General features: G+C 50.8%; 1 long non-coding RNA gene, 1 other non-coding gene and 1 pseudogene across 2 annotated transcripts; 1 reads left to right on the top strand and 2 right to left on the bottom strand.

Annotated features, from left to right (window-relative positions):
- Positions 1-19,157: 19,157 nt before the first annotated feature.
- TRNAS-CGA (transfer RNA serine (anticodon CGA)) lies at positions 19,158-19,231 on the bottom strand. Its single transcript has one exon. It is a non-coding gene; the product is annotated as a tRNA-Ser (tRNA).
- Positions 19,232-36,119: 16,888 nt separating this feature from the next.
- Positions 36,120-47,052, top strand: LOC144272268 (zinc finger protein RFP-like; annotated as a pseudogene).
- A 3,212-nt stretch (positions 47,053-50,264) lies between these two features.
- LOC144272269 (uncharacterized) lies at positions 50,265-55,697 on the bottom strand. The gene is made up of 2 exons (XR_013347528.1): positions 55,560-55,697; positions 50,265-50,672 (listed from the first exon to the last, which is right to left on the bottom strand). It is a non-coding gene; the product is annotated as an uncharacterized LOC144272269 (long non-coding RNA).
- Between the last annotated feature and the right edge of the window lie 15,478 nt (positions 55,698-71,175).

Genomic DNA, 71,175 nt, shown 5'->3' with positions numbered 1-71,175 from the left:
CACCTGGGGTCCGTTCATGGCCATCGGTGGTTCGGGTGCTGTCGTTGGCCCAGGCTCAGTTGAGTGCAGGTCTCTCTTGAGGGAAAAGGGTTGAGAGCCGTGTGTTCTTGTGAGTCACACTCGCTCATCTGACGCCGTCCACAGGCCAGCTGCTTTCCTCACACACTCAGGCAGCAGCCATGTTTGTGCATCCATCCATCTGTGCCACCCGCCAAAGCGTCAGTGCTTTCATCAGTGTCTGCTGAGCAAATCTGGGGGCCTCCGTCCCCGAACGCAGACAGAGCCACACCGGGAGCACATGGGGCCAGGCCCTGCAGGATCTCAGCCTCACAGGCAGGCAGGAGGAAGAGGGATCAGTTCAACCGGTTCTGTGGGCACAGTGAGGGGCTTCCATCTACACGGGAAAACCAGAGCGCCGGAAGACACCTCAGGTGGTGTAAACTGACATCGCTTTGCTCGCTTACACCAACTAAGGACCCGACCCCACATGCCAGCTTGAGTCCTGTTACCTGTCACAGTAAAGAGTCAAGTATTCAGCCATAGGGAGTGATGACACCAATCATCTTAAGAAGCTACATTGTCACTAATTGGTTAGAAACTCAATGAAACTGCAGTGTAGACAGGGCCCATTGGGCAGGGAAGCACCATGATATCACTCTGGATCTATCCTCGGGGAGGCTAGCTACTGCTGACCACGCTGTGTTTCCCAGGGCTCGTGCAGATTTGCCATGCCTGGGGCTGATCTCGTTGCCTGAGACTGGTATTTTCTCCTCTTTAGCACATCAGTGGAGGCTGTGAAGACTCTTTTCTCCATGCCCGGCTACTGGAAGGAATTTGCCATCATCCAGTTTCAGCAGGGTTGGGACACGATAGCCTCCCGATATTACTACTCACAGGGTGTTGGCCTGATTGCAAGGTAGGAGCCCAAAGTTTCCTCCTCACTGGGTCTCTCTTGGGAATGGGATTTCCGTGTGAAATATTCCTCTGTTCCAGGCTGCCAGCTCAGCCCAGCAACTGGAGAGGAACTCTCTCTCCCCCTTGAAAATCACAAGGGACTTTCTGTTCCATGTTCCAGAGCCATGATCGAGTGTGAGAACCCTCAGCTCCCTGCAGTTTTCAGAGAGGCAATCACCATCATCCAGAGTGAGAGGGAGGAGGAGCAGAGAACAATTGCCATGGCTTTCTGTATTGAGGTGAGATACATTAGTTGATAGGCACAAGGGGGCTTTCTGGAGAGCAGCTCAGGCCAGTAAGCTCTGGGGCACATTGTCAGCAGCTCAGCAGCCTTAGCGCCAGCTAGCTCCTCTCTGCACAAGGATGGTTGTGGGGCATGGCAAAGAGAGGGAGGGAGAGACAGGGTGAGATTGCTCCTGGCTGGATGTGCCTCGATGGGATTATGGGACAAGAGGAGAGGTTTCTCCAGTGCCCCAAGACCATGCTTCTCTCCTCACCTTTTCCTGAGGTTCTGCTTTTCTTCTGTCCCAGGGGTCTCTGCATGGCGCTCAATGAGGCCTGGAGATGCCCCTTTCCCTGGTGGTTGATTTGTGAGCTGTGCATGAGCCCAACTTTTGGGAATGAACCAACTGAAACAGCAGCAACTGGCTCCCTACGCACCAGAGACTTTGGGTGGGAGTAAGTGGCCCTTTGGTAAAGACGACTGTCCAGGGAAGAGACCCCCCAGGAAGACCTCTGCTCCTCAACCTGATGTTGATTTGCCTCTTTGCAGTTTCTCCAGAGTCCTTCCATTGACACAGTGCTGACAAAATCAGAGCTCCGGGCGCAGCTCATGGAATGGACCAAGGACACAAATCCCGTCATATGTAAGCTCAGTCTGCGAGGCCTTGGCAGTATTGTGTTCCAGCCAGAAAAGGTAAGAGGCGTGGATTGCCCAGGGGACCAAGGAAGCCGATGTCTCTCAAATAGCTCGGAAACGAGAGCCAGATCCCCACATAAACCTTGTTGTTTAACACACAGCCCTCAAATGGTGGAGGTGCTTTCCTGAGCAAATCAAGGCATGACGTGCTCCCTGCTCCCATGAGCGGAGCCCTGATTGCAGATGGGATGCAATGGGGGAGGTGGGGTGAGCAACGACAAAGGTTACAGTGAGCAGCTGGCACAGAGTGACAGGAGAACGACTTTCTGCCCCGTTGCGGGGCTCTGCCATCCGTGGTTTCTCCTAGGCGGGAGTGGTGCAGCATGTGCTCCAGGCTGTCACCCCGGAAAGTAATGAGTTGCCTTCTTCATTCCTGCAGGTGAGATGGTTACAGGCCCAGCTGCCAGGAACCGTTGCCAGGTTTTGTGACCGGGATGGAGGGTGTGTCAAGGAGGCCATGCACAAAGCTCAAGACATCATCTACCTCCTCAAGAGGGAGGGGCTTGGCTCCATCTCCCAGGACATTGCAGTCAGCCTTCGCCCCTTCATTGATGACGTAAGACTTGGAACCCCAGGAGAAGCGCGTTCCCCCCCCTCCACCTGTCTCTGATGCCCTTGTCTCTCTCTCCCCATCTCCTTGGCTCCCGCCCCTCAGGCCTGCCATGGAGCCTCCAAGGAGCGCCCCCGCCATGGGTGGGGAATCTCCTGCTGAGCCACCTCCCTGTCAGAGCTCTTCTCGCCAAAGCTGAGTCTCAGCGCCATGCTCCCAGCCCCTGCTGCAGCCTGGCCTGGGGGAGAGGGGGCCTGGCCCTGGGCAGATGCCCAGCTGTCTGGAGAACACAGGCCCCCAAAGAGGTGGAGATTCTCAGCAGGAAAGAGGTGGGTCGGGAATGGCCCGGCTCTCGGGGGCACCGAAGAGCAAAAGAAATGCTGTGTTTTGTAGCAGCGAATCCCTGCAAGGCTCCAGCAGCGGCTTCTCCCCTTCCCCAGACCAGTCTCCAGCAGACTTCCCTCCCTCTCCCCAAATCTTCTCGGGTTCTGGGATTCTAGGCTCTCCAGAGAGAAACTGCCTCTGGGACACCCTGGGGCTGCGCTGTCCTGCCCAGGGTCTCAGGCCTGCACAAGATGTCTATGGCGCTGGCCTGGTATCCGCCCTGCTCCCCCCACCCAAGTCAGTTCACACAGGGGGAACCGGAGCAGCGGGCGGATTATGACTCTGTCGCGTTCTGCTCTGATACTGCCTGGCTTTAACCGGGCGTCCCCACCCCCTGTGTGTCATTGCCAGGAGAGGGGCAGTGTGCGCTCAGCTGCCATTTCACTGCTTGGCAACGTGGTGAGCAGGGTGCAGGACCCGGACAAAGCCCTCGTGCAGCAGGAAATCATCCACTGCTTGCTCCCGCTGCTGCTGCATCTTGCAGACCAGGAGGAGAGTGTGACACTGGTAAGTGCCACGATCATTATTTCCTTCAGAGCAAAGAGCCAGAATCCCCTGGGGCCCCCACTCCAGTCATCGCCAGAGCCCCTTGCCCAAGCAGAGTCTTCTCCTCCCGGCGTCACTCCCTGCTGGAGCCTCGTGCCTCATCCATCCTCACAGCACACAGCACAAGGGGTGGAGAAGGTCCAGTGTCCCCAACACTATCCCTCTCTCAGTGAGAACCCTCTTGGTCTCCCTTCTCTTGCAGCGATGTAAACTGACGCTCTTCCGCTGCGCAGTGTTTCTCGGCTGGGCTCATTTGAAGAGGCTGTTCCGCAGCATGGCCTGGGATGGCTCCTCACAGCTCTTGAAGAGTGTCGGGAAGTGCCTGGTAGGTGAATTCCTTGTGCCTTGAGAGGGGTGAATGGGGACTTGAGGGAGACCTTTCTAACCCCACACCCTGAGGACCCATCCGCTTCGGTCGGGTTGCAAGACGCTATTCCAGGCTCTCTGCTGGTTCATTTCTGCAGGAGTTACAATCCGTTCCCATTGTTGACAGTTTCCTCCACAACTGTCAGACCTCCAAACTTTTGTCTTTTCAAATGAAAGCGGAGGTTCTGGAGAACACAACAGTGACTTCAGAGAGGTGCTGCTCTGGTGTATGGGTTCGTATTGGCGGTTGCCATGGCCTGGCTATATGCTTTGGCTTTCCTGGACTATTCGCTGTGGGGAGAACATGTCATTTGTATATTGTGCATTTCTTCCTTCTTTCTTTCCAGATGCAGAACAACAAGAGCCACATCCCCAAATTCCTGTTCCAGGCCCTAGACTACCTGGAAAGCTCACAGACAACAATACGACACTCTGCAGCCTTGTTCATTGGTAAGCAGAGCAAATTCACTTCAGCTTTCTTAAATGTTTCCTTCAAAGCCCTTTTCTAGACAGCTGCTCTGTTCCCTCCAACAGCACCAGAATCCTAAAACGGAGGGTGTGTGTGTGTGAGAGAGAGAGAATTAACATGTATTCCAAGATGAAGGGAGCAACTTAGCTGTATCGACTGCACCAACTTCCCCTGCCCACAGCAGCTCTTTGGCTGCACCTAGGGGAGATTGAATTCACATCATGCTGGTTTGATGTGAATTCAGTCTCCTTTAGAAATCAGCTTCTCAGTAACTGCTGGGCATCTGATGCTTTATCTAATGTGCTTTGTGAAGAGATGTAAGAAATGTATTTAATTTTCCGAAGGGCTGTCTTGGGGAAATGGCTGCATCTTCAGCAGTTTTCAGCGAAGGATTTGAAAAGTAATGAGATCCATTGTATTCATTGTATGTCTAGGAAATACTATCCACCATTACTGTGATTTGTTGTCTGAAACAGTGAATGAAGATGGCATCTCCCGTCTGTATGAAGGTAAGGAAATATCTCTGTGTGTTTGTGCCTCTGTGGGAAGTACAGGGGTGCAGCACAGGGCCCGAACACAGGTTTGAATGTGGACACAGGTCCCTCTCTGTCTAAGGACAGCGTTTAAGGAAGAAGGATGGTCATGCGAGCGTCATCGAGCTACCACAATATGTGTATGGGAGCAGGGGAATTCCATCTCTAGCTCCTAGTATAGACGTTGCCTTAAAGCTGTGTGGGGAAAGTGTCTTCATAAAGGTCTGAAAGTCTGTAATGGAAGGCCTGACAGTATTGAAAAGAGCCGTAGTTATTAAGGATGATGATGATGATGACAATTACCCTTATCACCTGCCCTCCCTGTAATGGAGTGATTGCAGGCCAGGGAGATTCCCTCCGAGATTGGTCATCAGCTCATAGGAAATCCCATGAGGGCACATGGGAAACACTTCTCCCTGTGACCTCTTGAGGAATGAAGGCACAGGGCCACAAAAGATTTCAGTAGACATTAGGAGCCTAAATCCCTTTGTGGATCTCGGCCTAAATGTTGGATGGTTTAATGTCGCTGCGGCTGTCACTTTCCTGTTCCATCGAAAGAACAAGTGCCCCCAACCATCTGTGTGTAGGGGTGTGTGTACGGGTGTAGGCCGGCGGAGGGGGAAGTGACAAGAATGGGGTCTCCTCTCTGTGCAGGGCTATTTTGGGAGGAGCGGAGTTGTTGTTCTTGTGCCCTTAGACTCTTGGGGAGCTAATAGCAGGGGGCGATGGCCATCGGGAGTGGAGATTTCCTAGGCACCAGGCACATCAGCACCAGAGGCTTTTCAGCCCGTTTCCTCTTGGTTTCAGCTTTTCAGGAAGTGCCTTTGAAATCTGACAGGACCACGTGGTACATCCTCAACAGACATTATAAATGGTTGCAGAAGCTTGTAAATCTCGTGTCGGGTTCTGCATTTGACTAGGGAACCGGGACCGACACAGAAGAGCTCTTTGTCCTGCTATGGTACGTACAGCAGACGCTTATCAACTTTTTGGTGTCCCTAGCCTCTGTTTGCCAGCAGCTAGGAATGGGTGACAGGGCATAGAGCACTGGATGATTCCTGTCTGTTCACTCCCTCTGGGGCACCTGGCAGTGGCCACTGTCGGAAGACAGGATACTGGGCTAGATGGACCTTTGCTCTGACCCAGTCTGGCCTTTCTCATGTTCTTATGTTTGGAACTGGGGCTGAACAACGAGGTGGATATTGGCAGATGACAAGATTATGCAGATTAATCAGCCTAGAGGAGACTTTGAAGAAGTTCAAAGGATCTAATCAAGCCATGTGACTGGGCAGCACAATGGCAGATGAAAACCAGCACTGACCAGGGCAGGGCCATACACATGGAAAGCAGTGCGGTGAACGACTCCTCCATATCGCTGGGGTCAGAAGCCAAAGCACGGCTGGTTGGGCCCAGTGGTTGGAGCAGGGGCGCTGGGGCCCAGTGCTCAGAGTGGTGGAGGTCGAGCCGAGGGGAGCCAAGGGTTGGAGCTGGAGTCAGGAGTCAAGAGCAGGATTGGAACAGGCTGGGGAGTAGGGCCAGGGCCGGATTAACGATTCCCGGCCCATGGGAGCTGCGGGGGTACGCGCGGGGGGAGGGCAGAGCCGACAGGCAAGAGCAGCCCCCGGGACAGAGGTTCCCGGTGCAGTGCTCGTCGCGGCGACGTGGCTGCGGGGGGACAGGAAGAGCAGCGCGCGGAGCCTCCTCGCCCCCACCCCAGCCAGGAGAGCCGGCCCGGCTGGAATGCAGCACACAGGGGCTTTAGAGGCTGCAGCTCGGGGCCCCCTTAGCCCTGCTCCTTTCCTGAGTGCACCATTGCCCCACTTCTTCCCCATTGCCACCCTCTGTTACAGGGCAGCACCCTGGAGCTGATCTCTGACATCTCTCTCCCTGGAATGAAGTCACTGCAGAGCCAGGACAACCCCACCTTTGGGCACCATGTGGGACATCTCACCCCACCGCACAGAGCCCGACATTCACACAGCTTCTCACATGTGATTCCCTCACACATCAGTGCCAGGCGGAGAGAGGAGAAATTCTCCCAGACTCCCTTTAACCATTGCCAGCCCACAGGGTAGTGGCGGTTGCCGGGGGTTGGGTGCTCTCGTTAAGAAATGCCAGCTCTCCGGGAAGTTGCAAATGAACATTAGCAAAGTGGGGTGGTTTTGTGCTGTGGAAAACCACCGTGCTTGAAGGTTTTGTTTTTCTAATTTGTGCTCCTGCCCTTTCTCCCTCTTCCAGACATCTAGAGGCCAACAGGAGCCAACTGAGCCCACCACTGATCCCATCTCTTGTGAGATGGCAAAGCAGCTGTTGCACGGGAAGGAGGAGACAGAAGAGGCCGAGCAGCGTGTGCCGGGGTGTACCAGCCCCACATAACCCCACAGTCTAGGCGGAGGAAGCCAAGCCCCTCCCCAGCCCTGCCGGACACGCTACAACTGGAACACCAGTGTGAAAGGGAGCAGCTCAGCTCACGCTAGGCAGAGCGCCGAAAATGGAGGATGCACCCTGTAGGATCCAGTCCAGAAGCAGCTGGAGCCCCGAGGCGCCGAGACCCAGCCGCACCCCCGGGTGCCTGCAGACGTGCAAGGGAGATCGGAGTGTCTGGGAGTTTCCCACGCCGGGAGCCCAGAGACCCCCAGCCCGTGGCCTAGAGACTTCTCCTCTGAAGTAACCTGGGTGAACGAGCCATTGTCATGCTGAGTGACGTCAGCATGTTCTGGTTGGATCCCCACTGACTCAACGGCAAACACATTGGCCACGGACAAGGCCCTGGGCTAGGGCAAGGGGGAATAAGGAGAGTCTGGGTCCCCCTGCCCTGGCTGCCATTCATCCTCGGGTGGCTGCCCACGTCCCCATTGCGCCACTAGACTGCACAGCCGTTGACTCTGGTCGTTGGGCCACACAGCCCCGACGGAGAGGATAGCCGCACGGACTCTGGTCGTTGGGCCACACAGCCCCGACGGAGAGGGCGGCCGCACGGACTCTGGTTGTTGGGCCACACAGCCCCGACGGAGCGGGCGGCCGCACGGACTCTGGTCGTTGGGCCACACAGCCCCGACGGAGAGAACAGCCGCACGGACTCTGGTCGTTGGGCCACACAGCCCCGACGGAGCGGGCGGCCGCACGGACTCTGGTCGTTGGGCCACACAGCCCTGGATGGAGAGGGCAGCTGCACGGACTCTGGTCGTTGGGCCACACAGCCCTGGACGGAGAGGACAGCCGCACGGACTCTGGTCGTTGGGCCACACAGTCCTGGACGGAGAGGGCGGCCGCACGGACTCTGGTCGTTGGGCCACACAGCCCCGACGGAGAGGGCGGCCGCACGGACTCTGGTCGTTGGGCCACACAGCTCTGGACGGAGAGGGCGGCCGCACGGACTCTGGGCGTTGGGCCACACAGCCCCGACGGAGCGGGCGGCCGCACGGACTCTGGGCATTGGGCCACACAGCCCTGAGTCAGAGGGCAGCCATTTTGGCTCTGGCCATGAGGCCAAACCACCCTGAGTCTAATTACAGTTATTTAGTTTCACCCATGGGACCTTGCCCCTTTACCCCTAAGGCATCGCCCATCTGTCACCATAAGACCCACACCATGATATAAGACTTTCGGGGTCAGGATGCAAATATGAGTAGAAGCAAGGAGTAGCATGTGACCCCTCTAAGAGCTCCTGCCACTCCTCTACCAATCTGGGGGTGTTTTATCTCCATCCATCTGCCTCAGGAATGGATTTGACCAATGGGGGAAAGTTCTGGGGCAGAGTGACCCATCCGGAAGTGGGTCACGTGACCCCTCCGAGAACTCCTCCCAGTTGGGGTGAGCCTCAGCCCCTTAGGACCAGCCAGAGAGGGGATTTCACCAAACAGGGTAAGTGCTGTGGTGGGGTGACCTGCCCGCAAGAGGGGCCCATCACCGCTCCATGAAATCCCCCCACTGTCCTCTACTAATCGGTCAGGGTTTCACACACCCCATAGGCCATCCCAGAAGGGAAACGTACCGATCAGAATAGGCAGTGCCCGAAGGTCTAGGCCAGAAGCCGCCGATCTCTGGAGCTCCATGTTTGCGTGGCTGGCAGCATCCTCCTGGAAGTCGCAACACAGCACTGCGTGGAAGAGCCCGTCTCGTTCCAAGGATGTCTTTTGCAGAAATCGTGGCCTAGGCCTTCGGGCTAAACCTGTTCTGGATTGGTACACGTTTCCCTTCTGAGATGGCCTAAGGTGGGAGAGAAACCCTCGCCAATTGGTAGAGGGCGGTGTGAGGACTTTTTAGGGACCACAGGATCCTGTTGCGGGCAGCTCACTCCACTATGGCACTTCCCCTATTTGGTTAAATCCCCTCTCGGGGTGGTCCTACAGAGCTGACGTCCACTTCAGTTGTAGAGGACAGAGGGAGGAGTTCTCAGAGGGGAGATACAACCCCCTTCTGGATGGGTCACCCTGCCCCGCAACGTCCCCTGATTGGTCAAATGCATTCTCTGGGTGTGTAAAATGGTGTTTGCTCCTGCCAAATTTTCGTAAAAGAAGGGAAGAAAGGCATGTACGTTTTGTGTTATCTATAAGGTGGCCATCTTGGATTTGCAAAAGAATCTGGTGACCTTTTGTGATTGGCTATATTCATTTTGGTTGGGAAGCACACTGCCACGCACGGATTGAATCCGCGTAGATAGGGTCTAACATCCAGGCAGAGACGACGCAAAGAGGGATAGGGAGGGTTTTTAGTTAGGTCTACTCACCCGGTCCTGTGTCCATCATCGAAGTCTGTCCCTGACGTCCAATGTCAAGAGAGCAGAAGCTGTCCATCGCTCTCCCTGCAAGAGAAGGTAGAAAGCACATCAACATTTCCTCGTGGGTGTAATTGTTTGTGAGAGTGGAGCATTTCCAGAGTTAAAGTTTTGTTACTCCACCCCTTCTCTAGCCTATCCTAGTCCTTTCCCCCATCGTAAATAAAGTCTTGTTTGTGTGGTTACCACTCTGTGGCCTTATTTTCGTGTGCTAAGGCAAGCTCTGACAGACGGGATTACAGAGGGAACTATGTGGGAAGACTTTACTGTAAGATTCCCCGCATCTTCTGAATGGGGTTTGGGTTCTGCCCTCTTTAAAGGAAGGAAAAATCCTGGCAGGTGATCCTAGGGGGCTGAAACCCACTGTGATGAGTTAGTAATCTGTCCTGTTCACCACTCTAGGATGGAGTCTGGGATGCAGGCTCTGGGATGGAGTTTGGGTGCTGGGTGCAGGCTCCAGGCTGGGGCACAGGGTGGGGGTGCAGGATGGGTGGAGGGGTGCAGGCTCTGGAAGGGAGTTTGGGGATGGGAGGGGCTGCGGAGGGAGGGGCTGCAGGCTGTGGAACGGAGTTTGGTTGTAGGCTCTGGGCTGGGGGAAGGGGTGGGGGTGTAGGAGGAAGTTTGGGTGCAGGAGAGGGTGTGTGGGAAGAGGGTGGGGGTGCAGGCTCTGGGCTGGGGCAGGGAGAACCGCAATTAACTCATGCAATTAACTCAAAAAAATTAATCGCAATTAAAAAAATTAAAACTGCAATTAATATGATTAATTTTTTAATTGTGATTTTTTTTTAGGTATGATTGATCACCCTGTTAAACATTGAATACCAACTGAAATGTATTAAAGATTTTGGTTGTTTTTCTCCTTTTTTCAAATATACTGATGTCCATGACAACACAGAATACAGGGCTCACTTTCTAGGATGATGGTTTACAAATATTTACACTGTCAAAGTAATAAAAGAAAGAGCATTTTTCAGTTCCCCTCATAAAAGTGCAGCAGTGCAAGCTCTTGGCCGTGAAAGTGCAACTTACAAATGTAGATTTTTTGTTTTGTTCCAGAACTGCACCCAAAAGGAAAACAGTGTCAACGTTTCGCGCCTACAAGGCCACCGGATGTTGAGAAGAGGCGTTTGCATGGCACTTTTGTAGCCAGCATTGCATGGTAGTTATGTGCCAGGCATGCTAAACATTCGTATGCCCCTGCATGCTTTTGCCACCAGTCCAGAGGACATGCTTCCATGCTGATGATACTCGTTAAAAAAAAGTAATGTGTGAATTAAATCGGTGACTCAGCTCCTTGGGGGAGAACTGTCTGTCTCCTGCTCTGTTTTACCTGCACTCTGCCACAGATTTCATCTCCTAGCCATCTCGGATGATGACCCAACACGTGGTGTTCGTTTTAAGAACACTTTCACTGCAGATCTGACAAAAGGCGAAGAAGGACCAATGTGAGATTTCTAAAGATAGCCACTGGACTTGACCCAAGAGTTAAGAGTCTGAAATTGGACTCCAAAATTTGAGCGGGATGAGGTGTGGCGCATACTTTCTGAAGTCTGAAAAGAGAAACACGCCAATGTGGAAACGACAAGATCCAAACCATCGAACAAGAAAATGAACCTTCCGCTGGTGACATCTCAATCTGTCATCAACATGGACGCATGACCTCTGGAACGGTGGTTGAAACGCGAAGGGACGTATGATTCTTCAGCACATCTGGCCTGTCAATATCCTGCGATGCCAGCTACAACAGTGCCCTGTGAATGCCTGGTCTCCCTTTTAGGTGACACTGTCAACGAGAAGTGGGCAACATTAGCTCCTGCAAATGTCAACAAACCCCTGTTTGTCTGAGCGATTGCCTGAACAAGTAGTAGGACTGAGTGGGCTTGTGGCCTTTCAAGTTTTTCATGATTTTATTTTTGAATGCAGTTATTCCACTTCTGTTACGTGTGAAAAATGCAGATTTTTCTTCCCCATAATTAGAGCACTTACTCCTAGACGACATTTGCTGACTGGCTTTAGCAAGAATCATTAAAAATGGGTCTTCACACATTTAGCACTGACTGTCAGCCCCTGCCATGTCGTGATACCGTTCAAAGCACAAGACACTGTTTTGATGAAAGTATTTTAGTGCTTGTAGGTCCAGAATGTATTCAGCTGATTTTTAGAGCCTGTTAGACTTTTGGTACGTTTTTCAAAAGCATCTGTTTAAAATAATGTAGGTCTGGGATCGGGCACCTGACAACACAGATGGGGGCCTAGTGGGCTGTTCAAAACAGGTTAGGCACCAGGGGCTAGCTCCACAAAAATACTGAGGTGGGCTTGGCTGCTACTTTCACTTTAGCTCCCTAAATCTGACACTGAGATGCTGCGGATCCTCAACCCCCCACAGCTACAGCCTAAATGTAAGGGGACTGTTGCCCCCTTACTAACAGTCAGTGGGGGTGTTTTGGTTGGCTCGCTCCCAGTACTAAAAGGGGAAGGGTCGATGGGAAACCAGGACCCTGAGACTGATAGTCCCCAGGAACAATGGGGAGAGGCCAATGCTCCAGGTCAGCCTGAATGACAGGGCAAGAAGGCTAATGAGGGAGTCAGGAGGCCAGGGGGGTCCCGTCCTCCGTGTGAGCTGGATTTGCCTGGGTCAGTCAGACAGAGTGGGGTCGAGCTAAGGAGAAAGCAGGGTCCCGAGCTGAGCTGGGGAGCGGAGCTGTGCCGATCCAGAGGGACCAGTAAAGCAGCCCAGAGAGAGCAGACCTGTCGTGGGAGCAACCAGAGCCAGAGGGGCCAGAGAAGCAGCCCAGGGAGCTGGGGGCAGAGCAGCAGCCGTGCAGAGACCGAGTGGTGGGGCTGGGGCTGGAGCAGTCCGGAGCTGGGTGTGATGAGCAGCTGGGGAGAGCGAGGGGGACCCTGGGCAGCGGGCCCAGCACAGGGAGACGCCTCAGCCAAGGGGCTCTGCAGGCCAGGCTTGGATCATAACCCCGACAGGGCGGGGGTGATGCTGGGAAGAAGGGTCCTGCCACTTCGAGCCTGAGAGCGTGTGGCCACCACCAGAGCGAGTGTCCAACCCGCAGCATCCCCGCAGCACGGCCAGGGCCGGAGAAGGGGCCTGGGACTCACAAGGAGCAGACTGTGAACTGCCCTGACGTTCCAGAGATGCTGTTTGTGATATTCCCTGCCACAGAGCGGGGTGATGTGTTTCCTTTCACCTTTCCCATTTTCCCTTATTCTTTTTTAAATTAATTGTTATTAAATAACTTGCATTTGCTTTAAATTATATGTAATGATTAGTGGGTCAGAGAAGTGCCCAGTCCAGAGAGTACCCCGGAGTAGGGACACCCGAGCCCCTGTCCTAGGTGACCACCGCAGGGTTGGGGGTCGAGACCCCCAGGAATCCTGGGTCCAGCCTTGTCGGGGTTACGAGGACTCTGCCAGACAGGAGAGTGGAAGGGGAGTCCTCCAGGGTAAGGAGGCCTCTGGGGAAAGGGAGTGGGAGCGAGGACTCAGATCCTTTCGCGAGCCCACTTCACCGGGGTCGTGCAGAAGCCAGGACAGTTCCCCACAAGAGCGGGACTATTCCCCCGCTTACAGGAAGAAGGAGGTGCCTGAAAGTAGGACCCACAAAACCCAGCGTGCGAGGCATCTCCACACCGACACTAACCAATGGGAAAGGCTGATGGGAGGGGTGTGTCCTGACCCCCCCCCGACTCTCTGGATCTCAGGTTACGAGGTCTGGCTTGGAGAGAGGTACCTCCCCCGGCTCCTGCCCGCCCAGCTTTCCCCCACCCCCTGCCCTGCCCTGCCCTGCCCCGGCCGTACCTGGTTGCAGCCCGGCCCTGCCGCGGGGTGGGACCAATACTGCTGCCAAGGCCGTCCCGAGGGGGGTGCGGGCTCGGGGCAACCCCCACTCCTCCCCAGACCCCGCCCCGCTCCACCCCTTCCCCCAAGACCCTGCCTCCTTCCGCCCCTGAAGCAGCAAGATTAATCCCATACATTGCATTGATTGTGACTTATTTGCCTGATTTGAAACGAGACCAAAAGGACCTGAGTCTCCTCGCTGTCGATAGCCCCCGCTCGGCCAACCAGCCCTGAGACTCTGAGGGGCGGGCGGCTGAGAGGTCTCACCAGAGGTCCCACAGGACGGCCAGGTCACCATCAGAGCGGATCGCTCTCAGATCCAGACCCACCTCTTTGTGAGGACCTCCCGCGATGAGAGCAACCCCCCCTTGCCCACCCTCCACAGACACCCCTCCTTGGGAGAGAGAGGGAAACAGGGGAAAAAGGCGCAAGAGAAGAGGAGAAAGGAGGGAGGAAAGAGGAAAAGGGAAACCCAAAAGGATAAACCCCAAGGTCCCCAGTGATTCCAAGCGTCAAAGCGCTCGGTAGGAAATCACATTCTGCCCCCTTAAGCCAGTGTTTTCTGTGCCGAGAATTCTGCCTGCAGCAGGTGCATCAGACCCAACAGGTTCCAAACCTCTCGCAGCCTCCGACCTTGTCCAAGGGACGTTCGTTTTCTGGCACAATCAGCTGTCGGAAAGGAGAAAACTCCACAGAGGCTCCTCCTCATGCTACGACGTGAATCCTAATTCTCTCCCCGTCCTCGAGGGGAGACCGGGAGAAGGAGACGTGCGGCAGCAAAGCCGGGAAGGTCTCAGCGACTGCCCTGGCCCTGCACCTCGGCCCTGCCCCGCTGATGTCGGGGTCTGTCTGTGAGGTCACCCCCTCCCCACCACCTTTGCCCAATGGGCTGAGGTCCTGCAAAAGGCCTTTGTGATGTCACTGCCCCCCCACCCCTCCCCTCCCAGCTGATGTCCTGCCCCTGCCCAGCCTCTTGGAGCTTGGAGTTGTTGCCCCCGGATCTCCGCACTCAATGACTGGTGAGTCGGGGGATGGAGCCGGCTATACAATAAACCACCAGTTTTTCATAAATTAGTCGACTTAAGGCCAGAAGGGACCATTGGAGCATCTAATATGACGCCCTGCATCTCCCAGCCCTCCCGTGTGTCACAAGAGCTGCTTTTTGATGAAAGCACCTTCCCGAAAGGCATCTAGTCTTCACTGGAAGACATCAAGAGATGGAGAATCCATCACTTCTCTTGCCAGTTTGTTCCAGTGATGAGTCGCCCTCCCTCTTACAAATCTCTGCCTTGTTCTAATGGTATTTTTCTGATTTCTGCTTCCAGCCATTGGTTCTTGTTCTGCCTTTCTTTGCAAGACTAAAGAGCCCTTTAAATACTTGGTGTTTTCTCTCAGCGAAGGCACTTGCAGGCTGCCATCAGCTCACCTCTCCATCTTTTTAAAAACTAAACGGACTGAGTTTTTCAATCCCTCCTTATAAGTCTTCTCCATCCCTCAAATATGGCTCTTTTCTGCACCCTCTCCAGTTTTTTTAACGTTATTTTTGAAATGTGGACACCAGAACGGGATGCAGTATTCCAGTGTCAGTCTCCCCGCTGCTGAATCACCTCCCTTTCCATCCTCTCTTTATGTATCCATGGATGGCGTCACGGACTCACAGGACTTGTGCTCTCTCTCAGCCTCGTACAGTCCTTGGGAGGAACCCCCTTCAGTGTGACAGCCCTTCTTGGAGATCCACTCTCTCAAGGGTTAAGCCGTAGGCCCTTCCGCCTCCTGGAACCCCTCTTCTCTGAGCCTTGAGCATGCCTGTCTGCCGTGGGCCCCCTCAGGGAGTCCCCTCACTCTGGACCCCTGGGGCCTCTACTCCCAGAGGGAAGAACGCAACCCCGATCCCGAGACTGCCGTGACTCTCAGCCAGCGTAAAAGAGAGGGGTTTACTGAGCATCTGAACACAGCACAGGAAACTTTCAGGGCCTCAGGCCTAACCTCCCTCTGCACAGTCCATCTAGGTCTCTCCTGCACCCGTGTGGGCTCTGGCTGTTTTCTCTCCCCAGTCCAGAAGCCCGCTCCTTCCAGCTAAGCGTCCGATATCACCTTCCCACAAGCCTGTGTCCTCTGTCTTCTGTCCCAGGTGAACAGGCTGCCTGGGTCTCCTCTATCTCAGCCTCTCCTCTCCTCCCTCTTTTCTTTCCCCCTGGCTGGAAGCAGTCACCGGGTCTTCTCTCCTCAGCCCATTGTCCTACTACTGGCCCGAGCTGGCTGTGACTTCCAAGCTGGGCCTCCCGCTCACCTGTCGCTGGGGTATCCGTTCTCCAGGCCTTTGCCTGAGGGCCCAACTGACAGGAGAGATCACCGCTGGTCCTCTGTAACAGCAAACTACCTCTCCCACCAGTGCCACCTCGTTAAACAAACAGCACCCAGGGAAACTGAGTCCCATACACAGCATGCAAACCATTGAAAAACCAAGAAAATCCCCCCGTCATCACCGATGGCTTTGGCCCTGTTCCCCACAGCATCGCACCGGGAGCGGATGTTGAGCGGCTTGCCCGGTATGACACCTAAATCCTTGACAGAGTCACGGCTTCCCGGAGTACAGTTCCCCCTCGGAGGCCCGCCTGCTCTGTCCTGCTGCCCCCTCCCACTGCGCCAAGAGGGGACCTGGTGACTGGAGCTGCTGTGGTTGTGTGAGAGCACCGGGCTGAGAGACCAAAGGGCACCTCCGTTCTGGAACAGAAGGGTCTGGCCGGTAGGCGCAGTCGCCCCCGGTTTGGGGCACAGAAGGGGCTGTGGCTGGCAGCAGCTTGAAGCCCGTCCCCTAGCTGCGCTAGGCACTGTTTGAATGAGTGCAACGTCCGTGTTACATACGGGCTCCTGGGGCTCGGTCGGAAGCACTGAACTGCCTCAGAGTTCTCTGTTTGCAAGGTCGGTGCCAGGAGATTAGAGAGACAAGGCAGGGAGGGGATCTCTTTCATTCTCCAACTTCTGCTGGGGAGAGACAAGCCTTCGAGCTCCGCAGATCTTGTCCTCAGGCCCTGGTCTCTCTCTGTTAGCCGACGGCCAAGGATGTTTGGTGAGGTGCCAGCTATGCCCGTTTATACCATCCGTGACTTTAACCGCTAGGACGCACTGTCCCTTCGCGGCGGGCAGCCCGGGCTAGGCTGACGGATGCCCCAAGGTCCTAACCACCCGTGACTTTAACTGCTAGAGCTCAGAGCTCCTTCGCAGCGGGCAGCCAGGATTGACTGACAGGTGCCCCAAGAGTTTGCCCCGTGGAGGCGGCACAACTCAACGCTAGGCTCTTAGTCCTCTCACCTCATGGCCAGGCTTTAGAGCCAAAACGGCTGAGGTTCTTTCATTGTGTTGGCTGCTTTACAGTAAACCAGAGAAAACAAGTCAGGCTTATGCATAAATGGTTACCAAAATTTATTAAGCTACATTCTAATCATGTGGTTACAAAATTGCTAGTGCCTACTTATTTAAATGTAGAGATGTTACACACACAAACAAGTTACAAAACTGAAGCCACAATCCCAAAGAAAGAAAACAAAGTATAGAGCTCTATTTCAGAATATGTGTACACTAAAGATAGGAGATCAGGTGTGGGTGCTTCTTACCCTCCTTGCATCTCTCGATTCCAGCGGTGCCAAGCCAGGATCGGTCACTCAATTCCGCGGAAAGACGAATAAGGGACAAGGCTTAGGGACCCTCTTAGCTGCAGAAGCCTTGGGAGGCTGTCACTTATCTGACCAGCAGATAGATAGTGAAAAGCACTCGAAAATCATGGTGCTGTAGGTCCCCTACTTATACCTCTGTACTCCTTTATTCTCTTTCTCCTTTCTTATGCCAAATTGAGGCTGGTCTGTCGGGGTGACGCCAGCTTTCGCAAGAGTAGTTTACGCTTGCAAGGGAGAGAAACAATAAGTGTCGACTACTGGACATTTCTTTTATCAGGGTAAATATTTTCCCACCTAGGATGTTGGTGTGTGTGCATCACGCTATTTAGTAGGGGCTAAGAGCCATGTCTGTCACAGGGCCTCTGACAGGGCTGTCTGGCTACACTCTCCCCAACAGAACCGGGTCCAATAAACCATATGACCTCCCCGGCCTGGTCTTTCGGTGTTTTCTGCTCCCATGGGCGTGGCTGGGAAGGGCCACAGGGCTCAGCAGGCTCAGGGAGAAACCTCAGCCCCACTGGAGACAGGAGGGGAGCAAACCTCACAATCCGTGTGGTCACTGCAGGTCTGTGCAAATGCCCCCCACTCACTCAGTGGCAGTCTGTGGGGGAGGTCTAGGGTGGCCAGGTGTCCCGATTTTAGAGGGACAGTCCCGATTTTTGGGTCTTTTTCTTATATAGGCTCCGATTACCTCCCACCCCCATCCCGATTTTTCACACTTGCTGTCTGGTCACCCGAGGGAGGTCTGGCAGCGCCCTCCCCAGCCACAGTCCATGCGTGCCCAGCAGTCCCTGTGAAAACTCACCTTTTCTGGGTGTCTGTTTCACACCCTCTGCCAGAGACGTTCCCCATTCTTTCTCCAGTTCAGCTGGCAGCAGGTCTCGTGCGAGGGGCGGGGGAGAGCTGAGATTTCAGGCTGCCGTGTTATGGGGGGATTGCTGCGATTAACTGGCTGAACGTGCTAATTCTGAGGACGAAACGGGGAAAGGGGCAGAGATCGAGAGTCAGGGAATGAAATGGAGAAAATACAGGAAGCATTTCGAGCAAGGGCGAAGTGCAATGACCAGAATCCAGAATATTCTCTGCACCCCTTGTCTAACTCTGGGCCTGATTCTCTTCCGCATTGACGGCCCTTTCCCTGTCTCCGGCCGTGTCTGGAGGGCTTTATGCCCCTGTCCAGCCCCTTCACACTGCCAGGAAGGGAGAGCTGTTATGGAATCTTAGCCCAAAGAGGAACCAGGCCCTGTGTCACCTTCATCCTGGGTTTCAGATGACCCCGAGAAGTTGGGGGGCCACCGGGGCCTAGAGCATGGCCCTGCCACAGAGGCCCCGCCCCAGGTCATCCTCTTCCCCCGAGGCCCCACCCACCCACTGTTCACTCCTCTGGCCCCCGAGGTCCCCCTACCTGCCCCTCGCTCCTCTCCGCCTCTTCCCCCAAGACTCCACTCACCCCCTGCTTGCTCCTCTCTGCCCCTTTCCCCGAAGGGGGGCTGCCGGGGGGCCATGGGGCCAGGCACCCGTCCCTTTTCTCTGTCTTCGGTGAGCGCGGGGCAGGGGGGTCCTTGGGGAAGGAGGTGGAGCAGGACAGGAAGAGGCACGAGAAGACGGAGCCGCGGGGGAAAAGGCCGAGGGGGATGGGGCGCAGGTTTTGGGGGAGGAGGCGGAGGGGGGATGGGAAGAGGCAGAGCAAGAGCAGGGCATCGGGCTAAGAGGCAGAGGGGAGCAGGGTTCAGGTGGGGCCCCCACTTCTCTGCAGCTTTGCTTCCAGCGCTCGAAAGATGACCACGGGCCCACGCGCCTCCGGCGGGGAGACCCGCCCCACATCCCCAGCGTTTCCCCCCCGCATGGGGGAGGCTCAGGCTCCCCTGGCCTCTGATATGGGCTGCCCGTGCTCAGCTCCTTCCACGCTCTGGAGAGGAGCAGCACCCAGGGGTGGGGCTGAGCCGGGGGGCGCTGGGTGAGGGGTAGAGGCCTCGGGAGCTGAGACCACAGGGACACAGCATGAGGCACCATCCCAGGCATCCCCATGAAAGGAGCAGAACAGGGTTTACCTGGGGTGGGGAGTGTATGGAGAGCGTCTCAGGGTCGGTGGAGATGTATTGCCCTGGTGAGCAAGTGTGGCTAAAACACAGGCCTCGCTGTGAGCAGGATTTGAACCTGCGCAGGTTTGGATTTCGAGTCCAACGCCTTAACCGCTCGGCCCTCACAGCTGTGAGTGACGTGACCCCCTAAGGCCCGAGAAACTGGTAAATAATCACAGTGCCCAGGCCTGAAGTCATCAGAAACACAGAATTCAAACAGGAGACCTGGCTCCCAAAGCACAGGGGGATTTGGGGTTCTCATTGCTTAGCCATGTGGTTAAACATCAAACCAACCCCCTCCTGTGGGGCCTGTAATTGTTGCTATCCCCACTGTAAAGGGAGACAGGGAGAGGTTCACTGACCTGACCAAGGCCACGCAGGGAGTTAGAGCCCAGCTCTGCCCCTCCCTGCTTTATCCTCCCCTGTCCTGACTGTCTCGCTGGATTCCCCTGTTTTTATTGTCTCTTGTCTCTCTTTATAAACAGGACTAAGCCATGATTAGACTGTCAGACGGGAGAATGGGACACGGCTCCCTTCACCTGGACCCTGGATTTCTCATTACTTCAGAGAAACTTCTCAGTGGAAAAATGAATCACATTCAAATGACTACAGATTATGAATTGTTTGCTATTTTTGTTGCCTTGGAACACTGTTCCCCCCGCCCCGCCCCCCAGTCCTCCGCCCCAGCCTCTTCCCCTGAGTCAGGAATTATGTTTTATTGGTTCACTCTGATTTGTTTCATTTTTATGTTCGCATCTCTTGCAACTAATTGGTCAGAACCTTTCACTTCTGAAAGTCCCAGACGCGTGTCTCAGTTTCCCCTCCTAGCTCCCTTCTCGGTACCTTTGATTTTCCTCAGAGTCTCCTTCAGATCACTGGTTTGTTGGCACCAATAACCAGGTCTGATTTCCAGGTCAGGAGACGTGTCCTCCAGCTGCTGGAACTTTCCTTTTTCACATCAAGAAAGAAACAGGTTTTTTCCCAATAATCATGTTTTATTTTATTTTTGTATTTTACTGTGAATTTCTTGCCACTGAAAAATGCTGAATTGAGGGGCCTGGAGAATGACTCTCTGTGTAGCCAGCCACAGAATAGCTACAGCCCCAGCAATGGCTGGGCAAGCTTCCCCGAGGTGTCCCGTCAATGTGCTTCAGCCCTGATTGACTGAGACCAGCTCTGGGGACAGGACGGGAGTTCAGTCCCCGTGGGCAATTCACTCCTCAGCCTCCATCCTTCAGTGACCAATAGATTCCAATGTTCCTGCTGGTCTTTGTTCTGTGGACGTCTGCCCACCTGCAACTGGACCGAGATGAACTCCCCTCAAACCAGCTCATTCCTCACCGGTTTCTGAATGGTCATCACGTCCTACAGACGTTTGCTCACTCCTGCCCTGGGCAGAAGAGAACCCCAGTGCCCTGGAGGTGACAGGCCCGGACTGTGTCCCCGGAGTCCCAGGGCATCATCCCTGCCCTACGGCTGTGGCTGCACTGGGGAGTTTACAGTGGCCGTCTCGAGTGGAGCGGCTGGAAGCCGACGGGAGGGAGCTCTCCACCCTCAACGAGCAGCCGTAGCCATGTTGGCAGGAGAAGCTCTCCCAGCACCATAGCACTGTCCACACCGGCGCTTAGGTCCGTGTAACTTGTGTCACTCAGGGGGTGGCTTATTCACACCCCTGAGCCACATACGTTCTTCCGACACAAGGGGGAGTGTAGACGCAGCCTTAGCAGAGACGCGATTAAGAAAACCGCTTTAGTTTTGTAGGAAATGCAGGAACCCCAGGTTTGTAATAAACCAAAGGAGATTCTGACCAAACGAGTCACCTTCCCCACTTTGCAGTTGTGCCCTGGGATAGTTGTTTTGTCTCAGCCTGTGGCCAGAATAATGAGGTGTGAAGGGGAAGGAGCCAGGCACCTGCCTATGGTGCTTCTGACATCCTAGAGGGGAGAAAGGAGAAAAGACGCTCAGTCCCCCATGCCACTCACACAGGGGGTGGGAACTTTGGTGGTAATTTAAAGAGAATCAAGGGGCTCAAAGAGAGACAAAGGTGTTAACGTGACCCTGTCACTGTCCAACATTACACAGGTGAAACAAGGCTTGCAGTTTGGGCTGCTGTACAGAACAAGCGTTCAGGCTGAAAAGTGACATCGTTTCTTGCAATTTCAGGAAAACCCCAAATCAAACAAACCCCCACAACAACAGGCACCTGAAAAAGTACTGCCCCTGACTTCACCTTTCCAAGGTCTTCTCAGCACTCTCTCCCGCCCCAAGGGAGAATCCTACACCTTGACAAACAAACCAAATTCAGGCCCTAATGCAGCTCTCCCTCTGCAGGATGTTGGAGAAAACACAGGTGAAAAAAACTTCCAAGGTAAGCTGCAAACACACTTGCATCGTAAAGGAGACTCATGCCTGAGTCCAACAAATCCTTTGGGAACTCGAAGGAAGCCGCATTCCAGAGGAGTTTCCAAAGACAAACCACCAGCCACACACCCAGGCAGAAGAAGCTTGGACACGGGAAGGGGCAGCAGCAAACACACCCTGGGGGAGGACTTGTCCGGGAGCTGCAGCCAGGCCTCTTGGCACCCAAAGTGAGAATCAGACCCTTACAACAACAAGCCACATTTGGCCATTGCTGAAATTGTCAGGCCTCAAAATTTTGGGCCAGAAACCAAAAGCCAAATCTAGCTTTAAAACTCAACCACTTGGAAATGGCACTTCTAGCGTGGCACCAGACCGTAGGCGACCGTCTGTGTGCGTGTGGTTGGCTGCCAATAGGTAGAATCCAGGGCCTGCATCTTCGCTTCCCACAGCAGGAGATTTTGAGACCCTGACAATTAGGGGAAGAACAGGCAGGCCGTGGCTACACTTGCAGATGTACGGTGCTGTGAGTCAAACCTGCCTTCCTACAGCCGAGCAGGGGAAGCGCTGCAGCCTGTCCACACTGGCAGCTGCCAGCCATCCCAGCATTCACGTGGCTGCAACGTGCTTTTCCAACGGGGGGTGGGGGTGGAGTGTGACAGGGAGTGTGGGGGGAGAGAGAGTGGGTTTTGGGGGGCTGACAGCGTGCTGTCTTGTAAGTACAGACCTCCCTCCCTCCCTCCCCCGCCTGTCTCTCACTCACTGAAAGCAAACGGCCGTTCTTTCTTTTTTTCTCATAGACGAGATAAGCAGCTGCTCGCTGAAATGGACCCCAACCCCGCCTCGCTCTGCAAGCAAACAGGAGCGGCTGGGGCTCCAAACGGAGCCCCCCGCCTGCCTCTCACTCATTCAAAGCCAACAGGAGCGGTGTGTGTTTGTTTGATAAGCAGCCCCGAAACGGAGCTTTGAAATGGCACGGCCACGTCCGGAGTTCACAACCAAACAAGAGAGGATGTGTCAGTTAAAAGGATTATGGAGAGTTTCCGGAGGTCAATCAGTGCCTAATAACCTTACTCCCCGTTTACACTGGAGCTGGAGCATCTCAGCCGATGTGCAACAGCTGTTAATCCTCTCGGGGAGGTGGAGTACCAGGAGCGCTCCAGCCAGGGAGTCAGAGCGCTCTGCATGCCTTGCCAGCGTGGACGGGGAGTAAGGTGGAGCGCTCTGGGAGGCTTTATTGCGGTGTAACATACAAGTGTAGCCAAAGCCGTAGATAAAAACCCAAAGAAAGTATCAAGAGTTCTCCTTCCTGGCTGAGCTGGGTGCGTTGTCCAGGTCACCGATGGTCATTCTGGGGAGGGATGTGGGGCTGATTCAGTTTGGGGGGGTTGTTCTGGGGAAGGATGTGGGTCTCAGATATCTGGAGGATTGGCCCAGAGCCCAGTCTTTTGGGGGCACAGCTGGTGGTCCTGATCCTAGTCTGTCTGCCTCTCTTCTGGCAGAGAAGGCCAAGCCAGGCGAGTACGAATAATGATGCTGTAAATAAAATGGAATAAAGTTGTGGATGTTTTTATTTTTAAAATATTTTTCACACTTTTCAATCTGCCCCAATTTCATCAGGCCCTGGTAGTTCCTATGAGAAATGTGAAGGATGAGATATTTGTAACTGTTCCCTCTTAGTGGGAGCAACAGCTGGCTGGGGTTTTGGCGGCTCAGGCTTTTGTTCCCTGGTTTTACCCACTGTGGTTTCTTTTGCATGTTTTCTTTCATAACGTATCAGATGTACCTGTGTGTAACTTTTTGCCCTAGGGCTGCCATTGCTGGGAGCCCCCTCCATTTAAACTTGTAAATATTGTAAATAAAACCGGTACAGCTGTGTGCTGTGTCAAACACAACTCCTGTGTCAATCTGCTGGCCCAAGGGGGCCCACAAATGTGTTGGGAACCAGGCCCACAAAAGGTTAATCTGGCCCTGTGTGGGGGAGCCTGTGTGTCTCAGCACACTGTCTCTTTAAGCCAAGCACTCCTGAGCCTGAAGACTTGCAGCTCCCACTCCTGAGTCAAAGGCCTCAGCGCAGACAGGCTCCTGCCCCGTGCTCCCCAGCTCAGCGGAGACCCACCTGGGCACGGCCACCTCTCGTAGCGGGCGGAATCCCCCAGTGCCCGGCCAGCCGTGCATCAGCTTCCCAGCGAAAGGGAGACTTACGTGTAAACACGGGGCTTGCAGCCTCTGCAGTGCCGGCTGCCGCGGAGCCGGTGTAGAGCTTGGCCCAGGCTAGCATCAGCAGGGGAGCTGACTGTGCAGATCTCTGGGGCCGCAGGCACTGACTTATTTTTCCTGGGGATGCCACCTCCGCCACTTCCCCCAGGTCCCACCCTGGCTCCTTCCCCTCCCCATAGGTCCCTGCCTGCCCGCCCACCACTCCCCCCTCCCCGAAGCCCCTTCCCCAGCTGCCAGACAGCTCAAACAGCTGATCAGCAGGGGCCAGCCCAAGAGCTGTGGCTGGTGGGTGCTGAGCACCCGCTATGTTTTCCTGTGGGGGCTCTGGGTCTGGAGCACCCTCTGCGTCGGCACCTGGGCTACAAATCGGTCAGGCCCCACCTGAGTGCAAAGGGACTGAATGGAAGAAGGAGGCAATTTCCTCCAGTCTAGGCAGGTGTCTAAAGCCTCCTCTCGGCAGATCAGGTGTGTGTGTGGGGGGGGAGCTTGTGTGGGACACTGTCCCAGCCACGTGCCAGTCCGCTTCCCCTAGCTGCTGCTGTTTGTGGCAGGAGTGTGCAGAAGGGGAAGTGAGAGCCCGTGAACCTGGGGAAGGAGAAGTGAGTGTTTCTGCTGTGGGGAGCCTGGCCCGCAGCCGCCGCTCTCTGCTCTGCCTTCAGAAAGGGGCAGCCAGAGAGCAGTGGCTCTCAGCCGAGTGCCCGGATCTGAAGGCAGTGCTACCAGCAGTTGGGAGGGATGGCTACGGGGGAGGGGCTAAGACAAATTTTGGGATTGCTGTGGACCCTGCAAGCTCCCCCTAGAGCCGCCCCTACCCCTGCCCCACAGGGCCCCTCTGCTCTTCCTGCAGCTGCAGGTCTCCTTCGTCCCTCTCATCCCTGATGCTGCTGAGAAGGGTGCAGAGGAGCTTCCAGGGGCTATACAGGTGATGAGCCATGGTGCTGGATAGATGGGAGTCCTCCAGGATCAGAGAGACTGGGCTAACTGCAGCGAGAGAAGCCTGTATTTTTCATGCTCACCGGACTCCCTGTTGTCTCAGCGACACAATCCGAGCCTGGGCGATCAGAGTCATCCTGGACTAGAGAGGACTGTGACCAAAAAACTGCAAAATTCCTGAAGCAAGGAGATGGGCTTCTCCGCCTTGATCGCTCCCTTGCTTTAACAGAAGAACGGCCAGACGGGGTCAGGCCAAAGGTCCATCTAGCCCGGTGTCCGACAGGGGCCAGTGCCAAGTGCCCCGGCTTTCGATGGTTTTGCAGACCCAACAGAGTAAGGAGCACAAGTCCCATTGACTGGGAGCAAGACCTGTGCACCGAACTCTGTTTGCAGTTTTGAAAATACAACCCTAAGTATTTAACCACAGACCAGACAATGGATAATTTGGCGTGAGGACTGTGGCTATGCTTCTGATTTGCTTATGTTTATTTTATATAGGTGAAGGAAGAAGTGAGAAAGCCAGAACATTCCAATTGACTTGAGTGTCCAAATAGGGTGACCAGATGTCCCGATTTTATAGGGACAGTCCAGATATTCGGGGCTTTTTCTTATGTAGGTGCCAGTTACCCCTCACCCCATCCCGATTTTTCACACTTTCTATCTGGTCACCTTGTGTCCAAATATCTTAGGACAGGAGGCTTTGCAAATTTCAGTTTGCCACATAGACCAGAGAAGAGTGACAAACCGTCGGTGGATCACCATTAGAACATGATGGCCCCTTGTGAATTATGAAAGGAGCTGAAAGTGCTTGGCAGGACTAGCTAATCTATGGAAGAGCTCATGGGATGTTCCTATGATTAAGGCTGCTTGAAAATTTTGTTGGTTTTGATGAAAAACTGCGGTTTTGATTTAAAAAAGTTTTCACAAAAAACGTCTGCCATCCGTTAATGGTTTTGATATTTTTCATGCAAAAAAACCAATAAAAATAAAAGCTCCAAAGCTGAACTATTTCATCAAGAAACCAAACAGATCGATTTGGGCATGCCACTACTATGTCCCATGGGAGATGTCGTGGGGTTGCTTGATGTCCCCTTTTTATTGTGCAGGCTAGGTTCCCCAGATGGACTTCATCTCCCATGATGCATCATGGTTATTGGACTCCCCTAATTCAATGACTCATGCAAAGGAGAGACCGTGGTGCATTGTGGGAGAGTCCTATCAGGGAGCCCTGTCGATGGATGCAGGAGGAACGCAAATTACAACTCCCATGCAGTGACATTTCCAAATTGAAATACTTTGGGGTTTGGACAAAATAGTTCGGTATTCAATTTTTCATTGAAAAGTTGAAACTTTCAGGAGGGAAGGGAAGGAGTGGGTACAGGTTCTTGAAGGAATGTATAGTGAGCTGTGTAGTTACTGGCTGTCTCACTGAAGGAAGTGCAAAGGAGTGAGTGATATGGGTGAGAAAGTTCCATCACAGGCCTTTTGATGTTGCTGTCTATGTGGTTAGTGTGCTGGATATGATGTCTGGTAACATAGAATATCAGGGTTGGAAGGGACCTCAGGAGGTCATCTAGTCCAACCCCCTGCTCAAAGCAGGACCAATCCCCAAGTAAATCATCCCAGCCAGGGCTTTGTCAAGCCTGACCTTAAAAACTTCTAAGGAAGGAGATTCTACCACCTCCCTAGGGAACGCATTCCAGTGTTTCACCACCCTCCTAGTGAAAAAGTTTTTCTTAATATCCAACCTAAACCTCCCCCACTGCAACTTGAGACCATTACTCCTTGTCCTGTCCTCTTCTACCACTGAGAATAGTCTAGAACCATCCTCTCTGGAACCACCTCTCAGGTAGTTGAAAGCAGCTATCAAATCCCCCTTCATTCTTCTCTTCTGCAGACTAAACAATCCCAGCTCCCTCAGCCTCTCCTCATAAGTCATGTGTTCTAGACCCCTAATCATTTTTGTTGCCCTTCGCTGGACTCTCTCCAATTTATCCACATCCTTCTTGTAGTGTGGGGCCCAAAACTGGACACAGTACTCCAGATGAGGCCTCACCAATGTCGAATAGAGGGGGATGATCACGTCCCTCGATCTGCTGGCTATGCCCCTACTTATACATCCCAAAATGCCATTGGCCTTCTTGGCAACAAGGGCACACTGCTGACTCTATCCAGCTTCTCGTCCACTGTCACCCCTAGGTCCTTTTCCGCAGAACTGCTGCCGAGCCATTCGGTCCCTAGTCTGTAGGGGTGCATGGGATTCTTCCGTCCTAAGTGCAGGACTCTGTACTTGTCCTTGTTGAACCTCATCAGATTTCTTTTGGCCCAGTCCTCCAATTTGTCTAGGTCCCTCTGTATCCTATCCCTGCCCTCCAGCGTATCTACCACTCCTCCCAGTTTAGTATCATCCGCAAATTTGGAGAGAGTGTGTAACCCTTCTGCCAGGCCAAGTTGATAGCAGCAAGGGCCGGGTTCAGTACACAGGGGTTCCCTCTCATTAAAGCAAATGCAAAACTGGCTCGAGCCCCCACCCAGTGACCTGGGAAAATCTTACACACCCCCTGGGCGCCTCAAGGAGGCAATACTTCCCCTCTCGCAAGCACGGCGTCTCAGTGTAGTAGAGAATCTTTAATAACATGAGGTAAACAACATCAGCATTAAATTGGGGAAACACCACAACTAGTGTTCATTAACCAAACCATGAACACCGACCCACCCCAGAAAAATTGGGCCACATCCTTTCCCTTAGGCCCTTGAGTCCCAGAACCCAAACGTCTCTTGAGTCCAGCAATCCACAAATCACCCAAAGTCCAAAAAAAAGTCCATCCCCGGAGTTCAAAAGTTCATCTGCAGAGTGTTACTCCCCAGTCTGGCCGAAATGTGCCTGGGTGTGGGGGGGGGAAGAGGTAAGGGGCACCTTACGTGTCCTGAAGCTGACTGCCCCACAGGGCTCTGCTCCGCTCCACCACGACCGCCGTCTCACGACCGGCTCCGCTCAGCTCGCCGTCTCACGAACACACCGCCGTCTCACGACCGGCTCCGCTCAGCTCGCCGTCTCACGAACACACCGCCGTCTCACGACCGGCTCCGCTGCACACTAGATCTTCCGGCTCCCCACTACTTGACACCGTGCTCAGTGATTTCAGCTCTCAGTGATTTCAGCTCATAGTAGTGGGAGCCTTAGTGCTGGTGCACCATAAGGCTGAAGTGAATTCAGCACAGTACCTGTAACAAACTCTTAATAGACCCAGAATTAGCTCTGACGTTCCACAGTGGAGAGAGACAGAGGTGCAATTGGTGCTTCAGGCCCTCACAAAGGGGCCTACACCACCAGGCACTAATACCTGTCTCAAGTCTCTCTCAATTCACAGAGTTTTGGAACCCATGTCCCTTGCCTAGTGAGTGCTACTCAGTTGATGGTGAGTCCTCCATCATAACAAAAAGGCCAAGTACAGTTCCAAGCACAGTTCCCATAATCAGGGTACTAACAATTTATTCTTCCCGCCCCAATAACAGAGACACTGGGGATCCCACAGCAGCCAAAGTGACCATTTGGGCAGTTATGGCCTCATTCTAGGTGGGGTGGGTGTGCCTATGCAAATGAGATCAGCCCCTGAAGTTCTTTTCCACAACTTGCCACACCTCACCACCAGATGTCAGGGTGGAGCCCACCCTGTCTCTGCTTATATCCTCCCCCCAGCCGAGAATTTGGCGTCCCGACAAATCATACTCCCTTTATACCAACTCATTGGTTTCCTCCAAAGGGCCTCAGAAAGCCCACTTTGGCTTCCACAATCCTGTGTGCTAAATGTATTGGCTCCTCACTAGTCACCCCAGGTGTATCATAAGTTAACCGTTTCACTGGTCTTATCACCCTGTCTCGTCTATTGAGAATCTCTGTTGCCGAGGTAGGGGGAACGTCCTCTTGAGTGACGGATGGAGAGGCTTCCCTGGAGGGTCCCTCGGCTACTGGCATAGGCCCCTGCACTCCTAGTTCTAACGCTGGAGGGTCCAAGGTGCCCAGGACATCCGCTACCTGTGTGTCTCCACTGGCCAATAACCTGTGTGTGTCATCACACGGGGGTCTCATCAGCGGCACAGGAGTGTCAGAAATGGGCCTAAATAATTCCGCCATTGGGTTTAGGGTGGAAAAGGGGGAACTCTCATTTGGTTCAGCTGGTCGAGACTGAAATCTTGTTTCCATCCCAGGATACACCAGGGTTGTGTCTTCCTCCTCAGACTCACTCTCAGATGTGCAGAATAGGGGTAAGTTAGCTGCAGGGGGCCCACTGTCTGTGTTGGATGGCAGCTTTGGTCTAGCACTTCTGTTCTGCCCGGCCGCCCTGTCATGGCCCATCTCATAAGGGGTGCTTACCAATTCCCCCACAGGGAGCAAAAGGTTTCTATGCACTGTCTTTATTTGCCTTGGACTGTCTTCAGGTTTGATCTTGTAGACCGGCAGATCTCCCAGCTTTTCCATCACCAGGTAAGGTATTGCCTTCCATCTGTCAGCTATCTTGTGTTTGCCAGCAATACCCAAATTTCGCAGCAGGACTCTGTCCCCCGGCTGGAGCTCCTGCGAACGCACTCTAGCATCATATCGATGTTTGTTGCGGTCTGCGTTCTTCCGAGCCGCAGCGGTAGCTAAGCGATAAGCATCCCGCAGCTTTTCTCTTAGTCGGGATACATATTGCTGATGAGTTTCATAGCTATCTCCATCCTCTGATACACCAAAGCACAAGTCTATGGGTAATCTTGGTTCTCGCCCAAACATCAAGAGATATGGGGTGACTCCCGTAGCATCGTTCTTTGTGGCATTGTAGGCATGCACCAGAAATGCGACATGCTGGCTCCAGGTTGCCTTCTGCTCTGGTCGCAAAGTTCCCAACATATCTAATATGGTTCGATTGAACCTCTCTGGCTGAGGATCACCTTGGGGGTGGTAAGGCGTTGTCCTAGACTTTTTAATTCCTGCTATCTTCAGCACCTCCTTCAGAAGGTGACTCTCAAAATCCCGCCCCGATCAGAGTGTATCCGAGCCGGGAATCCACAGACTGAGAAATATTTGTCCCACAATACTTGAGCAACGGTGGTGGCCCTCTGATCACGTGTGGGATATGCTTGTGCATACCGTATAAAATGGTCAGTCACTACTAGAATGTTTCCAACATTCCTCTTGTCTACCTCTACAGACAAGAAATCAATGCATACCAATTCCAAAGGTTTGTTGCTGGTGATGTTCTTGAGATATGCAGCCCTCGTGGGCAGAGTTTTCCTTTGAACACATCGAGCACAAGTCTCACATTTCCTGCGAACATCTTCAGCCATTCGGGGCCAATAGAACCTACTACGAATAAGTTCCAGGGTCCTCTCCATCCCTAAATGCCCAAAGTCATCATGCAGGGCCCTCATGGCCAGGGCTCTGTACTTTTTTGGCAGTACTAGTTGTGCTCGTTGCTTTTGTAAAGAGTCGGTGGTCATTCGGTGTAGCACTCCCTGAATCAGTTTTAATTTGGTCCATTCTCTCAATAGTAGTTTACCCTCCGGGTTAGGTGGGACAACCGCAGCCGGGCTTCGCCCCTCCCTTTTGGCAAGTAGTGTATCACGAATGTCAATATCTTGCCGTTGGGCTTCTTGCCAGTCAGCCGCATTGAGCATGGGCAAAGGAGATTGGTCCAATGCAATATAGTTCACTGAAGCAGAAGGCATGCATTCAGGGGCAGGCCCAAAGCTTCTGCAATACATCCCTGAAGGCTCTCACAGGCCTCTGGCTCTCGACGACTCACACTGCAAATAGCTCTCACTCCATCTGTGGGTATCACAGCAACTTCTGGAGCCTGCGGACGCCTGGACAATGCATCTGCATCTACATTGCTTCTCCCTGATCGGTACTGAATGCTAAACTCATAGCTAGCCAAGGCGGCCACCCATCTCTGCCCTGTAGCATCCAGCTTAGCACTTGTTAACACATAAGTCAGTGGATTGTTGTCTGTCCACACCTGGAACTGAGCACCATACAAGTAGTCTCGAAATTTCTCAGTGATGGCCCATTTCAAGGCCAAGAATTCCAGCTTGTGGGTGGGATAATGAGTTTCACTATCAGACAATCCTCGGCTGGCAAAGGCTACAGGTTTATGTTTGCCTTCCACTTCCTGGTACAGGACTGCTCCCAGACCCTCCAAACTGGCATCAGTATGCAGGATAAATGGTTTGCTTGGGTCAGCAAAAACTAGGACTGGAGCATGAGTTAGGCAAGTAATGATTTCTCGAAAAGCCCTTTCACATCTCTCATCCCACCGTGGCTCAAATGGTGCAAAGGGGCCATAGTTTCTCTGCACAGGAGGCTTTGGGAACCTCCCCTTATTCTTGGTCTTAGATTTGTTCTTGCTGGACTGATGTCCCCTGGTAAGATCATTCAGAGGCTTTACAATCGTAGCATAGTTTTTCACAAATCTGCGGTAGTAGCCACTAAATCCAAGAAAGGTCTTGAGTTCTCTATAGTTACTTGGACGTGGCCATGTAGTGAGTGCTTCTATTTTATCAGGATCAGTACTCACACCCTCTTGGGATACGATGTGACCCACATACTTCACTGAGGTTCTGCAGAACTGGCATTTGTCAATTGAAAGCTTCAGACCATAATCCTCCAACCTATCAAGCACTTTAAGAAGTCTTTCTTCATGCTCCTCTAAGGTTCTTCCAAACACAATCAGGTCATCCAAATAAACTAACACTTGCAGTAAATTCATGTCTCCCACAACTCTCTCCATGAGACGTTGAAAGGTGGCAGGTGCTCCAGAAATCCCTTGGGGCATGCGTTCGAACTGATAAAACCCTAATGGGCAGATGAAGGCTGTCTTCTCCTTATCTTCTTCTCCCAGAGGGATCTGGTAGTACCCACTCTAAGATCCAACACAGAGAACCACTGGCTTCCCAGCAAACAGTCTAAGGCATCTTGCACTCGAGGCATAGTGTACTGGTCGACCACAGTACGGCTGTTTAGGGTGCGGTAGTCAATACACATCCGGATTTTCCCATTCTTTTTGCGGACTACCACAATGGGTGAGGCGTATGGGCTGCGGGACTCTGTAATGATGCCATTCGCAGCCAGCTCCTGAAGATGATGTCGCACATCTTCCATCTCAGAGAGAGCAATCTTCCTAGATCTCTCCCTGAAAGGTCGAGAGTCATGTAGTCTGATATTGTGCTCTACTCCTTTTGCACATCCCACATCCCACTCATGCAGTGAGAACACCTTGGATCTTTCACAAAGTTTCTTCCTCAGGCGATCTTTCCAGTCCTCGGACACTGGTGAATCTCCAAAGTCAAACTTTGCTGGGTCTATGGTCGGAACTTGAGTTTCACACTGGGGTTTTACAATCGACTCAGGCTCAAAGAGGTCTGCTATCTTTTGTCCTCGCCTCACAAAAATATCACGACTTGTTCCGTCAGCAATCAGTATAGTCACCTCTTCCTGGGCTTCAGCAGGTAGGGTTATGACTCCACTAAGAACCAGCACTCCTTCAGGGAGCCCTCCCTCGGTCGGCTGCTCTACCACTGCTAATGTTCTCTTATTGCCTTTCAGGCAGGTACTCATGACAATCACCTCCCTTTCTGTCATTGCAGGCACCACTAAGGGGACCGGGCCTGCGTACCTCAGTGCTCCCACCGGCAAATCAGGCATCACTCTTTTTGCGTCCTCAATTTTTCTGTAGGCTGCAGCACAACGTGTGTGTATCACTAAGGTATTCAGGTATTGGTCCCCTGCTCGCTGTCTGTAGTAATCTGCAAGTACCTTAAAGAGGCTGGAGTTGGTCCCTATCAGCACGGACGCATCAGAGACACCTTTAGGGTCAGGGCATATTAAAGCTGCAGTGTCCACCTCCTGTCTTACCCCAGCGATCTCTTCTGGGAATTCCAGGTGTACAATGACATACCCCTGATACGGGTATTCATCCATGCTGAGACCACACAGGCCAAGCCCTGTCAAGGGCTGTATAGGCAGATGCATAAGCATCTGCTGGTAGAAAGACTGGAATATGATAGTCACTTGGGATCCCGTGTCAAGCACTGCTCTACATTCTGTCCCTTCAACCTTTACAGTGACCTCAGCTCGAGGTCCTATCAATCCTGGTGGGGTTCGGGTGGCATGGTTCTTCGCAGTGGAGCCTCCAAACCCTGCAGGCCTAGGCGGCTCCCTTCCCAGGCCCTGGGGCCGTTTCCCGACTTTCCCCAGGTGGTCCTCAGCTTTTGGTATACTAGCGGGGGATTCTCTGCATTCTGACACCTGGCAGCAATGTGCCCACCCTGGCCACACCGGTAGCAGAAGAAGGATTGCCCTTTCCCAGGTTGCCGGGGTGGGGCAGAGGTTCTAAATGTAGTCTTCTGGACCGTGGTAATGGGGGGTTCCTTGTACGCTGAAGTCTTTGCTGAATCGATAGTATTCTCTAGTTCAGCCACTTTCTGTGTCAGGACCTGCACTCGTTGGGTAAGTTCCTCTTGAGGATTCACCATCAGCGCCTTGGGCGTTCGTATGGATGTTGTGGCAGTTGCCTGGTGTGGCTGAACCTCCCAAACCTCACCAGCTGCCTGCCTCTCTTCCTCCTCTCGGACCTCTTTTATCAGTCGAGAGTAACCCGGTGGATTGTCTTGGCGCTCCCTTGATCGAAGGTGGAGAAGGATTGGGTTCTGATATTGAATTCCCCTCACAATCTGAGCCAATCTAGTCCGGTCCATTTGCTCAACCGCTACTGCTCCCCTCATGATGGCTCTCTGTAATAATTTCTCCAACCTCTGTATGTAGGCAGAAACTTTCTCTCCCTTTTGTTGCCTGGCATTGAGGAACTTGCAATAAACATCCTCTGAGCCCTCGGTTCTCCCAAAGGCATGATCAAGGGCCTCTAGGCAGTCCTTTACCTTGACCCCAGGGTTACTGAGCTTCAGGGTGCGAATCACATCTTGGGCTGGCCCCCTGAGGCACTCTACTAGTCGCCTTCTCTTTTCAGCATCAGGTACTGCCCACTCCTGCAGCATTTCAGTGGTGTGTTCCAGCCAGGGTTCAAATGCTTCCTCCCCAGGTATTGGGGTGGGACCCCCAGAAAACAACCTCAGTTTACGATAGGGGCTTGACTCAGGGTGGGGTGGCACAACCTTCTCTAATGCTTGCCCCAAAGCCTTCACCCACTCATCAGGTGATGGAGCAGCCTCCCGGGTTGGGACTCCTGGGTCAAGGCCCAACAGACCCGGCATATCAGCCAAGGTCTTCCCCTCTTTCCCCAAAAAGGCTGACATTTTCTTTAAAAACTCCACTTCAGATGCAGGAGCTGGTGAGGGCTGGCTCCCAGTAGTTATTACCTTCCACTCACCATCTTCCACTGCTATCGTGCCTGGAACCTGTAGAGGGTCCACAGCCGACGGCAGCTCACACAGTACAGCAAAATCTCCGTCCTCCCTCACAAACATGCGCCCACGCATTTTACACTTACTCAGGTACTCAGTGGATGCCCTTAAGGCAGGCTCTATTGAGCCTTCATCGAATGCCTCCGGCACCCTGGTCACCAGGACACAGTTCCTAGGGTTAATATTCATCCCCCTGCACCAATCCTCTAGCAAATGTAGGGCCATTATACAAACTGTAATTTCTTTCCCAAATATAACAGATCAAAACAACAACAACCAGATTCTGGGTTTTCCCAATTTAATGACTCACCTAAGATGTGCTTGCGAGGGGTACTGACCCAGTCTCGATCCCGGACGAGCCCCCAAAAATGTAACCCTTCTGCCAGGCCAAGTTGATAGCAGCAAGGGCCGGGTTCAGTACACAGGGGTTCCCTCTCATTAAAGCAAATGCAAAACTGGCTCGAGCCCCCACCCAGTGACCTGGGAAAATCTTACACACCCCCTGGGCACCTCAAGGAGGCAATACTTCCCCTCTCGCAAGCACGGCGTCTCGGTGTAGTAGAGAATCTTTAATAACATGAGGTAAACAATATCAGCATTAAATTGGGGAACCACCACAACTAGTGTTCATTAACCAAACCATGAACACCGACCCACCCCAGAAAAATTGGGCCACATCCTTTCCCTTAGGCCCTTGAGTCCCAGAACCCAAACGTCTCTTGAGTCCAGCAATCCACAAATCACTCAAAGTCCAAAAAAAAGTCCATCCCCGGAGTTCAAAAGTTCATCTGCAGAGTGTTACTCCCCAGTCTGGCCGAAATGTGCCTGGGTGTGGGGGGGGGAAGAGGTAAGGGGCACCTTACATGTCCTGAAGCTGACTGCCCCACAGGGCTCTGCTCCGCTCCACCACGACCGGCTCCGCTCAGCTCGCCGTCTCACAAACACACCGCCGTCTCACGACCGGCTCCGCTCAGCTCGCCGTCTCACGAACACACTGCCGTCTCACGACCGGCTCCGCTGCACACTAGATCTTCCGGCTCCCCACTACTTGACACCGTGCTCAGTGATTTCAGCTCTCAGTGATTTCAGCTCATAGTAGTGGGAGCTTTAGTGCTGGTGCACCATAAGGCTGAAGTGAATTCAGCACAGTACCTGTAACAAACTCTTAATAGAGCCAGAATTAGCTCTGACATTCCACAGTGGAGAGACACAGAGGTGCAATTGGTGCTTCAGGCCCTCACAGAGGGGCCTACACCACCAGGCACTAATACCTGTCTCAAGTCTCTCTCAATTCACAGAGTTTTGGAACCCATGTCCCTTGCCTAGTGAGTGCTACTCAGTTGATGGTGAGTCCTCCATCATAACAAAAAGGCCAAGTACAGTTCCAAGCACAGTTCCCATAATCAGGGTACTAACAATTTATTCTTCCCGCCCCAATAACAGAGACACTGGGGATCCCACAGCAGCCAAAGTGACCATTTGGGCAGTTATGGCCTCATTCTAGGTGGGGTGGGTGTGCCTATGCAAATGAGATCAGCCCCTGAAGTTCTTTTCCACAACTTGCCACACCTCACCACCAGATGTCAGGGTGGAGCCCACCCTGTCTCTGCTTATAAGTACAATCTACACCATCCTCCAGATCATTTATGAAGATGTAGAAGGAGTTGGTGCTTTTCATTAGAGCTTTGCAGGAACCAGAAATTCCCTTTGGGGGAAATTCCATTTTTATTTTGAATCCAAAAGAAAAAAGGAGAAGAAGAAAAGAGAAACTTCCTGCAAAACCAAACAAAGGTTAATAATTTGGGATCAATTTAAATATTTATTTTCGATACATTGTAATGTTATATTCTGATTTTGACTATTTCATTTTATAATTGATAATGCAATATACAACAAGCATTTTTATTAAACAAAGTTGCTTCAAACTGAAAATCAAAAAGGGAACAATTTAACTTCATTGAAATGCTTCACAAAAAAAGAAAATCAAAGTTGGCACATTCCCATGCAAAGTTTTGATTTAATCGAAATAACATTTTCCAACAGAAAAATTGTTCCATTAGAATTTTTTTTTTTTGACCAGCTCTAATTTGCATACATGAGTGAGTAAAGGACAAGGGAAATCGCAGGGCAATGGGGTATCTACGCTATGGATTTCTGGGTTAACAAAGGGAGGAGTTAGTCTCAGTTTGGACTCATCACACTTAGTTCAAAGCTACTCTGCAATCCGCAAAAACCAAAGAATACGAGACTGTGCCCAGAAAGGAAATGCCCAATGACTAAGCCAAGTTCAGTCAGCCCATTTCTGAGAACACGGGAAGTGAAACTCAACTCCTCTCATGTCTCTTTCCTGCACTAGAAGTCATGGCTGCTGCAAATCCAGCAAAAACTCTCCAGGATGAACTGACCTGTCCCATCTGTCTAGAGTATTTTCAAGATCCAGTATCTCTAGACTGTGATCACAATTTCTGCAGAGCCTGCATCACCCAGTGCTGGGAGAGCTTGGATACAGATGTCTCCTGCCCTCAGTGCAGAGAGGCCTTTCCCCAGAGGAACCTCAGACTTAACAAGAAGCTCAGGAATGTTGCAGAAGCAGTCAGAGAATTGAGGTTGCAGTCAGTGAAAGAACCAGAAGCAGAGACATTGTGTGAGAAACACAAGGAGCCTCTGAAACTGTTCTACAAGAAGGATAAAATCCTCATCTGTGTCGTGTGTGACAAATCCAAGGAGCACAGAGATCACTCTGTGATTCCTGCAGAGGAGGTTGATGCTGAAGAATTCAAGGTAGGAATTTACTGACTAACCACCATTTTTATAGCTAGAGCCTTGGCAAACTCACCTGCTCTGCCCCTCCCACCACATCCCAGAGACACAAACTCCCTTTCATTGCTTCTCCCCTCTTGGGGCCAAGGAAGCAGTAGGATGCTGCTGAGGCTGTCCTCTGGGCACACATCCCCATCACGCTTTCCCTGCAGAACTGCTCACGCAGGCAGAAAGGGAGCCCCACCCTCATGAGACTTAGCGGGGGCACTGAAGTGGTGCTCCCATCCTACAGACCCTAGCAAGTCTGTTTGATAAAATCAGGGGTGGGATTGCAGGAAGCAGGGACTGGGTGGGAGGGATCAGCACAGCAATCGGGCACTGTAGCAGGGTCACCGCCTCCAGCGTGCCCCCTCATGGCCCAGGGTGGCTCTGCAGAGGCCCTGCCTCAGTTTCCCTCTGAGGTTCCCAGAAACAATCCACAAAGGGTTGTGGTCAATAACACCACTGCTCTCCCAGCAGGGACTCCCAGGACTTTTTGTCTGGAGTTTGGCCTTATCACCCTGAAGAAGGTCCAAGGCCTCCTCTGCCTTTTACACAGATCTCCTCCCTCTGGCCCTCCATAGGCCTCTGTTTTGGCTACCCCAGGCCTGATTGGAGCACATAACCCACCTGTGATGGGTTCAGTCACAGAGACCCCCTCGTGACAGTCACTCGATGTGCTGGGGATACCACTGAGAACAACCCCCCTGCCAGAAAAGGTACCCCTTCTCTCCTGTCTTGCTGAGTTAAGACACTCCAGTCAGCTCCAGCACAGACCAAGGGGTTGGGCCACACCCCCCTGCAGTTTACTGAGAGGGAGATTCCCTCAGCCCAGGGGCTTCTCAGTTAACAGGGACTTTCCCAGCACACAATATTTAGTTTTTCTGGGAGACTAAACCCAAAATAAATCTGTTTTACTCTGTATAATGCTTATACAGGGTAAAATCATAAATTGTTCGACCCCTATAACACTGATAGAGAGAGATGCACAGCTGTTTGCTCCCCCCAGGTATTAATCACTTACTCTGGGTTTATTAATAAACAAAAGTGATTTTATTAAGTATAAAAAGTAGGATTTAAATGGTTTCAAGTAATAACAGACAGAGCAAGGAAGGTCACAAAAGTAAAATAAAACAAATTCACAAGTCTAAGCCTAATACATTAAGAAACTGATTACAGGTAATATCTCACCCACAAAGATGTTCCAATAAGCATACTTCACAGACCGGATTCTTTCCTAGCCTGGGCCCAATCCTTTTCAGACCAAAGCTGTAGTTTATGGCCTGGGTCCAGCAACCTTGAGCCAGCTGAAGACAAAAGGGAGGGGCTGCAGGGCCTTTTATATTCTCTTTCTTGTGGGCGGAAACTCCTTTGTTCCTTTGCAAAATCACAGCAACAGTATGGAGTTTGTAGCCACATGGGCAAGTCACATGTCCATGAAAGAGTCAGCTTTTTGCAGGCGGACACCATTGTTTACATGTTAATTTGAATGTTCCCAGGAAAGCTCAGGTGTGGACTGGTGTCTCCCAACGCCCATTGTTAATTAAATGTTTGCTGATGGGCCACTCATATCTTATTTCCCTAAATTCAGACATAGAAAAGATACATGCAAACAAATAGGATGAATCTATTCAGTAGATCATAACCTTTGCAAAGATATGTTACATGGCATATTTAGCATAAAGCAAATTCCAGTTATGTCATATTTATAGTCATCAGCATATTTTCATAAAAATATGGAGTGCAATGTCACACCACCCACTCCTGGTCACTGGTCCTTCTTCATTGTCCCCACCTGTGTAGGAGAGCTGTCTATGTCACAGGTAGTGCTGAGACCCATCTCCCTTTCAAGGGCCAGCCACCCTGTGACCAGCATTGTCAACTGTCCACATCTTCTAGGGCCACAGGGAGAGAGTCCCCGTCCTGCGGATATCAGTTTGGGAATTTTGGCCATAGATTTCGGTGTGCAAGCCTTGTGCCCATACAATTTTCTGTGTTGACATTCATAACAATATTTAATAGAATGCACTGGTTTCCCGTTGCAGTAGCATCTACGAGTCCCAGTGAGGGATTAGGGGCTTCTTGTGCCAGGCACTGTACAGACAAGTTAACCAAAGGGAGCTCACAGTCTAAAACCAGGACCATGTGCAGCAGGTGGATAAAGAAACAGCCTGGAGTGGGAGTGGGGAACTCGTAGGGATGGCTGAGTATATAAGTGATCTCGATAGTCTGTTTGCTGCCCGTTTCCTCGGTGCAGCGTGTAAGTGCCCATACTTTTCAATCTAGACTGTTTTAGGTGCTGGAATGGCAGCAGGCAGGAGGAGGAGTCCATGGCCCAGTCTCCCCTCCCTGCTGGGGGCTTGGCAGGGAGGTCAGAATTGGGCTGAGGGCGCTGATACCCCCTTGGCACTGGATCCCAAATGGTGGGTTGTGAAACTGCCAGAGGGTCATGGGAAGGTGGTAGATGAGTGGTGGGCTTAGTGCACAGGTGAGACCCTGGGGGGAGAGGGATTGCAGAGCTGAGCCCACCCTACACTCAGCCGCAGTGGTGACTCCTGTCCCACGGGGCTGGGTCCAGCTCTCCACAGAGGGAGTTATGGCCAGAAAGAACCCCGTGGGCAGACTCCAGCATGAAGCTTCTTGTCCCGTCTGTCTGGAGTATTTCAGAGAACCTGTCACTCTGGAGCGGGGGCACAATTTCTGCTGAGCCTGCATCATCCAGTGCTGAGAGAAATCAGGTATAGCCATCACCTACCCTCAGTGTAGACAAACTGTGAGCAGAGAAATCCCAGGCCGAAGAGGCAGCTGGCAGCTGTCATAGAAATAACCAAACAACTGAGTTTACAGGTAATAAAGGATGCAGGAGGGGAGAGGGTGTGTGGGGAACACCAGGAGCCTCTCAAGCTGTTCTGCGAAGAGGATCAAACTCCCATTTGCCTAGCGTGTGACAGATCCCGGGCTCACCGAGATCACACAGTCGTTCCCATAGAGGAGGCTGCAGAGGAGTACAAGGTAAGGAATTGCTGTCAAGTTTAATGAGTTATAGCTTTGGGTTTAATTACCAGTTAATTTAATCACATGTTGACAGTCACAGGTATAACGGCATCATTCTGTTTTGTAAAGCCTTCATTGTATGAGAGATACTGTAAAGGGTAAATGATGGGGCAGTGTGGCAAGCCGGGCAAGAGATGAAGACTTTACATACAGATGTTTGATGTGGGATCTTTCATCTGAAATCCCGAATCCTTTTCGAAACTGCCTCCCACTGGTGAAATAAGGCAATTTTCTGCAGAACTGAAGCTGCTAAATGAGGAGTGAGGTTTAAATCACAAGAGCTGCAGGCCAGTCTGTGTGAGAGTGCTGCCTTCAGACTGGAGAAGGGGGAGTTACAAGCTGTGGTTATTGCTATTTGTATCATAGTATTTATTATTATTTACTTACATACAGACCTCAGACAAGATCCGACCTCTACTGTGCTGGGCCCTGCACAAAACCCAGTGAGGGACAATCCCTGGCCTGTTTATAGTCTAAGTAGATAAGACAGACAGAGGGTGGGAGAGGAATCTGAGGCACAACAAGGGGATGGGACTTGTCCAAGGTTACCGAGCAGCTCAGTGGCAGAGCTGGGAATAGACCCCAGGTCTCCCAGCGCCCAGTCCAGTACCCTAATCTCTAGGTCATGCTGCCTCCACAGCAGTGATGAAGTGTGGCCATTAGGAGGGAACAACACCTTGATAAAGGTCCTAGGCCCAGCAAGGAGATGAAGTTTCTCCTTGGGATTCTGAATTCCCACGTTGCTGGTCTGCACTAGAGGAGCTCGCTGGGCTGAACACGGGGTGGCCCCTGAGCACCTTGAGCTCCTGCACAAGAGGGCTCCAGGCAGTGCCGGTTCCTGTCAGATCTCTTTGGGATTGAACGTGATTGCAGCAAAGCTAACCCCTGGGTGGGGCTGCCCCGCGTCAGTCTGAGGGACCAACCACAGTGGCTCCATTGGTCCTCACGCTGCTCTCCCCCGGTGAGAGCCAGAACCCGCTGCTGCTGGCAGCTTTGCTGGGAGCTGTGGAATAGCTGCCCAGGCGGCATTGCCACGGGAAGGGCTCAGGACAGCTCGGACCAAGCCCAACCGTTCTCAACAAAAGCCAGAACGTCTAATGGGGTTTGCCCTACTACGACCAGTCCCGTCCAGCCAGTCCCATCCACAAGGCTTGAGAGCTTACAGTCAGTGGGAGTTGGGCTCCGCTGAGAATCCCAGCCCAGATTTCTCACCCGGCAGGCTTCTGGGATTGCTGTCACTTTGTCAGTTAAACCTTCTCCAAAACAGGTTGTTTCACACCGTGAAAGAAAATCCAAGGGTGTGACCCCAGTTTCATGTTGGTGTAAATCAGGGGAGACATGAGGTCAAATATAAAACATTCCCAGGCTCCATGAATATTAATATGACTTAAAGTCCTTGGTCTCGCTGATGTCATAACCCTGCTTGGTTGTCCTGTCATCAATACGGTCATTTGTTTGTTTATTTGTTTGTTTTTGATAGGGGTTGAAAAGGTTCCCCCCCCCACTCACACTCTGATCTATCAAAATAAAAATCAAACCACCCAAAACATTTCCATTTGTTCAGGAAAAGATCCAGGCCCATTTGCAGACTGAGGGAGGAGAGAGAAAAGTTTCTGGGATTTAAAGTGACTGGAGAGAAGAGGAGCCAGGAGTATCTGGTAGGTGCCCGTCATTTTTCACCTGCATTTGTAATGAGCTGGATGGAGGCCGTTCAGTCCTGGGTAAAGCAGAATTCAGTTAAGTGGGGAATAATCACAAGTAAATCAAAATGAGTTGTTTTAGCAGGAACTATTACTTAGGCTTACACCTTAAACTATTGTTCTTATCTACTGTGTATTAACGACTGTTAGTTTAATTAAACTCACTTTATAGGGAACAATTTACATTGATGAACTAACAGAATTTTGAATTAGAAAATCCAATGCACTAGAACATAAGCCCCAGGGACACGTGTTCACTTCTCAGTTTTCAGCCTCTCTAAGCCCAGAGTTTGGAGGAAAAGTTCTTTGTTTACTGTTTTGTGTTGCAGCCTAAATAGAAACAGGTATTCCTTGGTGCCGTGTGTTGGTTTCTTAATTGAACAATTATCCCTCTGCTCCTCTCTGGTTTACAGTCCCTTTGTGCTCATTTCCCTATTCCTGTCATTCGCCTTGTACACCTTAGGCCACGGTAAGGATTTCTTGTTTTACAGTCCTAGCTATTTTCTTATTTTCACTACAGCTCACTTCCTCCTTATTTCTTAAGTCTGTTTCTCTTTAATTACACTTTATCCTTTATTACACCATATTTCCTTCATATTTCCTTCTTACGTTACTTTTCTCATAGTTTTTCGAACAATGCTTTTTGAATAATTTCTTATATTGCAAAGGCCTTGTCCACACTACATAGCTTTCAGTGACATGGCCACGTCAACACAGCTGTGTCACTAAAAGTCGGGGAGCGTAGCCGCTGTTTGTTGGCTCTTTTGCCGACAAAATACTCCCACCCCCAATGAGCGGCGTTCGCGTTTTTGACAGGAGAGCGCTCCTGCCGACAACGTGCTGTTCACACTGGCACTTGCTGCAACAAAACGTTTGTCTTTCGGGGGGAGAGGGTTTAGCACCTCTGAAAGACAAAAGATTTAGTCATTCAATTGCCAGTGTAGACATAGCCTTAGAAACTCCAGCTATTTTTCCTCTTGTTTAACTGTACTGTTCTTCCTTTTACTTTCCCTCTTTTCCCCACCTGCCATTCTTTCCTCTTACTGTCCCTTTGGTGGCTCCCCTACTGTTCCTATTACCCTCGTCTTTCCTGTTCCTCCTGAACTGGGCTTCAGCTCTGTTCCTGGCACCCCCGCGACGATGCATCTCAGCCACTGTGGTCCCTATCCACGGGCTCCCCACTTACTGCGTCCCTTCTTTTCTGGTGCCAGTCGCTGCCTGGCTCACTGCTGGCCTCTCTCTCTCTCCCAGCACTGGGAAGCCTCCCTCCAGACTCCACCAGCTGTTTCTGCTGCTCACAGCAGCACTCCAGGGGGAGTGGCCACCTCCCCCCACCCCCGCTGTTTTTTTCCCTTTTATTTCCCCCCAAAAAACATAGGTGCTGGAACTAGGGGTTCTGGGGGTGCTGCCCCTGAGCTTGAAGGAGTGGTAACAACACAAATACATGGCTTCCGCCTTCAGCACCCCCCTATAAAGAGCATTTCAGCACCACTGCCCAAAAACTGTCCCCAGGCTTGAGCTCACCCCACCTCAGTGGTCCTGGAATACTTGGCGTTCTCGAGACTTCTCCCGGAGCAGCTGGTTTGGGCTCCCCTTAAAAAAAAAAAATTCTAAATCCCATGAGGCTGCCTCTGAGCCACAACCTGGCAGTGCTGCGTCCATTGCCCAGCAGCCTCCGGTACTGGTGGGGCCTTTACACACTGACGTGAGGCGTGAGGTGTGTCTGTAGGTAGAGTCCTTTGTGGCCTTGGGGAAAGTGAGCATTTGTCAGTTGATCCCTGATCCTGGGACACTGTGTGGGTGTGTGTATGTGTAGATGTCTATGGGGGGGCCTGTAAAACCCTCTCCCTAGAGAAGGGTAACGTCTTCCTCTTCGCAGTCTATCATTTCATTTCAATCAATGAATCAATTTCCAGCTTTTGTGGCTTCGATAAAAATCTTCCCAAGGTGAACTGAACATATCCAGTGCAGCGCTCGATGCCTGAGTCTGTACGTTTTTATTGAATTGTTTCCTTCTTTTCTTCTCTGTCAAGGTAATTCTGTGGAGATCTGGGAACCTAACAGAACTTTCCATTGTCTGGATTTTTTTAAACGGGGGGCGGGGAATTGGGTAGAACCAAAAATGAACCTTTAAAAAATTTTGAGCAGATAAAAAAAATAATATTTTTTCTTGGACAAATGACATCTTTCACTTTGATAAACTCAAAATGTTTTGTTTCGATCTGGACCATTTTTTAAAATGATATAATTATATTAAATATAAGGAAATTTTAATAAATTTATTTCAAATAAAAAAAATCAAGCTATTTTCTTAAGAAATAGTTGAAATAAATGTCTTGATTTTTTCAAGATTTTTACTTATTTTTTACCAAACAGCAAATTTACATGAACTCATGAAACATTTCAGAGGTGACAAAACTGCATTTTCCCTGAAGAAAAGTTTAGTGCAAAAAAATTTCGCCTAGATCTAGTGCTGAGTCCTGAATCCCACTGCCTTGGGGTCTCTATCTCTGAGGTCCCTGATAACACACTATCCTGACCAGGTCGCACATGGAAATATCTCCGTAAGAGAGATAGAGGCCAAATGGGAAGGTGTGAGAAAATCCTCTCCCTCGTGGGATACAGGGCATAGTCTCCCACAAGGTATAGTCAAGGGTTTGATGTCTTAGAGTTTGAAAAGAAAGTCTCCCTCCTGCACACTCAGCACTCCATGCAAGGACCCCAGGCTCCGTCCATGTCCCTGACCAGCCCTTTCCCTACTGCTTTACAGAAACAGACCCAGGCCCAGAGGCAGAAAATTGCATGTCAATTTCAGCAACTGCGGCAGTTCCTGGAGGAACAAGAGCGACTCCTGCTGGCCCAGCTGGACCAGTTGGACAAGGAGATTGTGAACATACAGAATGAATATTTCACTAAACTTTCTAAGAAGATTTCCCATCTCAGTGAGCTGATGAGTGAGATGGAGGAGAAGGGTCAGGAGTCAGCGAGTGAATTCCTGCAGGTGAGACCAAGTCAGAGAAACATCCCAGATCCCAAACAAAAGGACAGCTCCTGAATCCTGGACACTGGGGTCAAGCGGTCAGAGAGGACAGCATAACTCAGTGTGTGCATTGCACAAATGTGAGTTACAATTGTTCTTTCAAGAGATAGAGACACTTTTATATTAGAAATGGAAAAGCCTCATTAGCTCAGTGTATCCATGACCCTTGTCCTTTTTACCCTATATCTGCAAAATCCCTTCCCTGAGATCCCAAGTGTGTGACTCAGGTAGGACTGAGATTCTCTCTCTCTCTCTGTCTGTCTTTTCTAGGACATTGGAAGCACCTTGAGCAGGTACGTGGCTCTTTCTCACTCCCACACATACTTCTTATGCTGGAAAAAAGCTTGGAAACCATGTTAACACCACATCTCCCCAGGGTCACACAGCAAAATGGGTGGGGCAGGGTCACATTTTGGATACCAATCTCCGATTAACTTAATCCTGAGAGTCTCACCTTTTTATAGAAGAGTCTGGGATTATCTATTGAATTGGATGCTACATCCCTGGGGGACTTGCTGGCTCAGGATTCTGGGGACGGAATAGGAGTGCTGAGGTACTGGTTACCATAGGCACCCATGGGAAAAAATTAGCAGGTTCTCTGCACCCACTGACAACCAAGGTCCCCATGCCCCCCCTGAGTGTGCCACGTTCATGCTCCTCCCCCTCCCTCTCAGCGCTTCCCTGCCACCGGCCTGCCACCAAACAGCTGTTTGGCGGCACTTAGGATGCTCCAGGAGGGAGGGGGAGGAGCAGGGACACGGTATGCTTGGGGGAGGAGGCGGAGAAGAGGTGGGGCAGGGGCGGGGACTTGGGGGAAGGGGGTGGAATGGGGGCGGGGTGGGAAAAGGCAGGGCAGGGACATGGCCAGGGTGGGGTGGGGGTCCAGCACCACCAGGCAGAGGGAAAGTCAGCACCTATGCTGGTTACAATTTAACCCAGGTCTGCTGCGATAAAGAGAGATCCCACCTGAGGACTGTTTGGAGACCAGTGTGGAATGAGCTGGGTAGGGGGGAGTTGGTGTATCAGTCTAGTTCCTAATGGACAGATTTCTACAGCACTTAGCACTGGAATCTCCTATCCATCAGAAGCATAGAGGCCAGGGAGTGAATTGGCCATGGAGACTCAATTCCCCTTTTAACAAGAAATTATAACGTATCACTAAATGAAATATAAGAATGTGAATTTTTTTCTTTCCAGGTGTGAGAAGGGGAAGCTCCAGAAGTCAGTGGAGATTTCTCCTGAACTGGAAAAGGAGCTCAGCAATTTCTCCCAGAAATATATTGCTCTTAGGGAGACTCTGAGGATGTTCAAAGGTACTAAGACAGGACCTAGGAAGGGAAAGTGGAATATGCCTCTGAGACTGGGAGGAGATGGGCTCTGGCCAATTAGATGACATATCTATTTAATAAAATGTGGAAAGTAGAGAAATTGAGCAGATGTAGCAGGGGCCCAGGCATCAGGATGTTTCAAATTAATTCATGATTTACCAAAGGTCACAACATTAAGGTCCAAATTTAGCCAAATGGCCTAAATTGTGCCCCTTGAGTTTATCTCTCCCAGTTACAGAGCTGGCAAAGCCTGTCGGGCCCAATGAATTAGGGGTGATTCTCTAGCTGGATCTCAGGACTTCCCCAGCCTGTGCCTGCACTGCCCTCTGAAGCCACTAAATAGGGGAGTCACAGATTGGCCTTCTCTATCCCTTTGCCAGTTCAGGATGAATTTGGCCCATTGAGTTGACCCTCTTCCATCTCAGATTTCCCCACTTATAAAATAATTTTATCATTATTCATATTTCAGTCTATGGAGGGGAAAGGGCCCCATTGCGCTGAGCTCTGCAGAGTGCTGAGTAAATAGACCCAAAAAGTTTACAATTCAGAGCCCTGACTGCAAATTCTTAACATCCCATGAATGTCAAAGAGACCAAAGTGTGCAAAGCTACTTTCGCCCTAAACTTTTTGCAGGATCTGGGTCTAAGTTATGGCACAATGCAACTGGTGAATGAGACAAACCAGCTGGGGTTGGGGGGTGGATGATGAGGGGAAAGGATATCTCTCCTAGAGATTGCATCTCACAGGTGGTTGTGTGGCTTAATGACAGTTGACTCCATTGCTGTGAGACGTCTGAATAAAAGAGGAAAAAGGAGGTTTCAGACTAGTTTATATTGATATTAAAGCCCTAAGTGTGTGTCTGTGCCTCGGTTTGTTTTTTGGTTGTAATTAAAACACAGTTATATTGGTTTAGAATAAGAATGCGGTTACACATACGACAGCATGAAAGCTCATCTTTCTTATCCTTTGCCCCTCCAGCCACTCTGCCATCTGAACTGGAGACAAAAAGAGAGAAATCCCTAGGGTCACGCAGATTGGGTGAGATTTCAGCTGGAGACTATCTTTAAATTATGAGAAAATTCCCACAAAAATATGTTGATAAAATCAACCAAACTGACAGCGGTCATGCCATACACAGCCCTAAAAATAAAAGCATGTAATGCTAAGGAGATCCCAAGCTGAAGTCAGACAAACAATCCTGAAGCCAATTGCCAACCTTAGTGCTGAGTTCGTGCCCATGCCAATGATCAGAAACACTCGCACTGACCAACATCCAAACACCTGAACACTGATCCTGGCATTTTCATAGGCATTCGTTGACCTTTTTAATGTTATATTCAGAGTGATGAACAGAAAAACCTCTCCCCTGAGGGCTGACACATCCCTCTCCTTTGCCCCTTCTCCAATATCCTCCCTTTCCTGTGGGTTCTTCCGTCCTAAGTGCAGGACCCTGCACTTATCCTTATTGAACCTCATCAGATTTCTTTTGGCCCAATCCTCCAATTTGTCTAGCTCCCTCTGTATCCTATCCCTGCCCTCCAGCATATCTACCACTCCTCCCAGTTTAGTATCATCCGCAAATTTCCTGAGAGTGCAATCCACACCATCCTCCAGATCGTTTATGAAGATATTGAACAAAACCGGCTCCAGGACCGACCCCTGGAGCACTCCACTTGACACCGGCTGCCAACTAGACATGGAGCCATTGATCACTACCCGTTGAGCCCGACAATCTAGCCAACTTTCTACCCACCTTATAGTGCATTCATCCAGCCCATACTTCTTTAACTTGCTGACAAGAATACTGTGGGAGACCGTGTCAAAAGCTTTGCTAAAGTCAAGAAACAATACATCCACTGCTTTCCCTTCATCCACAGAACCAGTAATCTCATCATAGAAGGCGATGAGATTAGTCAGGCATGACCTTCCCTTGGTGAATCCATGCTGACTGCTCCTGATCACTTTCCTCTCATGTAAGTGCTTCAGGATTGATTCTCTGAGGACCTGCTCCATGATTTTTCCGGGGACTGAAGTAAGGCTTACTGGCCTGTAGTTCCCAGGATCCTCCTTCTTCCCTTTTTTAAAGATTGGCACTACATTAGCCTTTTTCCAGTCATCCGGGACTTCCCCCGTTCGCCACGAGTTTTCAAAGATAATGGCCAATGGCTCTGCAATCACAGCCGCCAGTTCCTTTAGCACTCTCGGATCCAACACGTCCGGCCCCATGGACTTGTGCACGTCCAGCTTTTCTAAATAGTCCCTAACCACCTCTTTCTCCACAGAGGGCTGGCCATCTATTCCCCATGTTGTGATGCCCAGCGCAACTGTCTGGGAGCTGACCTTGTTCGTGAAGACAGAGGCAAAAAAAGCATTGAGTACATTAGCTTTTTCCACATCCTCCGTCACTAGGTTGCCTCCCTCATTCATTAAGGGGCCCACACTTTCCTTGGCTTTCTTCTTGTTGCCAACATACCTGAAGAAACCCTTCTTGTTACTCTTAACATCTCTCGCTAGCTGCAGCTCCAGGTGCGATTTGGCCCTCCTAATTTCATTCCTACATGCCCGAGCAATATTTTTATACTCTTCCCTGGTCATATGTCCAACCTTCCACTTCTTGTAAGCTTCTTTTTTATGCTTAAGATCTGCTAGGATTTCACCGTTAAGCCAAGCTGGTCGCCTGCCATATTTACTATTCTTTTGACACATCGGGATGGTTTGTCCCTGTAACCTCAACAGGGATTCCTTGAAATACAGCCAGCTCTCCTGGACTCCTTTCCCCTTCATCTTAGTCCCCCAGGGGATCCTACCCATCCCAGTTGTGCACGTCTCTCTTTCAGTGATATAGAGGGCGAACATTTTATGAGTTTACCCTGTATAAGCTTTATACAGAGTAAAACGGATTTATTTGGGGTTCAGGCTCCCAGAAAGGCTGAACACTGGGCGCTGGGAAAGTCCCTGTTAACTGAAAAGCCCCACGGCTGAGTGAATCTCAGTTTCTGTGAACTGAAGAGGGGCGTGGCCCAACCTCTGAGTCTGGGCTGGAGCTGAATTGGAGTGTCTGGCTCAGCAAGACAAGAGTGGAGGGGCACCCATTCTGGCAGGAGGGTTGTTCTCTGTGGTACCCCAGAGCATCAAGTGACAGTCTCAAGGGGGTCTCTGTGACCGAACCCATCACAGATACTATCTATGGAGAGGGTGCAAAATAGACAGAATATTCATGATGTTAATTTGATAGTCCCCAAATATGGCATGCGGTTGCCATATCTGTCACCCAGAGTTCACAGGTGAATGTTATACACTGTCCCTATCATCGCTGAATAGGGCTGAACACTTCTTACAAGCACCTTGGGTATAATGGGTGATGGGGAGGGGGGGCTAGTTCTCTGACACACCAAGGACTTTTCATGCTGCTCCAGTGCAGTGCCCTCCCTGACTGCTGTAAGGATGGTGTAAGGGCCAGCAGGATGTGAAAAGAGATCATTGCCACTGTGCAGGTAAAGTCAGAAGTCAGATAATGAAGAGGGAGAAGGAGGCAGATAGAAAAGTGCAGGGGGCAGAGAACCAGCCATTGTGGAACTGAACAGAAAGGGGGGGTCTCTGGGCAGAGACTCAGCATCCAGAGCAACAAAGAGAGCTGGTTAAATTAGCAGAATGGAAATCACAGCAGGAGGGAATCAAAATGTCTGTGTAGCTGTGGGGACAACCCTGGGGGTGCCATGGGATACGATAAGACTTTCACTGAGGGCACAGAATGAAGAAGGTCTCACTTCTCACCCCTAGACGGCTGTGCCTAGTGCAGTGTGAATGACTTGTGGGTTTTAATTTCATAACTGGAGAGTTGGGAAGTCATGATTTGTTTGTGGCTGAAGAGTCTGATCTGTGACTTACATGGTCCAGCGGTGTAGTGTAGCGGAATTGTGTAGTGTCCCTTTAAATAGTTTGTGAGCCCAGTAACGGCGCTCACCATGTTCTATGTCTTAGAAGCCTCCAGTCAGAGCAGCAGCGTGTGTATAGATAAACACCATCACTAGGACCCAGCTGTGCTCTGCGGTTTATGGTCGTTGTGTAAAGAGCAAAAGACCAGGGCTGGATTTAGGGGCAGGCGACCCAGCCAACCACCTGGAGTGCCAGGATTGGTGGGCGCCAGGCTCGGGGGGTGCCAGGCTTGGGGTCCTGTGTCTGTTAGTGACAAAAGGGAAAACAGAATGTTTGAAGTGAAATGTTTCAAGTATAGATGTTAGTACATTCCAGTTATTCCTACAATTAAAAATTTTCTTTGAGGAAACTTTTTTTTTTGCTTATATAGGCATGAATAGATACAGATGTACAGATCCTAGCATGCACATTTATTGTCTTATATGACAGGGATAAATCATGCATGCAAATCGTGCATCAAAGCCATGAAATGGGCTACAAATACAATAAAAGAAAAGTATTCAAAAATTTAACAAATGGAAGGGGGGGGCAACAAAGAAACGCTCCTCGCCGAGGGCACCATTTGGTCTAGGGCTGGCCCTGCAAAAAGCAGACGTGGTTTACGAGACAAGGCAGTGAAGCGAGGTGGATGGTGATGACCAGCAACAGAACATCAGCAAACCCAGCGAGGAGCCCAGAGCTCCTACCTGACACCAGACTGTGAACCTGTAGAGCGAGGCAGAGAGCGACGTAGCCGGGCAGAGCGGAGCTCACTGTGGAGCCGGGAGAGAACAAGGGAACCTTCCCCATCATCGTAGCTGGGTCTGGGGAACAGGAGAAATAAAAAACCAGATGGTGAGTGAGCGGGACGCGGTGACAGCGACACAGGGCAGTGGGGAGGAGGTAACAAGCACCAGAAGGGAAGGGATTTCCCCCACAGGTCTCGCCTGCCTGGCTCTGAGCAGGGTCAGATGTCACTGGGCCAGCAGCCGGTCCATACCACACTCACACCATGGCTGCACCTGTGGAGATGTCTGGTGTAATTTAGATTGCCATAGGACATCTACACTGAACACATCACCGGCCACCGACAGTGCCAGGAGGCATGAGCTGGAGCGACATGGTGCATCAACGATGAGAGAGGGACCGAGAGACTTTGTCCGTTGGACCATATGAACTGGAGCCATAAACTCACTGAACGTTAAATCTCTCCAAATGAGGGTCAATCCATCCTCATCATCGCATTCACTCACTGTACTCCACACCTGAACATAGCCATTATATGAACAACATACCCTCATACCTCAATGTCTGTCCTTTGACCCGTTAACCTTTTACCCCAATCGGGGATATTGCAGATTATGTATTCCTTAGCCACCCGATCTTAAACCGAACTTCGCACCACTTGATAATCTGTACGTTATTCCCTGATAACCTGAAACGTCTGTGCTTAAATTCTGTACCGTTCACTTTTTTAAAAAACATCATCTTAATAAAAATTTTAAATCTGTAAACTCTCCAGGGCAAGGATGGTTCCTCACTAGTGGTGTGTCCAGGGCACAGCACAATGGGGCCCGCATCTTGGTTGGGCCATTTAGGTGTTACTGTAATATAAATAAATAAATAAATAAATAAGAAAGGAGGTATTAAGGAGAGCAAGTGAGTGCAAGCAATGCCTCTGAACGTGGTAGGAATGGCCCCTTATTGCTGTAGGAGAAAGCAGCGCCATCTCCCAGCCACACCTGTCTTGGGTGAGGGCATGGGCAGTAGGTATCACAGGCCAGGGAGGCTCAGCCTCCCCAAACAGCCCAGCCTGCCCAGCCCAGCCCATGCTCTGCCCCCAGCCCCCACCTGCCTGCTTCCAGTTCCCTCTTTTCCGCTGGGACTTGGGCAGGGGCAGCCAGCATGTGGCTGGGACTTGGGGCAGCTGGGGCTGGTACAAGCACCGGCCTATGGCCAGGACTCAGGGTGGTGCTCCGGGCCTGGGGGTGGCTGGGGTGGCCTGGGACTGGGGGGCCAGTGGCTATGGTGGGGGTGCACCGGCAGGGAGGGGGGCGGGGACTTGGGCAGAATGGGAGAGGCCCAGGGCTAGGGTCCTGCAACGGGCAGGTCATGTGCTGCCCATAGGTGAGGGCTCTCTGAGTAGCTCCCTAAGAGCAAATCAGCCCCTGGCCCCAGTGATTTTACATGTCAGTGACCCACCCAACATCTCCAGGGTTGGTGCAATGTCAGGGTTGAATTATGATCAAGGTCACCACATCTCTGTGGCCCCTCAGTGCCGCAACATTTAAACAATTCTAAAGTGAGATTCCCAGAGGCGGTACGGTCTGTGGTCCTGTCTCTGATAGCCGGGAACACGTAGCCTGTAGGGTCCTTAGGCTTCCTAGGTGTGTCTGCAATCTGCGGGTACCGGGTGTAGGAGTGCCCAAGTGACTGCATACGCCGGGCATCACCTCTGGCTGGCTGGGGGCTCACTGGAGGGCTCGTGGGTCTCTTCTTGGAGTCTTTTTCCTACGTTCACCCTCTGGAGGGAGAAGGCTGCGGCGCTGGCATGCATGGCCAAGGAGACTTGGGACCAGGTCAGTCGCCTCTTGGATGGCTTCCTCCGTACGGAGAAGTTTTGATTTTAGTTCCTGGTATTTTTCAGGATCTGTGTGAAGGGGTGTACCGGCCCCTCGTTAGGCCACCAGGGACAGACCAGTCGCTGCAGGCCTCAGAAGGCCACGTCCCCTCAGCCTTGCTGCACCCGCTCCCAGTGGAAGCGACAGATAAAAGGAGGCGGCCCAGCCCAGTCTGGGCCGGCTGAGGAGGAGGAAGGACGTGTATTGCAAGCTCCTGCAGAGAGGCCGGAGGCTCCCCAAGCAGTGGGAACCTGAGACCCGGACTACACTGTGAGCAGCCAGGCAAGCGCAGAGGTTGACAGGGATGCTGAGCTGCGGCGAGCCGGGAGGTGTATGAGAAGCGCCCTGGGGTAGGAAGTGACCCAGGGAACGTAGTAGGAGCTGATGGTTCATCCCTTAACGTGGAATTCCCTGGCTTCATCGGGCCCTGGGTCGGAACCCGGTGGAGCTGGATGGGCCCGGGTGACCCTGCCGCTCCCCCACTTCCCGCTAGGTTTGGCTACTGTTTGTTCTGCCCGGCCCAGAAGGTCAGGAACCCGAACTGTTACTGTCAGCCACAGGCAAGAGGCTCGGAGGCTACAGACTGCTTGTTCTACCCTGCCTGTGGGTTGATATTTGCTCAGCCCTGCCAGGAATCCTGAGACCCCACTGTTGCAATTATTTGATCCCACAGGGAGTCCAGACACGTGTGTAACGGCATGGGCTTGGGGAAGCTAGCCCCTGGCCTGGCCCATCCCTTCTGCCTGAGGCTCTTCCCCTCCCACCAGAGCCCAGAGCCCCACCCTGCACGGCCACCACCGACTCCCCCCACCCCCGGGCTGCCTGAGTGCCCCCAGCCCCAGAGTGCCAGGCAGGTGGCGCAGCCCTGCTCCCGCAGCCCCGGAGCACCAGGCAGTTGGGGTGGGTGGCGTGGCCCCCCTACCCCAGTCCCAGAGCACGGGCAGTTGGGCAGGCAACATGGTCCCCCTCCTCCAGCCCTGGAGCACCAGGTGGGCACCTCCCCTTAGCCCCAGAGCACCCCCTCAGCCCCGGAGTGCCGGGTGGGAGGGCAGGCAGCATGCCCCCCTACCAGCACCAGAGCACAGGCCGGCCCCCAGTGGCCCCAGCCTGGGGCCCTGGCCATGGGGGGGAAGAGCCCCCCACAGCACAGCACCAGGAAGCAGGAAGAGGCCTGGGGGTGGCGCGTCAGTGGGGCCATGCAAGGCTGTTTGGGGAGGCTCAGCCTTTCCCGGCCTTCGATCCCCACTACCTCTGTGTGAGGAAGTGTACGACCTCCACACTGGATCTATGAGCGTGGCCCCCTTTGACAAACAGCCCCCCACCCCCCATCACAATCTGACGTTCAGTTGGTGAGAGAAACCATTAAAACGTGAGTCTACAATTCCCTGGTCCTCTTTGCTCCTAGACTTAGGGCTAGATTCAGAAAGATTTAGGCGCTTTTCGTCAGTAAAACTTTCGTTGGCCCAGGGTGTGTTTTTTTCAAACTCTTGGCCGACCCAGAAGTTGTACTGATAAAAGTGAAGCGTAAACACAACCCTGGAATGTGACTCACAAAAGCCAGCACACTACGCATGGAACTGCCTACGCTAGACACTGGGAGGTGCCAGCCACAGCCAGGAACCCTCTTTGGAGATACCCGCCTCTGCTGGTTTTGCAAGAAGCCAGGGGAAGCGACACTTCCCTCGCACCTTTTTAGCCCCCTGGTTAGAGCGCTCACCTGGGATGTGAGCGACCCAGGCGACAGCCCCCCTCTGCCTGAGGGTGAGAAGGGATTTGGACAGGGATCCGCTCTTTTTAGGAGCGTGCTCTGAGCACTAAGCTATGGGATACTGTGTTGCGAGGCCCCGTCAGTCTGTCCTATTGAAGCTGTTGCCCTCTGGATAAATAATTAAAGCTGAATTGGAGCAGGGGGACTGGACTCTGGTCTCCCACCTTGTGGGTGGGTACGCTAACCACCCTCCGATAGCGTCAGTCTCATGCGTGTGTTTTCTTGTGCTCTCTCCCTCTCCTTCAAAGAGTGATCTGGGCCAGAGCCTGAGAGAGGGAACATAAACTTGAGTAGGACCCGCTTGCCGGGGGGTTACAGCACTGACCAGCGTCCAGGCCTGTGTCCCCAGTGCAGCTTTAACTGGAGAGACAGGGAACGCCTCACATCAGCATAGCCCCATGGTTCGAGCACCCTCCTGAGTCACCAGCTGCCCGGGGGGCTCTTACCATAACCCAGTTGTGGCTCTGAGGCCCCGTCCCCGTCTGGAACCAGGTCGGGGGAAGAGCCGTGCAGACAGCTGTGGGGAGCTGCAGACCCCCCACCTGCCCTGGCCCGGGGGATGGAGGGTGGGGATATGGGCTGGGGGCTGTTCTCAGGCCCGCCCAGCCTGGGCACACGGGGGGTCTGTGGCTTCCCAGCCCTGCTCCGGCTTCCAGCTTGGCTGTGGGGGGAGGACCTTCAGGGAAAGAGGAGGGGCAGGGGCAGGGCCATGGAGGGAGCAGGAGCTCCTGGCCCCCCATTTTTGGGAAGGCTCCGCTCCCCTGTGCTGAAGGCCTTTTCTTCCCCTGGTTTGTGACTTGCTCTGGGGCTCATGCGGGAGATAGGCACCGGGCGCCTACAATATGGCAGCAGGGCACGTGCCCAGAGACAGAAACATAGTCAAAAGCTTAGGTGCTGAGTGAGTTTAGACCCCTGCATTTTCAGCTGGAATTTTGTGCGCCACTGGGGAGCCTAAAACGGGAACTTGGCCTGGTGCCTAAACCCCAGACTTAGCTGCCTGGCTCCTTTTGTGCCTCGGGACCTTAGTAAGGAAGGGAAGGGAAGAGAAACACACACACGCACACGCCATCATAACCTCACCTAAGGAAAATGACATAGGGTCATTACCTGCCCATCGCATCTAACATTAAAGAAAGCAGATGAGAGGAAGGGAGGCCAGCACTGTGGATCTCTGAATTTGCATGGCCACTTCCACAGCCTTGTTTATTTTCAGAGTAAGGAGGTGCCTGTTGACCCCTATGGCCTTTTGGCAGTAACAGCTCATCTAGATTAAGTACTCTAAGGAAATCTCAGCCAGAGCCATTTACCTGGAGCTCCCCTACCTGCTGAATCCCGGAGAGACCTTTTCCAGCTGTTTCTGCCTCTGCAGGGCGCTCCTACCCACAGCCATTTGAGGAAGAGTTGGTCTCACAATTGTCCATTTCCCTTGCTGAGGCTGTCTCATCCATTCCATTCAGGGAGTCCTGGAGCCCAAGGGCTTGAGGCCGGATTCTTCATGCTTTATTGATTCATTTAAGGTATTTTAAACTGTCCTGCTTCCTGATGCTTCCACCTGCTGCAAAAATGAAAGTAAGAAACCGGCTGGAAAATTAGTCATAGACTGCCTGGCACACGTTGATTGCTGCACAGAGATCAAAGTTCTCTTAAAGAGGCATACACCTGCAGTAAGTACCAAGATGGCAGGTCTGGTGCCAGCAATCTCAGTGATCCATGTGAGCCAACCTGGGGTGTGTCAGGCCTGAAACCTGCTTTTCCTCCTCTCCACTGATCACTATAACAACAATAAATTCTGTTTATACCACACCTTCTGCCTCAGCTTTCTGCTCCCGATCTGAGCAGCTACTCAAAGTTTGGGGCCCTGTGGGTTTTTCCAGGTGGGAGAAGAAATTGAAGGTGGAACATGATATCTTTGGGGCAATCTTCTTTATTTACAAGGAATGGACAAAATTGGGTTTTCCTGAACGTGGAAGGAACCAGCAACAGGTTTCTTGCTCACAACACCCAAACCATTCTTCAGCGAGCACCCCAAAACCGCTCTGCAGGCTTTTCCCATGGCTGTGCTGCCAGCTGTTTGGACACGCTGTGGCCTTGTCTACACGGCCACTTACAGCCCTGAGACTTTCCTCGCTCAAGGGTGTGAAAAAACACCCCCTGAGCGATGCAGGTTTCAGCGCTGGAAAGGGGCCGTGTAGACAGTGCACCAGTCCTGGGAGCTACGCCCTTCGTGGCGATGGCTCTTTACAGCGCTGGGAGAGCTCTTGCTCCATGGCAGCACTTTAACGTCAGCTGTGTAGACATACCCTCTGTCTGTCTGTCTGGCTGGCTTCTCCCTCACCCACCCTTACTCTAAGACAATACTTCACTCTGGAGCCCTCTGCTGACAGACTCAGAATGGCTGGTTGGCTCACACACACCTTTGTCGCAGGTGGGGCTGTTCAGCTGGAGCGTCCAGCTAGCTCAGACGAAGGGTGGAGGTTACAGCAGTTTAAATGAGCTCTAATCTGACGCTCAGCGGAAAACTAGCCTGTGACCATGTTATTAAAGACTCTGTTGTAATCCGTACACACAAGGGGCTGGATGAAGGTTTCACAGTCACCAGCAGTACTGGCATTTCCTCACTTATGACCGAGCGCTTGACTTCGCAACCTGAACATTCTTTTAACGTTGTTGTTTTGCATGTAATTTCCCAGGTTTTAAAAAATAATAAATGGGGGGAAAAATAGAAATATTTTCATCGGCACCAGACACCAGAGCAGTGTGAGCACGGGAGAGAAAGTGTCGCTGCTCTCAGGGCAAGTGCCTGGCACCCCAGGAATCCGGCATCCAGGAGGTGCAATTGTAGGTTACCTCCTGCTCAGCTCCTTCAGTCTTGGGCTGGGCCATGCTCAGGGTTGCTCTGTGTGGATGGGGCATGTGCAGCCCCATCTCTCATAGGAGTGGTGAGAGGCTGGAACATGTTCCGTGCAGATGGGAGCTTTGGAGAATTTAGGTGCATGTGTGAAATGCAATTTTTCAGAGGCTCATAACTGGGCCAGATTGCAAAAGACACAGCCCTGACTCCAGTCTGATTCCCCTGTCAAATTTTAAATCCCAGCTTGAAAGCCTGGAGGCGCAAGGCCTTCTCAGAGAAACAGGTGCAATATTTTTTCCATCAGAGCAAGAGAAGAGAGAATCATAGAAATGCAGGGATGGAAGGGACGACAGGACGTCACCAAGTCTAGCTCCCTGCGCTAAGGCAGGGCCAAGTAACCCGAGCCCATCTCACACAGGTGGTTGCTCAACCTGCTCTTAAAAACGCCCAGCGACGGAGATTCCACAGCATCTCTTGGAACCCTGTTCCCGTGCGTCACTGCGGCTGTCATGAGACACTTTATCCTAGGGCCTGGCTCCACTGACAAGTTCCTGCGCTGAAAAATCACCCCCGCGCGCAGCAAGTTTCAGCGCAGGAACTTGCCGTTAGTTTTGTTCCGCTGCTGGGCGAGCTCCCTCCCCGCGCTGGCGTCGCGACCGGCTGCAGGTGCACGCAAAGCCTTAATAGCGAACCCAAGTCTCCCTTGCTGCACAGTAAGCCCCCACTTCTTGTCTCACCCTCAGCGGACACGGAGAACAACTGAGCACCGTCCTCTTCAGATCAGCCCTTAACATCTTTGAAGACTGTGATCGGGTCCCTCCTCTGTCCTTTTTCTTGAGACTAAACACACCCAGTTATTTTAACCTTTGCTCCTTGGCCAGGTTTTCTAACCCTTTTATCATGTCCCCTGTTCTCATTCTCAGACATGTCGGAGCCATTTTTGCTGAAATTTTCCAAAACTGCTCAGCCTGAGGCAGGCACCCAACATGGAAAATTTGTAGCCCTAACTGTTTAAATTGATTTAGTTGGGGCTTGGTCCTGCTCTGGGCAGGGGTGGGACTAGGTGATCTCCTGGGGTCCCTTCCAACCCAGATCTTCTATGATTGGGGATCGGTCCTGCTCTGGGCAGGGGTGGGACTAGGTGACCTCCTGGGGTCCCTTCCAACCCAGATCTTCTATGATTGGGGATCGGTCCTGCTTTGAGCAGGGGTGGGACTAGGTGACCTCCTGGGGTCCCTTCCAACTCGGATCTTCTATGATTGGGGATCGGTCCTGCTTTGAGCAGGGGTGGGACTAGGTGACCTCCTGGGGTCCCTTCCAACTCGGATCTTCTATGATTGGGGATTGGTCCTGCTTTGAGCAGGGGTGGGACTAGGTGACCTCCTGGGGTCCCTGCCAACCCTGATCTTCTAGGATTCTACGATAAATTTGTCAAAGTTATCAGAAATTGAAAATAGGGTCTTATGGGAACTGCCAGGCCGCCTTAATTACAGGTTTCAGAGTAGCAGCCGTGGTAGTCTGTATTCACAAAAAGAACAGGAGGACTTGTGGCACCTTAGAGACGAACCAATTTATTTGAGCACGAGCTTGCGTGAGCTACAGTTCATCGGATGCATCACTAGCAGCTGGGCCTGCAATACTCGTTCGTTAGCGTTGATATTCAGGCTTTTCAGGTGAAAATTCTAAAGTGCTTTCACAGATGGAGGAACATTATAATCCCCACTTTTCAGATGGGGAAACCGAGGCACAGAGACAGTAATGACCTGCCCAAGCTCTTCAGTGCTCCCTGTCCTGGATTTTAGAGAAGAAAGCCTAGCCTGAATCCATGGCTGTTGAAAGAATCTCCACCCCTTTTCAAGGCTCCAAGCCTGACAGGGCTGCAGGCCGGATGCTGTGTGTTTTATAGTAAATGTGAGAGCTGCCTACCTAAATAAGTGCTATGATCTCCAGGGTACTGAGCAAATACAGAGGTTCTCAAACGGGGAGGATGCACCCCTCGGGGGGGCACAGAGTGTATTCAAGATGGGCCATAAGAAACTTTAGGAGGGCCATACCAACCTACCTTCTGGGCTGCTCCTGGCGGGGGCACTGCTTTCAGACCTGGGTGCCCAGCCAGCAGCTGCCGCTCCTTGCTCTGTCTTCAGCGTTGGATGGTGGCAGATGTACGTGTGTGGCGGGAGTGGTGTGAGGGGAGGGGCGTAAACGACTAAAGACACCAAGGAGAGGGAGCATGATGACATCCGTTTGAGAACCACTCGTATATGTTAAGCGTGAGACCTGCCTACCTAAATACGTGCCCGATTTTCAGGGTACTGAGCAACTACTGATCCAGCTAACTAAAATGGTAGGTACACGCGCTCAGCACCATTGAAAGCCAGACCACTTATTTAGGTACCTAAATAAGAATGTTGGTAACTCAGTTCAGACCCCAGCTTTGAAAACATGGTTTCAAATAATCCTTTGTAAATTATTGTTCCTCAAATCCTGGAACCACAAGTTTGTGTTGAAAGTCTCTGTCCCTCCCATCTCTGGAAGCAGGAGTTGTTCTAAACTTCAGACTTGGCAGCAATACATTAAAACCCCCTCTCCTTAACTAATGTTTTCCCCGCACATGGTCCCTGCAGGTCAGAACAGATGTTGAGAGTCGTGCGGAATTAACATCAACCTCTGTGTAAGGTGGCAGTAAAGAGAAACTTCCCTGCGGTCCATCTCTAAGCACGAAAACATGCTGCGCAGGTGTCTAAATCTGGCACTGATGCTGCAATCCAGGCAGTCAGAAACCCATTGACCTCAGTGGAAATACACAGGTGAGCGGTAGACAACACTGATCTGATCCATGTAACGTAATCTCTGTACACTCACGCACATCACACATCATTTGAAGGCCTGTTAGGTCTACTTCAAGATGAGCTATGAGATGGAGCTGTCCAACGTCACTGTTACCGTACAAATGGAGATAAACAATGACACCATCAACACTTTAAAATGACCACTTCGAAATATTTGCATTTTTTCTGTTAGTGTAATGACTTTATGTATTAGTTCAAGACATAAAGCCCCAACAACTAAAGGGTAAAACAAAATTGAATAATAAATTTGCATGGATATCACGGAAATGTAATAGCGCGGGTGACATTTCTATTCACCGTCAACATCATCTTATTCACCATTACAGGCTCTGTGGAGAGTGCGTGGGTAACCCCAGTCTTCACTGCCTTGACACATACGCAGTTCCATGCAGGAAAGAGTTTTCTGACAACAATCCCACTTCTGCCCTTTGAGTCTGTGATGACAGTTTTCTCTGTTCCCATATCGCTCCGAGTTCCATTGACAGAACCAGGAGTCTGACACACAGCAAATTCCCCAGAGTCAAATGTACTGTGTACTTCTTCAGGGAGATTTAACATACCAAGGATGGTAGCCATCTGGCCTAGTTTGGCCTGTCTGCTGTAAAGAAGTATGGAAACATGGCACACTGTCCATGTAAGTGGAGTTTCCAATCGCCCTCTCACTCTGCACAGACATTTAACAGTAGTAGCCCCATAACTTGGAGAAAATGATCCCAAACTTGAAACTAGGAGACGGGGCATTCACCCATGTCTGAAATTCCTCCCATAGTGGTAGCCTGTGCTGAGTTACAGCGTCATCAAACTCTTTAACGACATGTAATAAGGACTCAGTGTCTTCAAACTCCAACACCTTTTGAGTGACAAGGTGGGGGAGGTAATATCTTTTATTGGAGCAACTTCTGTTCCTGAGAGAGTCAAGCTTTTGAGCTTACAGTGTCAGCCACCACTCGGGAGACAAAAGCTGGAACGAGATGAGGTGTACCTCCTCCCTGCTCACACCATTTAACAAATGAAGAGAGTTTCAGAGCACTTGGCCTCAAATGCTGGAGTCAAGCCATGCCCAGCATGGTTGAATTGCATACCAGCAGGCATTTGATCTGTGGTACAAGGTGCATACACATCAGAATCAACAAGAAGTCTCGCAATCCTTTGCCTCCCTCACATTTCCTAATACATGCAACACAGGAGCACAGGGTGCGAAAACCACCCAGGTGAATCACACTGGTACCCTATTCATTTGGGAATGTTTATTTCATTTGCTGAGCAACAGCATATCGCTGCTGATCCATGGGCTGAACGGCAGGCTGCTGTCCTAGAGCTGCTGCCCTTTCCTTTCATTTCAGGATTGTAGCATAGACTGTGGCCAGGTCGGCTCGTTTGGCATCCACAGGAGGTGCTTATGCAAGTTTTGTGTAGGTGCTCTTCTATGTTGCAAACTTGTGGTTGAAACCCCTCCATAAATGGAGTCATTTGAGTGTGAACAACATCTTCCTTTGGTAGTGGTAAGACATCCGGAGATAGTCGTCTTAATAGACATCAGGAGAAATCTTGGACAGCGTTCATTTGTAGGAGACAGTTTCCTTTTCAGTCCAATCCCGACAAATTTCTTAACAAATATTTAGAATTGCCAGAGGACCAAAACCTCCATTCTCCTCCCAGCTCCAACGCTATGGGGACCCAGCATGTGCAGCTTTCCCTGGGGTGGCAGCATGTTTTCTTGCAGTTCCCACTCCAGCCTCCTTTGCTATTTATTTAGTAGTATTTTATGTGGCTAGGGTGGGTTAATCCCCATTGCTGATTTGGCCCCTTGGGCAGATATTGTTTCTGACTCAGGGACTCAGAACTGTCGGGCCAGAAGCAGGTGTATGTGGCTCAGCAGATGTGCCAAGGGGTTGCAGGTATTTTCCAGGATGTACTGGATCCAATCACATATTCTTTGGGATTGTCCAGCATTCCCAGATACCAAAGCCATCAGCTCTTGCCAGACATGTTCTAAAGGCAGAATCAGAAAGTCCCAGCCCTTGAGCTGAGGATCAGGAGTTCCCTCCCCTGGTCCAGACCCCATTTCCAATGCACAAGTAAAGTGACATGAATCCCTTGTTGTACCAATAAAATAAAAACCAGCAGGATCTTATTAAAGGGAAAAAGGCAAAATACCACATTTATTGTGAATACAGAAAGAATCCTAGTAAGCATTTAGTTATAGTTATAACATTCCATTCAATCTCATATTTATTCACACATTCATTCATACACACACACACACACACACAGGTTCTGCAAGGTTGTTATCATAATTACCAGCCTTAGAGTTGCTCATGCCAAGCCACTGGCAAGGTGGCCTGGACATGAGGAGGGAGCAGGGCCTTGTCAGATGCTCATCTGATGCTCCTGGAAGTTGGTTTGCAGAATCAGACCCCCAAAGTTCTCATTTTTTAGAGTCTATTTTTATAGGAATTTCTTCCTATGCCAGTCTATGGGAATTGCTGCTTCATGCTGTTGCTGAATCAATCAGCAGATAGCACATTCCTGACGGCTCCAAGATGTTATCTTGTTCTTTGGTTCTCCCATTCTTGAGGCTGTTGGGTGGATTCCAGTCTGCCCTCCGGGGGGTCCTCTGGTTATTTCCACTTGACGCCTTCTTCAGCCGATGGACACTGGATTCTTAGGCTGGCACCTCCCTGATCATTCAGTTATTATCCACACCAAGCATCCATCCACATACATCCTCTATCTCTATTGTTAATACAACAAAAGGGTGGGGAGTCTCTGGGTGCTGTTTCTGTTGTTAGAGTATTGCTTTGAGTCTCTCTCTCTGTGAATTGCTTTGAGAATAGACTCTGTCTTAGAATGTACTAACACAATTAGCAGCTTGCAAGTTTCACACATAGAGGGAGAGAAACAGCACCAAAAACCAAGAGACCTCTTAATTAGTAATACCCTGGAATTTAAACTCTGGGGAATCAAACTCATTTGTGATTTTAATACAGAACTTCTTTAATATGATCCAACATAATCCCCCTTTTGACACTAAGATTTATAATCGTCAGTGTCACTTTCTATGTAGCCTATTCAAGAGAAGGTACTGTGAGGCAATTTGAGTTTGTGATTCCAATTCATGCCACATACATGATCCTAGTGATGTATCTTTACTACAAGGTTCTGGGGCAACAGGCAAGGTGAGGCACACCCACTTTTGAGGAGTCCATTCGGTACAACCTCTAGTGTCCAATAGCTTCCCTCCCTCCCCAGCCCACTGGCTCAAGGTCCAGGGTAGCCAAAAGGATCCCATGTGTAATATGGGGAGTGGGCTAACCTTCAATACCTTTGCCTCCAGGGACTGTTGGTGTGCAATTTTGACAACAATTTCTCCCATTAACAAGTCTGGTTTACAATACTGGAAACATATTGCATCCATTCATATTGATAAGTGTCAAACAATGATCTCTTTTTTTTTTTAACAAATGCATCAAACCCTTAATATTTCCCAATATGACCCAGAACATTTTGTGTTCCAAAGTAGCTAGTGCAAGTATCTGCATTTCAGTGCATCCCATTGCTATGGCTGTGTAGTTTCCTATTTCTAATATTTTTTTTCTTATGGATAAGCCATGTGGTAGTATTAAGCCATTACTAAAGATTCCATCAGCCTTTTAGGTTACCCAGACCAATTTGGACCAAGTCTACATTGGCATGTACTTGTTTTTGTATCAGGCTGTCCTGTAGCTGGGACAGAAAGCTTAATTTATTTTTAAGTTCCTGCAGGTCTTCAGCATTTTTTTTTTAAACACACAACAGTGCTAGCAACAAGACAAAACACAAGACAAAACATAGAACACAGAACACAATTTCTATTGTGACAGTAGATTCATGGTATTGGGTTGCTTTTCAGCTGGCATCAGCTTTTCCTGATTTTCTGAAAGACAAAAAGAACATGTTTCTACCCCTTTTGGGGTGGCAGATTATTGCTTAAAATCTTTCTTTTACAAATACCCTTGCTGATTGCAGGCAAAACAGAGAAATTGCCCCCATATTTTCCTGTTTTTGTTCTATAGGCAGGCCAGGTTTCAATGCCTTTTATCTTTTAAGGGTTATGGGGAAATTATCCCACTGTTTAGTCATTAAATCCCTGAGTTTTCCTTCTTATACAGCAGACCAAGTTTATAATGTTTTTCCTGCTGTGTTAAGCTTTAAGTTTTATTTACAGGTAATAACTGAGAAGCATCATTACCATACGACCTTAAGGGATTTTTCCAAAAATCATACACACTATACGTTGTTACAGGGATACTTATTATCATTAAATTTATTAAAATTATCTTGTTATCCCATGCCTTTTATTTAGGCAATTTGTTTGCTGACCAGGTGTGTCCTTTATCTGCAGCTCCTTTGTGCTGCTAGTTCTTTCCTTCCTTTATCATTTAGGTCATTTGCATTTTCACAGACGCTTCCTGCTTTTGGATTTAAAGCCATCAGCAGCTCAGAGACTCTATCTTAAAAGGGACACAATCAACTTTCACCAGAGTTTTGATTACTTTTAACTTCTGCTTCCAAAACACACAGCAATCTGAAAAAGAAAACCCAACCTATTGTGGCTCCCTTTGGAGCCCTAATAGCATTTTAATTAAGTAGCATGGTATGTTTGCATTTCTTTTGCCCCTTCTACAATATACCCTGCACATGTTCTGGGGCAAATGCACATTCCTTCCATAGTTTAACTTCTATAACATTATCCAGATCCATTTTTACATAAGGTGTCACTATTTCTTTTTTTGCTTACAGAGTTTTCATGTACCTTTATCAAAGTGACAGTCTGATTACTCAGAGTCATTTTAAGACTCAGTGTTTCTAACATTGCTTCTTTTTGTTTTGTGCACCTCACCCCTGCTGTTGCTTTAAAGAGGCACAGTCATTTTTTTAATTTTTTTTTTTTTTACAACTCTCATCTGCTATTTTGTTACAAAAACAAACAAACAAAAAACAAACAAACAAAAAGAATCCAAAAAAATTTTTTTTTTATATTCTCCTGATTTTGACTGCCCTGCTGCAGCCACAACTTAAAAACATTTTAAATTTTGTAAAGCATTGAGTTACCTTTTAAGGGTTAAATGCCAAATCCCAAAGCCAAACAACACTAATTACCTGTGTCTAGCAAAAAGGTCTGTCAGTTTTGCAACTTTGAATTAAAGAGTTAAATGGATTTTTAGTGGCATTATTTAAAACAAAAACAAAACTAACTGGTCCTTAGAACTTTACATATTTACACACACACAGACAGATACATACACGTTTAACTGCTTAATTCCCTCCAGCCTCTGCAGAGTTAACTTTTTCACTCTTTTTGTATTCCTGGAGTGCCTCTTTCACTATTTTCAGCTGGCTTTGGGTATTTGTAACCAGCACCTTCCAATTGTCTGCTCCCTTTTCCGTTTGTGCCTTTTCCTCTTTACATGAGGACAAGCGGAGGGAAGAATCCTTACATGCCTCCCACAACAACCAAATTGCTGCTGCATCTCTTTTGGCAGCACTAGAAGGTTTGTATATGAGGATATACTGAGCCAATCTATCCTCTAGGTCCGAAATAGTGCAGACATCAGCTAGGGCTTGTTTAGTCCAAGGACTGTGCCCAAATTTTTGAAGGTTTTGTTTAAAAGGTGTAATTTCTTTAACAAAAGGTGAGATTGGAGTTCCTTCTGACTCCATTCTTCCCTCTGGTACTGGCTTACCCTGTTTTCTTTTAAACATCTTAACATGGATATTTCAATCTCTTTGTCACTGCTGGTATTACTTAGCAAGTGACACAGCCTAGATTCTGAAATCATAGCTTAATGTATGCGTTTTTCCCCTGCTACCTTCCCGGAGGCCAGCAGGTCCCCTGCTACCTTCTCGGAGGCCAGCAGGTCCAGTTAACCTATTTCTCCCTGCTACCTTCTCGGAGGCCAGCAGGTCCGGTTAACCTATTTCTCCCTGCTACCTTCTCGGAGGCCAGCAGGTCCGGTTAACCTATTTCTCCCTGCTACCTTCTCGGAGGCCAGCAGGTCCGGTTAACCTGTTCTTTCCTGCTACCTTCTCGGAGGCCAGCAGGTCCCCTGCTACCTTCCCAGAGGCCAGCAGGTCTAGTTTAATCTGTTTTCCCTGCTACCTTCTCGGAGGCCAGCAGGTCCCCTGCTACCTTCTCGGAGGCCAGCAGGTCCGGTTTAATCTGTTTTTCCTGCTACCTTCTCGGAGGCCAGCAGGTCCTCTGCTACCTTCTCGGAGGCCAGCAGGTCTGGTTTAATCTGTTTTTCCCTACTACCTTCTCGGAGGCCAGCAGGTCCCCTGCTACCTTCTCGGAGGCCAGCAGGTCCAGTTAACCTATTTCTCCCTGCTACCTTCTCGGAGGCCAGCAGGTCCGGTTAACCTATTTCTCCCTGCTACCTTCTCGGAGGCCAGCAGGTCCGGTTAACCTATTTCTCCCTGCTACCTTCTCGGAGGCCAGCAGGTCCGGTTAACCTGTTCTTTCCTGCTACCTTCTCGGAGGCCAGCAGGTCCCCTGCTACCTTCCCAGAGGCCAGCAGGTCTAGTTTAATCTGTTTTCCCTGCTACCTTCTCGGAGGCCAGCAGGTCCCCTGCTACCTTCTCGGAGGCCAGCAGGTCCGGTTTAATCTGTTTTTCCTGCTACCTTCTCGGAGGCCAGCAGGTCTGGTTTAATCTGTTTTTCCCTACTACCTTCTCGGAGGCCAGCAGGTCCCCTGCTACCTTCTCGGAGGCCAGCAGGTCTGGTTTAATCTGTTTTTCCTGCTATCTTCTCGGAGGCCAGCAGGTCCCCTGCTACCTTCTCGGAGGCCAGCAGGTCTGGTTAACCTAACAGAAATGCCTAGCTCACTAGAGCTGGCGGTGTGCACACCAATATTCACAATAACTGAGGTCCTTTACCAATATTCCCCCTTTCGCATTCTCCACCAAAATGTTGTACCAATAAAATAAAAACCAGCAGGATCTTATTAAAGGGAAAAAGGCAAAATACCACATTTATTGTGAATACAGAAAGAATCCTAGTAAGCATTTAGTTATAGTTATAACATTCCATTCAATCTCATATTTATTCACACATTCATTCATACACACACACACACACACAGGTTCTGCAAGGTTGTTATCATAATTACCAGCCTTAGAGTTGCTCATGCCAAGCCACTGGCAAGGTGACCTGGACATGAGGAGGGAGCAGGGCCTTGTCAGATGCTCATCTGATGCTCCTGGAAGTTGGTTTGCAGAATCAGACCCCCAAAGTTCTCATTTTTTAGAGTCTATTTTTATAGGAATTTCTTCCTATGCCAGTCTATGGGAATTGCTGCTTCATGCTGTTGCTGAATCAATCAGCAGATAGCACATTCCTGACGGCTCCAAGATGTTATCTTGTTCTTTGGTTCTCCCATTCTTGAGGCTGTTGGGTGGATTCCAGTCTGCCCTCCGGGGGGTCCTCTGGTTATTTCCACTTGACGCCTTCTTCAGCCGATGGACACTGGATTCTTAGGCTGGCACCTCCCTGATCATTCAGTTATTATCCACACCAAGCATCCATCCACATACATCCTCTATCTCTATTGTTAATACAACAAAAGGGTGGGGAGTCTCTGGGTGCTGTTTCTGTTGTTAGAGTATTGCTTTGAGTCTCTCTCTCTGTGAATTGCTTTGAGAACAGACTCTGTCTTAGAATGTACTAACACAATTAGCAGCTTGCAAGTTTCACACATAGAGGGAGAGAAACAGTACCAAAAACCAAGAGACCTCTTAATTAGTAATACCCTGGAATTTAAACTCTGGGGAATCAAACTCATTTGTGATTTTAATACAGAACTTCTTTAATATGATCCAACACCCTGTTCCTGAGGTGTGTGTTGGGAATGTTGGCCAGTGACGGATCTCTGAGTGGAATTCCAGAGCGGATTTCTGGGTGTAATTTCTGGTGTCGTGTTTGGTTTGGTGTGTATAATCCCTTCTCTAGACAAGCAGGGTGGGTTGTAAGGCCAGATTTTCAGAGGCATTTAGGAGCCTAAAGAGGCAGATAGGTACCTTATGGGAGTTTCAAAAGGGCTTACACTGTTAGGTACCTAACTCCCACTGGTTTCAGTAGCCCTTAGGCAGATAACTTGCCCAGGTGCATTTGTGAACCCCACTAGGCGTCTGTCTGCCTCTGTAGGCACTGACATATCTTTGTCACTCTGGCCCATAGTGAAATTCCATGGGCCGTACTGGTCGGGACATCTGCCTCCGTTAGACCTGGACTCCTCAGTGCTTCCTGTGCTCAGATTTGTGAGAGCACAGGCCCTTCCTTCTGGGCAGCCAGGGGCAACCAGGGACCTCACCCCTCTATGAGCACTCTATCTGTGAGCACATCCTGTTGTCAGCTACCCCGGGACCTCCTGTGCCTATGCCCATTCTCTGCTGGCATCACAGATGTAGCCCTAGGAAAAGCCAGACTGGGAAGAAAGCTGGGGCTGGAGTTCATGTTGCATTAGTTTGAGTTACTTTGTGAATAAAGCAAAGTCCCAGGCAGGGGTGAGTTTGACCCCACACAACATGTGCAGACTCTGTTTGGAGCAGGGTGCGAATGTCGCTTGTTTACTGCATCACGTCAGCAGGAGTTTATAGCTCCTTGGCCAGTTTCTAGCCCCCTGTCCAGTGAGAGAAGGAGATTGTCCATCAGTGCCCCTAAAGCAGTTGCAGTTCCATGGCCTGGCCTCAGTTCCAAGCGAGCCGTGTCTAGAGTGTGAGCTTCAGCCAGATGAGCTTGTGGTGGGCCGTTTGCTAGCTCCCCTCCTCTCAGCTCGCTCACGGATAGGAGGTCTGACAGCGGGTGATAGTTGGTTAGACCTGAAGCCTCCAGGGTGGGTTTGCTCAGTGTTGGTCAGACTATTGCATGTTGGGAAGATTCCTTCTCAGACTGAGGCCAGGGCTGTTTAGGTGAGGGGTGGCTCGCCCCATTCCTGTCTCCTGTTAACAGAAGATAAAGCACGGCCGCCTGCCCCAGCAACGCTGTGAATTCTGTGACAGACATGCTGAATTCCGTGGCATCGCGATCCCGCCCAGCTGTGAGGAATGGTGATGTCCCCAGGTCTTAGTGGAATCGTCTCAGGCTGTCACATTCAGGCAGGTGTCACTGTATCAATTACACTCAGTTCATTTTTAAGGTTATCTCTGCAAGCACAAGGGCTAGAAACAGGGTGTGAGACTGTGCTGGGCCTCTGGGACTTACTTGCAGCCCAGAACTCACAGCTCTGGGGGACAGATGGCAAAGGTCACTTGACACCACTTCTGCACCCTTGGAATTCCAGGCCGCTCTGGGGGAGGAGGGTAGCAGAACATCCCCCCGTGTAATTTAAAGTAGCCCGGGGAGCTACCCTAAGTCACAGGAGCCCAGTGTGGGCCACCTAGGGGAGACTGGACTGTGACAATTGCCCCAGTGCTAACAATATGGACCCAAACCCTCTGCCCACAGCACATTCCCTCCCAGCCCCATTAGCACCCAGCTGCACTCCCAGCACATCCCTTATGGTGGGGTTTCCAAGGGGCCCTGTGATGCAGAGCCTGTGGTTGTGTTGCACAGCGTCTGTATGGGCGAAATTCTTCCCCAGCCAGATACAGATTTTAACGGCCCCTGTACAGTGCCACAGTGGGCCAGACCAAGAGCTTAGATTCTGGATGCCGGTGGCATTGCCAGGGTGCCTTTCTGCAGAACGCCACTGCGAGTTTGGAATGTGAAACTATTTGATGGGTTACCAAAGAATTGTGGTGTCAGAGGCAGGACACAGAGATGGCGAGTGATCTTTGGAATGGCTTCCCTGAGTGTCGCAAAGAGGACACACCTGTTTCTCTGTTTGTGTTTCGGTCTGTTTATTTTCTGTACACTTGCAGTCTACAGGGGGGGCATCCATGGGTAGAAAAAGTTTCTAAAAACAGAATTTCCGTGTTGTTAATTAATTGACTGTTCCAGGTATGGTAATAATGCTAAATACTTATGAGTGAAGCATTTTGGAGCTGTGGAGTCTTAAAGGAAATATTTATTTTTATGAACTTTTCCTCACCTCTTTATAATTCTTCCGCAAACCACTCAGACCGGTTCTCTGGGCTGTGAGTCAGACATTGACAGTGCCTTGTTGGTTACAGTCAGGAACCTTTAAGTAGATATCTGAAGAGATCTGCAGCTTTCTAATTTATGGCCTATAGTGTAAATAGCTCCAAGTGACCTGAAATGCTCAGATTTCCCTGCTCTCCTGCACCCCCACTCACTGTAGTCTGGAGTTGGTGGAGTCTAGAGTTCTGGCAGGTTCCTCTCCAGCCCCTAAGGGAAGTGTTGCCTGGTCTGCTCTGGAGGGCTCTACCACCTATCCCAGCACAGTGATTACAGCTTTTATTGATTGCTGGGTTCCATGGAGTTCCCAGAAATTATGCAGCTTCTTTAAAAGTCACCACTGTGTCATTACCCTTCTCTGCACCATCTGCTGCCTCTTGTTTGCAAAAACTGCCCATTCATCACCCTTTTTCAAAGCTCATCAAAAAAAGACTAGTGGCAGATAAAACCCTGAACATTGCATTGCATTGCATTGCACACCAAGAATACACTCCCCCAACACTTAAAACCTCTTCCTGCTCTTCAGATTTGTCCAGGCTGCAATACCCAACCATGCCAGTTTAATGTATTGGTCAGGGTGTCCCCTTGCCGTATGAACTGTTGGTGGAGGTCTCTTGTCCTTTCTTTACCCAACAGGGATAACAACATATTATTACCCCCAAAACTAAAACTTTACTGAATGTTTACAGAAATGTCCAAAACTGTCACAGAACTGAAATGCAAATGAGGCCTGACCCAGTCAGTCGTTTTCCAGCTCACCAGCAGATGCCAGCAGAGCGCTCCTTCTCCCATGGAGCCCATCTACCCCTGGAGCTCTGAAGCAGCTCCTGATTGTAGTGGTTCCTTGGTTAAAGAGCCCTTTAGGACCTGCAGTTTTCTCCCTGTAAAGGGACTTGTATACTGATTAAGTCACCTCTCAATCTTCTTTTTAGTAAACTAAATAGGTTGAGCTCTTTAAGTCTCTCACTGTCAGTCATTTTCTCCAGGTATTGAAACATTTCTGTGGCTCTCTTTTGCATTTTCTCCAGTTTTTAAACATCCTTTTTAAAATGGAGACCCCAGGACTACATACAGGACTCCAATACTGGTCCCACCAACACCATATTCAGAGATAAAATCACCTG

The sequence above is a fragment of the Eretmochelys imbricata genome, chromosome 11 (assembly GCF_965152235.1).
Source record: "Eretmochelys imbricata isolate rEreImb1 chromosome 11, rEreImb1.hap1, whole genome shotgun sequence".
Classification (NCBI taxonomy): domain Eukaryota; kingdom Metazoa; phylum Chordata; order Testudines; family Cheloniidae; genus Eretmochelys; species Eretmochelys imbricata.
Note: the sequence above shows the minus strand (reverse complement) of the source record. Positions and strands in the feature narration are given on the sequence as shown.